General features: G+C 38.6%; 1 protein-coding gene across 1 annotated transcript; it reads left to right on the top strand.

The window, feature by feature from the left end:
* The first annotated feature begins 7,066 nt into the window (after nt 1-7,066).
* On the top strand, nt 7,067-23,865 carry MAP9 (microtubule associated protein 9). The gene is made up of 11 exons (XM_053941485.1): nt 7,067-7,145; nt 7,960-8,065; nt 9,305-9,703; nt 11,310-11,506; nt 12,347-12,405; nt 12,866-13,031; nt 14,125-14,214; nt 14,899-15,060; nt 15,499-15,644; nt 16,375-16,507; nt 22,232-23,865. Exons 1-11 carry the CDS (start codon nt 7,110-7,112, stop codon nt 22,352-22,354), a joined length of 1,617 nt encoding a protein of 538 aa, XP_053797460.1. The 5' UTR covers nt 7,067-7,109; the 3' UTR covers nt 22,355-23,865.
* The last annotated feature ends 41,031 nt before the right edge of the window (nt 23,866-64,896 follow it).

Here is a 64,896-nt window from a genome sequence, read left to right as displayed (position 1 = left end):
GAAACACCGCATAAAAAGATCAGCATGTGATCACTCTCTTATCTGGTTTCCATTATTCATCTACACATAAAAAAAATGTTTTGAAACAAGACAAAATGCAGTTCCCAGCTGTATTTTGTCATGAAATGGCTTTCATAGCTCACAGCTCTATTATCAGGAAAATATTCTCAGCAGCTGGGTAAATACATTTTGCTTTGTTGATGCTGACTGTTAATTTTGCATCTAAAGCTTGCCAATGTTATAGAACTATAAAGCTTCAGAAAATGCCATTGATGGGAAGTGCAGTTGCTGTGCTATGGATAATTCATAGGCAATAGATGAAAAGGATCGTGCTGGTTCCTCTCATAAAGCATTCCTGTTTTCAACATAGACAGTCAGTGACCAAGAAGACAGGTAGGCCCTCAGGTAGATTTTGTAGAATAAATATGTGTGCACATATGCATGGGCTGCTTGTGAGGCTGCAAGTAATTTTTAAACACCTTGATTTAAATAGTAAGTTTTAACTTCAGGAAAGGATTGCCTGGAGAAGTTGTGGATGCCCCATGCCCAGAAGTGTTCAAGGCTGGGTTGGATGGGGCTTTGAGTTGCCTGGTCTAGTGGAAGATGTCCTTGCCCACAGACAGGGTGTTGGAATGAGATGATCTTTCAGGTCCCTTCCAATCCAAACCATTCTGGGATTCTGTGATTCAGCATCAGCCACTGTCCCTTTAAATTTTCAAGCACTGGAACTAAGAAAGAAATTAAATAGGTGATGAAAGTTCATGTTACAAATGATCTCCCAGAATTGGTTTTAAAATAAAATTTTTGAGTATTAATCTTTTTCTGCAGTGCTTCAGTGGCTGGGTTTGTACCTAGACATTTAGAACGTATCTCAAGGGCACGAGGTATTGGTGGTAAGGGATACTAGCACTATGGCTGAGTTTAGTTCAGGAATGGAAACAGCACAGCTGTTAGTATGATCCTACAGTCCTGAAGCCAAGCAGCTCTCCTTCCCACTTCCCCAAACAGCCTGGGTGGACCTATGTAACTGAAAGCGCAATTTCACACTATGTGTGCACAAAATGTACTTAGAGGAAGCACCATTCCTGAAGAGTACACAGTCAAAAATACTCTGACACAAAAGCTCAGTTATCCCTTTTCACCCCTCTGCACTGTCTCCTCCTCACCATGTCCAGCCCAGCTGCTTTCTGCACTAGGATGATGCCTCTTTCTCTCTGACTCCCTCCTGCACTACACAAGAGTACTGCTTGAGAGAGTTGGACACTCAGACCCTCTCCCACCCTTCACATGTTTCTGGCATACCCATTAGCTTTTGTTTAGGATTTTCCTCTGACAAAACAGTCTGAAGAGCCCTGGCACAGAGAACCAGTCTTACGGTAGCTTTAGATAATCCCCTGAACTGGTGACTAATCAATTAGAAAAGAAATAGGAAATGGAAGAAAGATTGCACAAAGCCCAGATTTGGGTTGATGACATCTGCTGTTAAACTGAAGCCAAGTCATCTCAACAGCTGCAAAATTTCAAATTGGTTGCAGGGTCTATAAACTAAGTCACAAGACGGAAGGAAGGAAGGAAACATGGAGAACAAGAAAAGATGAACTGTTAAGCTTCCTTTGCAAATACAGAGTTTGCTTTAATGTTCCAGATTACTAACTTGGATTATTTGTTTCCAAGTGCTGGGATTAATCAATGCTTTCCATTTGCAAATCTGAATGAAATGTTCTTTCCATAGTCTTTGCAGAGATGACATAAGAGTACACATAAATATTAATAATGGGAAATTCAATATAATCTTTAATCCACAATAAAAATATCTTATGTATCATGGTCTCCATAGGAACTGCACAAAATCTGGAGCTTGTATGTTGCAGGTTTCTCTGGTGTTACCAGTGTGGAGCTCAATCTGCAGCTCTGGCCCTGAGCAGTGGACGTGTTGGATAGGGTAGAAAGGGGGAAAGGGTATGTAAGTGTGCTCCCTCACCACCACTCTCTTAGGAGCAGCTGAGTACAGTGAATCTGAAGAAAAGGAACCAGGGCTCCAATCTACGAGATAATAGTGATCTACCCACTTATGAGCTAAAGAAAAAAATAGAAAATGCCCAACTAGATACTACACTTTTCTATGTATTTGTGTGTGGGTCTGATGCTATAGCATTTTCTTCTATGTTATCTTAGAATCTTACCGTGTCTCTAGTGTAAGCTGAAAAGAAATTGCTCTCTTCTCAAAAGAGAACCACAAAGGGCAGCTGTTAGTAAATGCCTAAACCTTTTATCAAGCACTAAAATACCACTGAAGTTCTTGAGATTCTTCTGCATCTTCTGCATCACTGCATCTAATGGGTACCAGCCATCATGTGATGTCTGAATTTTCTTCACTGGTTAAGGGTATAAGTTAGTGCAAAACAGGCATGATAGAAATCCTCCACATTTACACCACCATAGAAATTTTGCATGCCTTTGTGTCACTAGCACAGCTTCTGAGTCTTCTCTCTACACATACAAAATAGGAATAATAATTCTGTCTCAGCAGTCTAGCAGGGAAAGCTGATAACTCCCTTCAAGACTAGGAAGTGCTCAGATATGGAAGGTTCTTACAGGTGTGCTGATAGACAAATCAATACTTTCAGAAGATATAAAAAGATAATATCTTATATGGTCAGTTATAAATCTAAAAAGATTAAGTGATACATTCAGTGTGTTTCCAATAGGCCTTTATTTTGCTACATTGGAGTAAGGTAATCATTCATCTTTACTTGCTAAAGCTACTTGCATGTAAAGGATAATGGTAGAAAAATCAGACCTGGCAGCTTTATTCTCCTTTAAATCTTCCTGCCATAGTGCAACTAGAATTGCACCAAAAATTAAAAGGAGACAAGGGAGGAATATAGATGTAAAGAGCAGAAGAAGCCATTTTTATTGTCAATGAGAATTAGCCAGCCAGTCTTTCTAACCACAAAGCAATTTAACTTGGCCTTTTACTGCATCCATTTTCTCTGATTAATTTTTATGATGTCAGACTTCTCATCCCTTGGGGCTGGAAGTTTGCAGGACATTATGCAAGTCTTTCACCCAAGGTCCTGTGTCTGGCTCTCTGGTGATCCTTCAGGTGCCAGCAGCTCTGAGCCCTAACACTTCTCAAATGCGCAGGTGATAATCTGACAAGCATGGTTCCTCTCTCTGTGAAATGTGCCACAGCATTAAAGTGAGTTACTGCTCAGCACTTAACAGCTGTTGGCTTCTCCTGACAGCATTAATACAACATTAGACATGGAGATATTTTGAGAGTGAGAGATGTTTTTAAGCAATTGCAGGTCTGCAAGGTTTCTCTCAAAGGTGTTTATTTAACCAGAGCTCACAGCTGCAAGGCTTAAAAAGAATGTATCTATATACAAGCAACAGCAGTAGCTTGAGTCATTTGCACACAAAATGACTCCACTTGATGTGAAAAGGTTTGCATTTTCTCACTACCCTTTACAGGAAGTCTAATCTGCTGCCACCAACACAAACAAGCTTTGTCTGTTTGAAAAGTTCATTGCCTTGTTACTATGACCAAGCACAACACAGAGACAGATGTTTCATTCCTCTGTGTTCCAATGCTTTTCCTTAAAATCACATTAAGTACTATTTACAAAAAAAAAGATTAAAAAAAAATAAAGCCTAAAATAAAAAGTCAAGGATATATATTTTTTTTTTTTTTTTGCCTTTTGGGATATCTACCTCCATCTGTTACTTCTAAGTCTAATGCTCAGGAATAAATTAAACAGTCCAGAAGACGTGTGTTCATAAACTGCCATGTAAGTGATGTAGATGTGAAATTATTCATTCTAGTTTATTCTTTCTTTTGCTCCATTTTTGCAGTCTGTTCCTTCAGTATCTATGTTTTTGTATGTATTAATTTTATCCAATTCAACTTTCCTGGCTGAATGCCTAAGAACAACAATCTACTAAGCCAAGGTTGCATACCTTCTTACCCTGACAGCATCTTCTCTATCTACTTACGAGTCAGGTCAAGATGTAAAAGTGAGAGGTTGAATTTGATGACAATGGGGATTTCCATCTGATGCTCAAAGTTGATTATATTTCTGGTTTTATTTCAAGACAAGCATAAGAAGAACAGTGTATTTTGGCAGGACAGGTATAGCCCTGCAAAACGTGGCACATTGTAATAGACTATTTCATATGAACTGGGAGGAAAATGTGAGAATAATAATTTGTAATGTTCGTACTTAAGAATGTCTATGATGGTGACCCCTAGATAGAAGAGCTCTTTGTTGTTTAGAATTGAAGCTACTTGTTACTCTGCTAAAAAAATACATGTGCAAGGGCCAAGAGCCAGATGCACTTGCAGATGACGTCTAATTCCCACTGATGTCAAGAACAAGAATAGTCACTTATGAGCCGAGACCCTGGCAACCAACACAAAAATCACTTTCTACAGGAATGTACACCAACTCAGAGATTTTGTCATGGCATTACGTTTCCTTTCAAGTGTAACTTTTGACTTTGGGAAGGAAAACCTAAGCAAGCAGAACTTTTCCCTCCAGTAAGAGGTTTTAAATAGTTTGACTTGATCTATGTGTCATGTGTTCAGAAGGAATCCCAAAACCTGTCTTACAAATTCTAGACATATTGATAAAATAAACCACTTAAGGAAGTTGTTTATATGCATATAAGCTAGCCATCCAAAAATCTCATCATACTTGACTGCTTTCTGAATATAACATCATTCCTGCAGATGGTAATCACACTGCATCGTGATGCTTGTTTTTAAAAGTGCTTTTTTTAAGGCTCTGGGGATGGCAGAGACTCACACACATTTGGTCAGCAGAATAAAATGTTGCCTCTAAGTTTATTTTATCCAAATTAATATAATTGCTGGGATAATTTAGAGCCTTATTCTCAATGCTCCTTCTCTACTCAAGAGAAAAAGCTATACAGTTTACATTTGTGATATATTAGTCAGGTACTAATTAAAAAACAGAGGTTAATGCTCATTTTCATACCATAAAATCTTCTGGTTTTTGTCCTCAGTAAGTGGTTTTTTTTTGGTTGGTCAGGGCTTGTGTTTTGTTTGTTTGTGGGTTTTTATTGTTTTTGTTGTTGTGCATGGGGTTTTTTTAAGTAAGTCTCTTATGCCCAGAGCACTAGATTCATATTTAGGATTAAGGCCCATCCACCTCAGTGAGTCTCTATGGAATTTTTGCCTCAGGTAAGACTAGAAGATGCAGACCTGATGTTCATGTGTTTTGACAAAAACATCTTCACACATTTTGAGTTCTTCAGTGCTGACAGAATTGATACCTTTTTTCCTGCATTCAACCAACTCAGTGCATTGAATATTTAATAATACAGGTGATATGAGGACTCATTGTCTGACTCATGTAAATAACACAATAATTTAAACTGAGCCTTCCTTCTCTACAGTGTATGCAATGCTAAATGAATATAGTGTCTCTCAAAAAAACCCATAAACATTGCTAGTAATATAAAAGATACTAGAATAAACTGGACATTTGGGAAAAAACAACCAATTGTTCAATTTTAGAATATTTTGCTGCCACCTTTTGGAATTTAATAAAATGTGCATCTCAGTGGTTTGTAACAGGGATATATAATTTAGCCCTCAACAGCAATCACTAACATTATTAGAGAAGGAATATATTCCCTTCTTTCTTCCTTTTTAAATTCTTAACAAGTATGTTGAGTTTCACCTTTAACTTTCACAGAGAGATGGAATAGCACCATATTAAAATTTAAGGTTTTCACATGTGAAGAAAATATAGTAAAAAAATTTGTGCATCAAGCGTAACTCTCAATAAATGCCACAATTAGTCAGCAGATCAAGCATTATTTGGCCGTAAATAAATGGCGGCAAACAAAGAAAGGCACTGCTAGCAGATGATACCTAAATATCAGTTAATCACTGGCAAATAATTGTTAGTTAAAATCCAAGGTTACTTGTTAGAACTCAGGGCCTCTTTCCCCCCCAGGTGCATTGTGGCCTTTGCATAACTACATTGCTTTTAAAATATAACTCTACATCAATAAACAAGAGGAAAACGAGCCCTAAAGCTCTGGGCTCTGTCCCACATCTTCTCTCCCTGTTTCTGTCAGAGAGATTTTCTTCTGCACAACTTACAAAAATGCAATGCATTTTGGGGAATGTTAATATAAATAAATATAACACCAGTATAGAGAACATGTCAGAAGTTCTTTGTTATCACTAAGACAACTGGAACACTAGTCTTATTTTAGAAAGGTGAGATCATAAGCATTTAAACTGGAGGAAGAACAGAAATGTCTGTACCTGTAAAGGTTCCTGAAGTGGACAGCTTTCCTTTGATGCACGAGATTGGTGCTCCCCGAGCACCCTGGGATTCGGGTGCCTTCGTCCTGGCCCACACAGGAGACAGATGTCCTCTAGGACACCAGCTCTGCAGGGATGTGTGCTGCCGGGCAAAGTGTCTGGTCACTGGGGGGCTGGAGCTCGCCAGGTGGATGCACAACCACTCTTTGGGGATATAAAAATTGGAGTATTACGAGGTGTAAGGACCAGGCTATGCCACTGTAATTTCTCCATGCCTAAAATCTGATTTAAACTAACACACAGGTGCTATCAGATCTGTATTCCAGAAAGCACTGAAGTGAGTATGTTTCTTTCGTAAAGCGCTCACATCCCAAGAAGGAAGGTTTTGGACAATTACCTGACTGCAAGAGTGGGGCTGACAACCGTGTGTCAGCCCAGGTACGAGTGTCATGGATGTATGGATGTGCTCCTTGTGGGAACGGGGTTATCTGCAGGATAGGGACATCGATAATAAATCCCGGCAGATAATACAGGATAATACATCCTGGCAGCGCGGCTTTGGCCCGGCTGAGGAAGTGGCGCTGCGGCGACGTGAGGCAATTCCCGACTAACGAAGGCGATCGCCGGCGCGGCCGTTGCCGGGCGACGGGGCGGGACCGGCAGGGCCCGGCCCGCGCCTCTTGCCCGGGGCTCCTTCCCGGGGCTCTCCGCCGGGGATTTTTCCCGAGGCCCTTTGCCAGGGCTCTCGGAGGGCTTGGCGGCGGCCGCGGGCGCTGCGAGGCGGCAGCGAGACACCTCCGGCATGGCGGGGGGAGGCACCGCCGGCTGCGGGCTGCAGGTGAGCGGCGGCGGCCGGGCCAGGGCACGGCAGGAGCAGGGCAGGGGAAAGCCGACGCTGGGGAGCGGGGCCTGCGGACAGGTTTCTGCCATTGGGAGTACGTTAACTCGCTGTTACAGGCAGCACACGCACAAAAATCCGCGTTGCTTTGGAAATGAAAGCCGGCAAGCAGGCTGCCCCGTCCCTGACAGCCGGCATGAAGGAGCAGCCCGGCCACCAGCAGGTGCTCGGGAGGCGCCCAAGGCCCGTGACGAACCACTGCTCCTCGTGGTTTGTGCGTCAGGGTCCGGAATCTGGAGATACTGCTTCATTTCTTTATGTGTTTACAATCTGTAATTAAGGCCCGTGCCCTTCAGAATCACGTAAATGTATTGGTGTCCGTGATGTCCTTCAGCAGAGAGTCCAAAATATGTGAACTTCTTCCATTGGTTTGGACCTGCCACCTGCTTCAGGCTCTTGTTGTGCGGCGCCTGTTCTCATAGACCCTCCTCTTGTGCTCTTGCCGATCAAAACATACAAAAGAGGAGAAGTGTCACATCATGATGCATCATAAGTGCCCAAAAATGAAAAAGGGACTTGCAAGATAGATTTCTTATGAAGAAGAAATATAAATAAATATATGGAGATTTGGGGACTTTTTTTTTTTTATGCAGATATGTTATGGGAGTGGAGATAGAATAGATGCACTATGCTTCAGTGTAATTGTCAATTAAACTCTGTTGCTCAGTTTCACTTACGTATGTGTGGGAGGGGAGAATTAGTGCTGAACTTGAACAAGTGAATCCTCCCTTTTTTGTAAAAATTTTTTGTGAAGCCATTTCAGGATGAGCTGCAGGAAGCAATTTCTGATTATGCAACAAGCAAGGAAAAAGATGAATATTCAGACGACTTTGAAAGTGATGAAGATGGCATGTTAAATGGTAAAACAAAATTAAATATTTTTCCTTCTCTTCTTCCTTTCTTAACTCATTACTAGGTCCTAGGCAGTCTTTATGTGTCGATATGATTTAGTGTTCCAAGATTTCATATTTTAACAACTTCTAAAGCACTGTCCTCCTCTGCCAAGTTAGCAGCAGAATTCCCAATGAAATCAACAGAGGTGCCAGCCTGCTAGACCATACACAGTCTGTACTGGTCCCTAGCGTTGTGGTCCCCAGTTCTCCTCCCTAGTCATCTTGTTTACTTGACACCTGGATCAGACAGTAGTGCACAGTACTGTAAATGAAAGTAGGCATGGGCAGAGAGAAAGGCAGTGTTTTTTTCTTACTGATTTCCCAGTCTGTACAATCAGTGAATAAGGGCTGCAGGACACACTTTACTGGCAGACTATGTAAACCAGAAATAAGTTTGATCTGGTAGGTTTTCTTGGAGCAGGATGCATTTGATGTTTGCTAATGTTTATGCTTAGTCTGACAAGATTGGCCAAATGACTCTTCTTCCTTCCTGGTATGGCACTAAATGTTAAGGAAAGTAGGAATGTTAAATATGATAATGTATTTTTAAAAGGATTTCCTTTGTGGCCTCTTTTTCATTGTCACCTGAAACATCTTTTAACAGTTTGTGGGATGCTTTGGTTTCCCTGTGCTGACAAGATTTAGGAAAAAAAGCTCTCTAGCAATAAATGCATTACTCTGCAATCATGACATTCTTTTGTCACCTTGCTCAAGCATTTGAGCTCCAAAATTAGGTCAATTAGCAATAACAGGCTAGAGGAAGATAAATATTTTTGTTAAACATGTGAACCTTGGCATTGTAGAAGATACTTTCTTTGAGTGTCTTCTAGTAGACTTTAAATGGGGCAGAAGTGAAGAGACGGAAAGGGAGGGTAGGTTCTAATACCAAAAGTGCCCAGCTTTGTTGTTGATGACTTGCTTGCACTTTTTTTTTCAGAAGGACTTTAAATTGCATGGCAGAAAATAATTAATGAGTGAATATTTTTCTTTGGATTGTGTCCAGGAAAAGAGATAACAGGAAAGGAAGTAGAATAAGTCTGTAGTTTGGTGGCTTTGCAGAGATCAGAGGCACAGAAAGAGAAATGCTCAGAAACAAATCAGGAGGGTGCTACATGAAAAATAGTGTTAAGTTATAGAAGATACAGATTCTGTGTTGCATTTTTTCCCACTTGTATCAAATACAACTTGGTAATGTGCTCTTTGCAGATATTGGGAAAGAACTCGCTGAAAGTAATTCAGGTTCTACAAGCACTGAGAGATCTGTTGCTGGGAGTCCTATCTTGAATTATGATGCTTTACAAAAAGCAGTAGATTTGGCAAATGAAGCTGTTGATGACTTGAATTTATCCTTTCATGAAAAGAAGCTTCAGCAAATAATGGTTTTAGAAGGTGAGCACATACAGAATGACAGAAAAGATGGTGAAGAAGGATGTTTGGAAGGTCAAAATGAGGATAATGACAGAAAAAATAATGAAGAAGTACTGCATGATAATAGTGAAAGTGATGACTTGCCTATTAATGAACTGCATGAAAAAAGAAATCAAGAGGAAAACCAACCAAAAGCAAAGCCTCAGATGCACAAAAAAGGAAATGCTTCATTATCAGGTGAAAAGAAAGTATTTTAATGTTGTTGCTGCCTAGCCATGTTACAGTATTTTAAAGTGTTTCAATCTGGGTTATTTTCTGTGTTAACGATAATCTGCTTTGGCTCACTGCCAAAGCTTCTAAAGATACACAAACTCTGTATGCTCAGGGGGTAAACTGAACCAGTGTGGGCCAAGAGCAGGAGGTTCCTGTTTGCCTTTTCCTTTTAGAAGATGAAAAACAGCTGTTTAGGACCCTAAAGTCCAGCTGTCCATCAGTGCATGTGCATGGAGGGCATGAGGGCTGCCAAGATGCCTCCTCTGTGCATGGCACAGAAAGCTGCATTCACATTGTGTCCGCTGACACAGTTTGGATGTATAGTCACACACATAAACGCCCCAAACTTCAGTATAAGAATAGCTAATTCATTTTTAATATGCAGTGCTGAATTTGGAATCAACTGTATGTGTCAAAAGACTTACTATTTTTATGGAATTCTTAATATGAGAGGAATTTGTCCTGTTTGATGTTGAGATAAGTTTATGGCTGGTCATTACCTGTGACGGAAGATTGCAACTTTGAAATTGATAGAGCATCATTAAAGGTATCAGCTTCATTTTTCCTTTCCACATGATGGCACCAAAGTGCCATCAAAGGTATGTGAATGTGCAAACACCTCTCTTCCTGGCTGGTGTGCCTGTGTAGTTTTAGACTAGCAGAAAAGAAGTTGAACTACTCCTGTTCTTCATGTGAATCAAAGTAGTGCAGTGACACACTGCATTATTGGTTAGAAGTCAGTAAATTAAGAATTCTTATTACCTTGAACTTACCTTCATCGTGGTAAATTTCTTTGATTATGGGCATTAATGTTCCTTTCTTCAGGTAATTTGGAGTTAATTTGTCATTCAAAAATTCTATTTTTCTAAAGAATTCCATCAGAAATTTGTGGAAGACTTCTAATTTGGTTTTATTTGGGCATTTTTTGGCTTCTGTCTGAATTGTTTTACAAATTAAGATCTCTGCATCACTGGCAGTTAAAATCTGATGAACATGTTTTTTAAGTCTTACTAATAATGTGTTTCATAAATAACAATTTCACCACTTAGGCAAACATTCAGATTGAGGTGAAGTTTTCTTTAAATCCTTACTGTGGAACTTTCCAGTTATTCCCTCACAGGCCCCACACCCCTGAAGAACAGTATACAATGAAAGCAGTATTTGTTACCCAGAGTGTTAACTGGCATGCTTCATTAGAAGTCTGCTAGATGTCAGAAGAGCTCTTGCTGTGACTGCAATGATTCTTGCTCTTGGTTTCTGCACTAGAGCCGATAAGGCAGATGGAAAATTTTGCCTTTGTCTTGCTCTCACATTTGCTAACATTAGTTCAAGCTTCAGTGGCTACTCCATTCTTACATGAAAGTACAAGTGAATACTGCTCTTATTCGTATATAGTTCTTAGAAGGAGGCATACAGAAAATACATTATACTATATAAAATTTAGTAAAAATTTAACAATTGTCATAGATGGATAGTTTTTCTAGAAATATATTTTGTACAGAAAAAAACAATACCCAAAAACAATGAAGTTCTTGTTAATGTGTTCTCTCAATCTTTTTTCTCCCTTTAGATCAAGATCAGAAGACTGTCAGCACCAGTGACTTGAGACTGGAGGACAGTGGTAGGAATTCCTCTTCTGTTGACAGTTCAGATGGAATGATGAGAATAACAGAAGAGCAAACAATAACTGATACAATGCAGGAGGTGTCAGTGAATGATCAATCTGAGCATGGGGAGGCAAAAAACACGTCCAAGAACTCTGTCAAGGTGTTGCTCATACACAGTTTACCCTTGTTTGGAACAATGTCCTAGAAGCTCAGTGGAGAGTTTTGTAAAGTTGCTGTTGGTATCTTAAGTGTGTAGAATACTGTGTGTAAAGCTGACAATTTATATCTGGTTTCTAAAGCCGAGGCTCTTACAAATTCTGTATAGCATTATGAAAGATGTAAGGAATACCTTTTCCACAAATTACTTAAGTCAGATAAAGGTATTGAAATGTGTTTTCCAGCCTTAAGAAAGTACCCTTCTCAAAGTGAAAATGTCAAATATCTGTTGTGAGGATAGCTGAATACCAGTGAGCTGTGTGTTGGCAGAGGATGGAATCTGTGTGTGACCTGAATAATGGATAGGATGCAAAGCACTCTACTCTTTATCCTAAAAAGAATGTAGCTACGTGTAATTATTAAAGCTAAGTATTCAAAAGACTTAAAAGAGTATTTATAGAATAAACCAGCTGTGCTCTTTTTACTTTCTATTATTTCTGAACTATTGACTGTATTTTTACATAATACAAATGAACATTCCTAGCTGCCATTCCAAAATGATACAGTCATTCTGTAAGTTTGGTTGGTTGGTTGGTTGGTTTGGAGGCTTTCTTTTTTTTGGTTTTTTTGGGGTTTTTTTCTCTCCTTACTTTCTTATCCTGTACTATGCCCTCTCTTTATTAGGCTGTCTTTCTTGCCTGTTTTTATAAAATCATGAGACCATGGAATATCTTGACTTGGAAGTCAAGATTCTCAGTGTCCTTGTTACCTTGTAAAAACCTGTTTCATCCTGATCTGTTGCTTAAGAGACTCTGTAGCTTTACTTTTCCTCTGTGTTTCTTAGAAACTAAGTGAAACAAAGGAGAGAGTTCTACAAAACCCAAAGGCTTCTTTATCTGACAGGTAAGAGAAGAATGCCAAGCATTGTTCTGAGCCATTTAAGATGCCTGTAAGCGCCCCGACAATGCTGCTCCTCTCTCATTTTCTGTCAGCATTGTCTTTGCTGCTGACAACCTCTGACCAGCTGTGGAAAAAAGTCTAGTGCATGTGGCATCTTGTTATGATCCTTGCTCAGGTTCATGTCAGATCAGACTCCCAGATCTTTTGCCAGTGTCTGTGATGAGTGTGTTACTGGAGTCTTTACAGGCTTTGAGCTGTTTTTTAGATGAAAGTGTAAGTAATTTGTAAACTTAGGAGAGGTAAGTTCTTTCTCCTTTTCTCTCCAGTCCCCAGTCAAGTGCATATTAAAAAGAAAAAAACACAGTAACTTTTGGTATGCACTGAAATAAGAGGAACACTGTTTGGTATGAGCTACAGTAAAAGGAAAGTTCATTAATGTGTTTGTGTCGTGGTATTTTCCTAGGTCTACAACTTCTGTGCATTTAAAGAGAAAGGGGAAAGCTGTTCCATCAACTTCACCTGTTTCATCTCAGTATCTGGGATCATTAAAGGTGTTGGAGGATAAATGCATGCAGAAGAAAAGTCCAGAATTCAACGAAGTAGATAATTTAAGGGCAGCTGTTTTTCAGGTAGATTTTAAAAATGAACAAACCAACAAACAAAATTGTGCATATAAGGGTCCTGATACAGGAGTCAAGAACTCATATTTTCTTGAAATCAATATTTTTTACTATATTCGTTTCATTGGCTTACAGGTATAGTAATCCTTTTATTCTGTTGGCTATGCCTTTTTCTCATATTATGAACAAAAAGCTCAGTGAAAGGGACATAATGTTTTTATGTGGTTTATAATTTATTGTTTCAGACTATTTTCAGGCACATATTTTCCATTATTTCTACTTCATTCTTAACATAAGTAAGTGTCTACTTACAGTTGTTTGGTTTTTTCCCTGAAATGTTCTATTCAAATGCCATTCAGGAAAAGTGATAACAAATCCTCTACTCTTTCCAGAAGAATAATATATGTAAATTCTTTGTAGAGTTTTGCAACAATTGTTTTCTGGGTTTCGACAAATTTTTGCTAATCTGTTTGAGAAAAACTCTCATTAACACATGTGCCATTCATATTGGTATGTGTTTTTAATATTTGTTATGGTCCTAAACCTAGTTTTAGACCCTGAAATACATATTTATATTGTCTTCACAGTTTTTGAAGGTAGAATAGTCTTCATTTAGGATGCTTTTATCTTTGAGCTGCATACCAAATATGCAGTAAATTCTTGAAAATTTAAGCCTAATTCTGCAGATGGCTCATAACCTTTTATGGCTGCCTGAAGTCTCACTTTTCCCAGTAGGATTTTAGTCTCTTTAATTATAGGTATTTTCAAGAGACAAACAAATGTAAATAATATTCCTATATACCAAGTGATAAGAACCTTTATTCCATTCTTCTGTTTAATTTTGATTAATGCTTACATTTTTGTTGGTGTTTCTAAGAAGATATTTTTTAAAATATCTTTAAACTTTTTTAGATTTTATAGCTGTGATTTTAGAACTTTAAATTTTTTGATGACAATGTTCATGTGGTGACATCTTAGTTTTCCACATGGGATGCTTATTTAACTAGCACATGGAAGAACTGAGAGTAATTTTGGTGGTCATTGCTGCTGCTCTTTACTTATACCTTAAAAGGACTTAAAAATATTTTAATGATTCTTACAGAACTGGTTGGAAAGGAAAAAGCTGCTTTTACTGGAATTAAAGAGAAGTGAAAGGGAAAAAGCCGAAATTCTAAGGAACAATACTGAAAAGGTTTGTTTACATTGTTGTTTAAAAAGAAATTGACAAACTCAAAGTTGACTCTTTGAAGTGTTTTTCCTGCCTAAGTGCATCCCTCTGCTGTTGTAAGGTATCTGGTTTTCTCCAAATAGCATGAGGTGATGTGAAACAACAAATGGCATGTCCTACATGTTATGGTTGTGGTAAGCAGTGTCTGTCCAATGCTTCCCTACACATTTATATAAGGTGTGTTAGAGATGTGCTTCCTAGATTAATTTTCAAGTTAGTTTACAGAGACCTTGGGATGCTCAACCCTAAGGTGCCAAGTTTTGTTTTGTGCATGAGAACATGAGGCGTTCACTCCCTGCCTCAAGAGATGCTTACCTAGAAAGGGCTCTGTCTTGAATAGTATCATGCACATTCTTTGATTTGGCTTTTAAGTACTTAATATGTTTCACTTCTAAGCACTTAACATGCATTTCATATCCTTCTACACATATTTTGCAGGAGCAGTTAGTCTCATTCAATTAAATTAAAAATGGGCATAGAAAATAACCCTGTATATGCTTAAAATTTAATTGTAATACTTGGAACATTGTCAGCAAATCAGTGTCTGTTTCTTTACTGCTCCATTTAGCAATAAGTTTAAAGCTTATTATTTCACTTAGAATTTTATGCTGAAATTGATTTAAATGTAGACTTTTATTTCCAATCTAGAAAGAAGCACTTAAAAGAGAAGAATCAATTGCATGTTATGAAGCCTGGAAAAAAAAGAAGGAGAAAGAAGCAAAAAAGTTAAGCGAAAAAAAAAAGCATGAGGAACTTGAGGAAAAGAAACCAGCAGAACAGAAGAAGGAAAAAACAGAAGCAGCACAAGCGGTGATGTGAAATATGTACCTAAGTGTGTATTTGAATGTGGCTCAGGAGATGGTAAAAATACTTTTGGTTAATCCAGAAAGAGATGGAAATGAATGAGAATCTTAAATCTAGAGATGCTTAGTTTTTGAAGGAGACATGTATTAGGTTTTGTTCTGTAAGAAATATGTAATGTTTACACCTCCAGACAAACAGGCTTCTATATTTGAAGTCTATTAACTGAGTGTAAAATAAACTTCATACATTAGCAATTAACTATTACCTACTGGAAAAATCAGATTCTTTTTAGGTATAGTGATACCCACTTCTGAGCAATTCTACAAGTGAATATTCTAAATTTAGAATGTGTAGAAATTACAAAAAATAATGCAGATTAGACTAATGGAGTATTAACAGAAAGGTGAGAGGTAAGATTTTTCATGGATCTGTGGTTGTCTTTAGGCATTCAAAAAATGGAAAGAAAGAAAAGTGCAATATTTAAGAGAGCAAAGCAGGAAGGAAAAACAGTGTGAAAGAATGAGGAAGAAGATAGAAGAGGACCTAGTTGCAGAGAAGAGGAGAGTCAGTGTATCAGCAGTTGAAAAATGGTACTTCTCCACTGTGTTTGCTATTTCATAGCTTCCAAAATCCTTGCTTATAAGTGTAATAGGTCTTCTGCAAATGCTTGATGTGCTTGTACTTGGAAGACAATGGAATGCTTGGGATCAGACTCTTCCTTCCCAATGGAGACAATGTCTAACAGTGAAAACCAGCTGTGCAGCTCCCTTCAGTTTATTAATTTAGTTGCTTTCCTCCCCAAGAGTATATTAACTTAGCCCAGGCAGAGTTCTGCAAATGAGAAAATTCATTGAGTAGTATTGTGCCTTACATGGTTATTTTCATGCTTCATTACTAAGCCATAGGAGGGAAGGTAAATCTTTAAAGTTTCATGGAATACAATGTAGGAATGCAGATGAAGTAAGAAGGAAATGAGATGTATCTGCTGGAGATATTCTATATTAGTTTTACAAGCCAAGAGTTCTCACATACAATGCACAACTTACAGTTACCTACAGAAATTCAGAATGCTTTTTTTTTTAATAGCACTAAATAAGGGAGAACAAAGTACAGAAAAGGTGATGTCATAATAGATAGAGTAGTAAATTCATTTATACCTTGGTGATGTATAAAAATGAACATGGAAGATTTTAAATACATATTCTCAATCTTCTATTAAAAGTGTAAAATATGTATTTTGACTCAATTTACTTAACTGGTCACAGATGCAGCTCTTAGTCTGTACATGATGACCTCTTGCTCTTGCCTCTCACTACGTAGGAATGAAAAGAAGGAAGAATATATAAAAAAGAAGAAAGTAGAAAAATTCCTAGAGAAAAGAAAGCGAGAAATACAACAGGCAAAAAAAGAAGAAAAAAGTTTAAAGGCTATGGAGGAATATGAAAGATGGCTGGTATGTTTGGTTGGGTTGGGTTTTTTTTGGGTTTTTTTTTTTTTTTGGCCTTTTGTCAAAGTCAAAACGTTTGATGTACTGTGAGCACTTGAGTATTGTAATACTCATGGGGTGTTGTGCTGTTATGAGAGGCCAGACGGTGGCAACATTGCATCGCTTGTTCCCCTTGAACTTGTGAGCAAAATGTTGCTTAAGTACAGTGCAGTTAATATCTGGCATACATGGAAAATATATTCTCTCTACCTACACAGAGTTTCCTATTTCCATTAGGCTTCATTTTTTTGCCATTCCATATCAGGAGTAACCATCTCTGAAGGGCCAATTAGCCAGAGCACAAAACCTGCAAAGTCAAACAGCATTGCCAGCTGCAACAATCAATGCATTTACATTCAAGGAAGTGTTGAAAATGGAGACTTGGAGACCACACAATTGATAAAAGCACTTGTAATGAGGTTCAAGATGATTTCCATTTGCAAGAAAGGGTGGAATTCTGATGCTCCCAATTATATTTTTCTCACAGCAGTGTCCCTGTTGTAAAGAAGTAAATTAATCCAGTGCTCTAGTCCCAAAAATACGCTGGGTTATTTTTCCTTGCTTCAGAAAGACAAACTGGTAGAGAGATCACTAATATTCTTAGCATGTTGTTTTCTTAAAGGTATGTGACTTGCCAGTTAAAGAAGAACCTGTTTTAATTTTAAGAACGGGATCTTGCAACCCAGCTGGATTATGGTCCTTACAGGAATTCTTCTTTAGTGTCAATAGCTTGATTTTTTTTGGTTTTTTTTTTTTTTGTTTTTTGTTTTTTGGTTTTTTTTTAGGAGGGGGAGGCAGATAGATGAGAGCTGAATCAGGCAGCTGTGGGACAGGTTTAGAGAGGATTTAGAGAGGACAATCATCCTTTACTTGGCAAACGCAGAAATATGCAGTTGCACAAAACAGCAAGAGTCTGCATGTTTTCCCTTCTCTCTGTTTCCAAACTTTTTTAGTCTTAGGTTTATATCTTTTAAGATGTTTGACCTGGTCCCCTGTTAAAATACCTCTCATTTCTGTAATCACTGATAAGAAGGGTTTTTTCTGGTTTCCATTGTCAAGAGATTTTCAGCTCGGTTTAGCAAATGATTAATGTCTGATCTTAGGTTATTTCTTGCTTGGTCAATATTCCTGATTGCCAAGGTAGGGAGTACTATGCTTTGAGCAGTAACTAATGCCCTGGTATGCTCTGCTGAGACTATCCTAATCAGCTTAGTTGTACCAAAGCAAGAATGTTACTTCTCATTGTACATTTGACTTCCTTGCTGTCCTGGACTCTGTACGAAGGTAAAAAAATTATCCCTTTATTTGGGAGTGAAAGATGCTGCCTAACACAGGCTCTCCCATTCAAATTGTGTGTGAATTCCTGAGGTGATCACTTAAGTGGGATTATTAATAAAAATTTTAGTAGTTGGGGGAAAGACCAGATCTAACTAGATATACATGTGCCTACATGAGAAATAAGCAAGTGTAGGATGGGATAAGTACTGAACTGGTTGGCAGAGGTACCTCTAAAATGATCCCATTTTCAGTGTCTGTGTGCAAGTGTTGACTGATGTGTCTCGTGCCCAGTCTTTACATTTTTTACTTTCAGAATTTGTGCTTTTTGAACTTACACACCTTTATTTGAGAAAGCATATTGGGAAATGGCTCTGTCATCATTTTAGGACAGAATATTGCCTCACTTTGTACAGTTACAGAAAAAATACAGACCATTAGTGAACCGCAGGAAAGAAACACTGTAAAGTTGACATTGCATTACCAAGGGAACTCATGTGACATCAGCCTGCAGATAGATAGGCATTTGATCTGAGGGCAGAATCTGGAAGCCTTTTAAAAGTATTCTTTCAATTAAAAGGATTTTTTAAAGGGAAATAAAATAGGAGTGATATAGTAGGAAGTATTGTAATATGTTTTCATTAACATTCAGCAGAAAGAAATGTGTACATTCATCCTCAGCTTTCCTGAAGCAGGTGTTGACCATAATGCATGGGTAAAACAGACATAAAAATCTCATTGTAGTTCTTCTAAAATAGAAGAAACATTCTGCTTTTATGTTAATGGAAGTTCTGTTACTTCTGCTTTTAGAGGTCATTGTGTGAATGTTTGGTAGCATAAGTGGATAGAGAAGATTACTTTTTAAGCCTGAAATAAATGCCCTGGAAAAGGCTATTAGCACTTGTAAAATACTGACATAAAAAGGATAATCTTGAGGTGAGATGCTTTAGTATTGCCTGGAAATTCAAGCTTCTGATTATTTTGTTTCTTTCCTATCATTTGCTTTCCTATTATTCTTGCTACTCACCAAGAAATCTTCAAGCCAATCTATCTTGATAAATGATGATTTTTTACTTATTGCATAATACCGGTGTCTGACACTTGCCATTGACACGCACTTGTTCTGAGGAGTGGAATGTGGACAAGAATCACATGGAAAGTTGATAATGACAGATCAGTTTAGTTTCCATTATTTCTGAGATATTAATCTTGATACCTGTTTACTGTGGATAGAAGTGAGTATCATCTCTAGATAAGTTAATGTTGTCCATTTTCTGTGATCAGAATCAATCTACCATGAGCTTCTGAAAAGTAAGGCTGCTCTCAAATAGTTCTTGAAGACCAGCATAGTAATGTTAAAAGCCTTAGAAGAAGTTTGACATTTTACCTTGAATTTGAATATGTGCAATATCTATTTTAGGCTGTTTAAAAACATCAAGAAAGGATGTACTGGAAAAGTCCCATGGATTTTTTGCTTTTCTGGGTTAGAAATAGCTGAAGTGGGTTATTAATTTCATGTAGTCATCAATTTCATAAGATCTCTCTGAAAATACTTTCTAAATTGCAATTTTCATGGCCTGTCATTGCAATAGGTTAGAAATGAGGCTGCTATTGTTACTCCTCTTAAATGTTGTCAGTCTTCTGTAATATCTAAAATTCAGTTTCTGTGTGGCAGTCATACTGCTAAAGAATGTATTCTTCCCAGAATTTGATAAGTGAAAAATATATTCATCTTCCTAGGCTATTGAGTAGGAAACGTCCATAGAAATCAAGTCATACAGTTGAGTTGATCTAGTGTAAGACAAGCTACAGTTATTGATTTAACCTTTCACTGTTTCTGTTACTCTTCTTCAATTAGTGCAAATAACATCTTGTTTATTATTCCATGGAATATTTTTATCAATTTTGTCTTGTGAGAATTTGCACTGTAACTACGACAAGAACATAAAACTTTGTGTGTGTTGAAGACCGGGAGGAGGCCAGTAGATCTTTACTTTGAATTTAATCTTTTAAAAACAGGTAAAGTAACTTAAGACTCCTTGTCACTGGGATTTATTAATGAAAATTGGATCTTCAAACCCAAACATTCAAAACTGAAGCACAGTTAAAAAATCCAAAGCAACTTTTGTTCCTTTCCTGGGTGGTTGTATGCTTTATTTTTGGTTGTGGTTTTTCATACTTGAGTCTGTTTTGTGTAACATGTATTCAGTAGAGAGTGCTTGATAAACATAAAATAGGCACATTTCTTTGTAACATGCAATTTCTCTAATGCTTGCAATACTGCTGCAAAAAGTCTTACTTTTAATGAGTTTTCACTTACCTGTCCTGATGGTATACATATCTTTGTACAATATAATTCTGTGATTATAGATACAGGAGCATGTATCATGTATGTATTCCATTAGAGCATGTTCTTCCCAGGCTCATTGTGTACTGCTTCACATATCCTGATGTCTTTTTTGAAAAATATTACTGATAATGCAGACTACTTTTCTCTTAGGGTACTAAACAGTTCCCTTGAAGAATTTTAGAATATCTTGGATTTGTTCTAAAGACCCAAAGCCACTAGTTATGTTCATCTGACAAAATCTCTATGGAAGGAGAAAGAAAGCAAAAGTGAAGGATGAGAAGAGTCAGGATGTCACAGTACTGCAAGCCTAGTTTGTCTCAATTACTCCATGTGATCAGAAAGATACAGTTTTTACAGAGAGATACTATTTTTTATTAGACTGTGATGAACTTTTATATTGCTTATTTGAGGAAGGGGCATTCCTTTTCCATGCAAACCTTGCTGCTTTTAATCAACCTTATTAGTAATGACATTAAATTATTGTGTGTTTGTTTAGCTAGACCAGATGTTCCTAACTGAATTGGTTCTTCAGGTTTATATTGACAAAGAGCTGAAGGGCACAGATTAAAATCGTATTGATAGGGTTGATATTTCAGTGTGTTGCTTTGCTTTGTACAATTTTTGGACACATATATGTGTAAAACAGGAGAAAACTTCACTCAAGCTCTCTTTCTTACAGTAATGCTTCCACACCCCTTTTTCAGTCTACTCCCTCAGCCACAGTTACCTCACTGTTTCCCTGCTCACATATGAGTAAGAAGGAAACACTGCCTGCATCTTGGGAATTTGTGGATATACAGTGTCCATCAGAGGAATAGGATCATGGGTTATATGAGAGTATCAGCTATGTTACAGCTGTCCTCAAGCACCAGTACTTTCACTGCAATGCAGATCATACATGTGAAAATACAAAACTTCTATGGATGCTTCAAAATGCTGGCTGATGGGCTGCAAACAATGAATGAACCAAGGCTGAATGTGGCATAGCTGATGATGGTTTTAAGTGGGCATACCCACACTGGATCTTTACTACCAGGGATGTGTTTGTTAGTTGTTGGTCTTGGGAATGAACGTACTGTTCATGTGTGAGAAAGGCTCAAGGACCTCTTATCCACGCATCACAGGAGGCATTGTAAATTGTGCTGTGGTCTATATGGCCAACCTTGCTTCCACCAATAAAAAAACTACTTTTAAGTCAGTAAGAAATGTGCATCCGTATGCACCACAAACCTGCAAGGAAAACTTGCACTCATAGAGAGCTCACCAGTGTACTGCTAATGCAGATGCACTTTAGATGCTGGTCCTCTTGAGGGTGAAATGGCAGTCATCCTTGCAAAGAAGAATGCTTATTTTATGTAGAATAGAACTTATTAGAAATTCAAAAATAATTATGATTAATTGCAACATAATTTTTGAATGACAGGTCTCTTGAAAATCATTCATTAATGAGACACAAAAAGAGTGTTGCAAGTATCTTGCTCATCCCTCATCATCCTAATTGCCCCATTGCTGTTTGAAACAATAGAAAATAGAATTAGAACTTTGCAGTGCTTATAACATAAATTATATAGATCTTTGTTTAAAATTAAATTGCTTAATTCCCAGTTTGTTCTAATACATGGCAAGTGTGATTTAATAAGTACAGAAAGTTACAATGATGCATCATTATATGAGAACAACATATTTTGCATTGTGATTTAGGTATCCTCCTAAAGACAAGAAGTAATTAATATGAGACCAATTACCTACAAGACCAATACCTAATCCAGTAGGCCTGCTGTTGGGCTTTTGTTTAGACAGTGCACAAACCCAGCCCATCCTTGAGACAGTCACCCTAATTGTAAGTGACACCCAATGTGCAGCCTCTTGTGTTGCGTTGTGCAATGTCTGACTGAGCCTCTAAAAGGGATGTGCCGAGCTGCAAAAGGCAAATTTCCATTGCACATTTTCTTTTCAAGAAAGGCATAACAGTAATGTAACTTTTCTGTTAGTAGAATTGTTGTTGAGGGGTGGGAGAGGGGGTTGTTTTGGTTAGGGCTTTTTTTCACACATCTTTTTATTCTCAGGAAAACAAAATGAGGAGAGAACAGCTTGAGAAGAGCCAAAAGAAGTTGCAGGCTGTCCATGGGAATGAAATGAGTCCTCCCTGGAGACCACCTGGCAAAGTCACATATTTTAGTAATTACTAAGCAGTTTATTGCCTTCCCAAAGAACAGATCGTTTACAAAGTTCTGTCAATAGCCAGTAGCTCTTTTGTTATCAGCTGATTTTCACTGAATCCATTATAGGTGTTAAATCATTTCTTTTTAATTTATTTGATCTACAGTTTAAATAAACCTTTCACTCATTTGCATTGCTTTAGAAAATGTAATATTTTTTCTAATTCCACATTTAAATTACTTTTGCTAAATTCCATGTTATGTCATATGTTTTTGGTGAAAATTTATATCCAGGATACATAAAGCTGGACTCTGGCATTTTTTTTTCATCCAATAAGTAGCAGAATGGTTATTTTTAAGTTATTAGACAACACTCTTAAGGAGTTAATTCTTGAAGAAATTATATGGGGAGGCTGTGGGGTAAGGATGATGGTAAGGAGATGTTGTCTGTCTTGTGGTGGTAGATGACAAAACACTAGGAGTATGGAAGCAGAATGTTATTTTCATACATTAATATACAAGATACAGAGAAAATTCATATTGCAGATAGGTGAATACAGGGCTTTCACAAGCTCCAGGTCTGGCTCTGGCTGTTCCCTCATGGCAGGCCAGGCATTTTTTTCCAGCAGTAGTGGAGAAAAGAATAAAAATCTACTGCCAGCAGAATCCTTCAAGAAGCTGAAAAGATGCCCAGCCGGAGCAGCTTCAGTGGCCCACATAAGAGCCACAGTAAAATTACAGACAGCAGCAGGAGAGATGATGAACTGCAGCCCTGGCAGAATGCAAAAGAATTGCCAATTCAAAAGTGGCACACCTGGATTTTATGAGAAAATACTAAATTACTTCAGGCCTTCATATTGGGGTGGTGGTGTGCATCATTAGTGCTCTGGGCTTTTAGCACTTGGAGCCTTGAATTTGAGTTTAGTCTGTTAAGAAACTCCAACTATAGTATCATGGGAGGATAAAATTTGTAGCAGGCACCAGAGTTTATTGTACAACAGACCTGAAGAGAATGAGACAGGGCAGCCTGTGAGAAAGGGATCATCTGGATCTTTATTTTTGCAGTGTCCAGCTAGAGGAAGCAAGGAAGGTCCCTATGCTGACTTGAGGGATGGAAATGAAAAGTGTGGTAGAATTAGTGGCAGAGATTGAAGAGTTTGTCAGGTGCCTGTTCCTGAACTGAATGCTGCATCCTCATTGACTTTAAGCCTTTCTATAACTGGATAGAAGGTTTTGACAGAAGACAGAAGTGAGAAGATGTGGGTGACATTTTTCAGAGGAATGAGGAGAAGCTCACAAATTTACAACTTCTCAATTAGGAAAAGATGCTGAAGTCTGTAGACAAGGGAAAACAGTTGATATGTTTAACTTTTGTAATAAAATTTGGGGGGCTTCATTTAATGTTATATTGTAAAAATTTGCATATGTTACAGCATAACACAAATTTCATAGAAGAATTAGAGCTGAGAAATAAAAATATGTACATTAATGTATAAGAATATACATATATCTGTATAGATCCTATCTATATGTTTATTGATGACAGAAAATATTTTGTATTAATAAAGTATATTTTAGTACAATAGCCTCAATGTTTTCATTGGATTTTAGAATACAAATCTTTATTTAAAGCTTTAATATATGGAAATTAACTAGGCAGTGTCTCTAAGCACAAGATATCATGGTTAACATGGCAAGTAGATAGGGAACTGTATCCCACAGAAGGCAAGCTTCTACAGCATTCCAGCTGTCTCCTCCAGCTTCCTGACACTTGCTGACATGCCAATGCAAGCATTCATTTAAGGAACATAGTTTCTAAACAGTGACTTAGAAGATGGTTACTATCTCTAATTTTTTCCAAAGTATTTGATTTAGGCATTAAGTTGCTCCATTGGTGCACTAAAGGCACAGGCTGATGATAAATGATTTTCTGTTTCAAGTCTCTCATTCTGGGTAAGAAAAATTGTATGCTGTTTTCCATTTTACCTTTGTTTCTTTTATATTCATGAAATATGAGATCATCTTACCTGGTCTGTATATCATAGACTGCTGTGTTTTACTTGGTTAATTATGTGTTTAACTGAGTTACTTGACTCAAACTAACAGGGATAAACTTTTCTAGTGTAAACACCGATGGCATCCTTGGCTGCACATCAAATCCTGGACTTGCTCCAGTTTGTCCACATCTTTCTTGCACTGGGGAGCCCAAAACTGAACATGATGCTCCAGATGCTGTCTCACTCCCAGCTGCAGTGTCACACATGCCAAACAGAGGGGAACAATCCCTTCCATCAACCTGCTGAGCACACTCTTATCTACTACAGCCCACAATGTCATTGGCATTCCCTGCTATGAGAGCCCATGGCTGGCTTATGCTCTGCTGCTTCTCCTCTGGCACCACTGGGTGCTTTCCTGCAAAGCTGCTTTCTGACCACTGGGGCTCAGGCTGTACTCTTGGCATAAGGTAATTTGGCCCCAGATGCAAGGCTTAGTTTGTCTTTTTTGACCTTAAAGGTTCCCATCACCCCCTTCTCCCACTTCCTGGGAAACACCCTGCTTGGCTCTGTGGATTTAGTTGTGTCCAAGTAACTGAAATGCTCCTCGTTCTGTCTTTCTCCTCAGTGCTTCAGTGTCTGAGGCTAGACCTCATCCATTAAAAACCAAAAAAAAAAAAAAGGCAAAAAAGGACATTAAGCACCTCAGCTTTTTCCATGTCCTGTGTCACTAAGTCACCTGGCCCCTGAGGAGCAGGATCCCATTTTTCTTTCTGCCTGTGTACTTCCATTTGAGTCCCATATGAGCTTTAAGTCTTGCTGAGCTTTGGCTTTAGTAAATGCTTCCATGTTTTAGTCAACGTAGAGTAATGTCTCTGTTTTTGCTCCATGGTGCAAGTACTCTCCACCATCTCTGTGCTTGCCTACTCTCTGAACTCCAGCAGGAGAGCCTGTTCCTGCACACTGGCTGCCTGCCCCACTTGCTTGACTACACACGTGTCAGAATGGACTTTTCTTGTTCTTTGATGGGGATGTCAGTGAAGGTCATCTAGCATTCCTAGGTCCCTTTGCTTCCCAGGGCAGCCTCCTGTGAGATCCTGCCAAACAGATCCCTAAATAAGCCATCATCATCCCTCCTCAAGCCAAGGCTGTGGTTCTAGTTCCTTTACTGCTTCTTACATGACTAAAAGTTTTACATTCTCAGACTTAGAGCAGTCAGGAGGTCATCAGCTTTCACAACCCAGACTAGTTCATCCCTGTAACCATCCATTAGCTAAGGTCAAGTCCCAAGCACCTCTTAGAGCATCAGCACTTCCACCTTCAAATTTCTACTGACCTGTTGGCTTTTAAAGAAAAATTTCTGAGATTTTAATAACATTTATTAGTTAGATTTTCCCCTAATGGGTAATAAAGTAATTGCAAATTTCTTACCTGATTATTTCAACCGGGAGCATGGGGTAGTCTGCTCTTATTAGCAGATCGCATTCAAGCAGTTGAGCTGATTTCAACAGAGCGCATAATTTTAGCACCTACACTCAGAGGAAAAGTTCTACTAAAAGTCTTTAGTACTGCAAGGTATGTTTCTCTTCTACTAATATTTCATAAATTTATGAATTCTCTTTCTCTGTGATGCTTTTATTTCTGGATAGCTTCAGACTAGAACAATTAAAAAGTTTTTTCATATAATTTTTCATTTAAGGGAGCAGCAAGAACTCCCATTATATGTTAATAATTTTTTATGAATAGGAATACAAAATTAATATCTATTCATGTTCATTAATTATAAACTGGCTTGGCTGGTCCTTGATGACAGCAAGTGATAGAAGAATAACATCAGTAACTTTCAGCATTTAACTGTTGTAATGCCCAGGTAGAGCATTGTATTAACAATACCCTGGTTAACTTTTATTTTCCTTTGCACCTTCTAACATGCTGTAATACATTGAGCACCCATTCCCATATGCTGATTTCTAACCAAACCATGAAGGAAAAACAACAGGAAAATAAATTTAGAGAAAGGGGAAATATTTTAGCTGCCCTCTATCTATTTCACTTTCTTGAAGAAGCATCTAGAGAATCATTGCAAATAAATGATGTTTTGGTAAAAAACTTTCTTCGCTACCCTGAATTCCTCTATGCTTCTTAGCACTTCTAATACTGAAGTACGAGGATATGCAGAGGTGATTTAGCACTGAGCCTAACTGCTGGACTATGTTCTTTGTTGAAATGGGAGCCAGAAAGATTTTTTGCAAGAGATCAGCAAGCAAAATGAATAGCAGTGAGAAAATAAAAGCAAATAGTACTGTCATTATTCAATTTATCATTTGTAGAAGCATTAATGATTATGAACATGATGCTGGATACTGCACAAGCAAAATGTAAAGACGACTTGCCACAGAAGGCTCCCAGAAAACATGCAAAGAGACTTAGTCAAAAGCATAAGGAGAATGAGGAAGACAGCATCACTTGCTGAACAGCAGCTGTTGTACAATTGTAACAGCTCCTGGCAGTTTGATTTCACAGTCCACCAATACTGTCCTTGCTTGCTATCTTGCCTTCAGCAGGAAAGCCAATGTGCTGATTTTCCCCTCGACTCTTCTGCTGACTATATGGTTAAGCACCCTCTCTCTGGCTTCCTTTCTTCTCATGTACCAAATTTCCTGTCTTTCCTGCTTAAGAGACCAAATAATTATTGCTGTTATGCAGCATCTCCAAAAGAGATCAATCTGCTCAAAGGGTGAATCTGCCATCAATTTAAAGAATTATTATGGCATTAAACCCTAACATCAGCTTGATTCTTATTTTCCCTTAAACAGATGGTAGTGCATCAAGCTGTTAAATTTCACTGCAACAAAATTGACATTCTGTTTAAAGTTTCTATTCCTCATGTGAATCAATAAAATGTTGGAATGCTGCATTGGAGGAAAATTCTTTGCAAATGGCTATACATTTGTAACCTATCCAGAGCAAGGGCTCTTGATTGTGACCCCCAATTTTAAAGGGTTTGGATCATGAAGTATCACTAGAAAGGGAGGTTATGTGCAAATAAATCAGGACAATTACAGGAGGAAACAAACTGGATTAATTGAGAGCAAGTGCACATTTAGTGGTTCACAAAGACTTTCTACTGATTTGCAACTTAAATATCCTTTACACTTTCCTTTTTGTGATTCACTTTCACTTTCTCACACAGATATTTTTTAAATAATCCTGTGCATCATTTAGAGCACTCATAAGAGAAAGAGTGGGAAGAGTTTTCGTCCACATAAAATTCTTGCTCATGGTCAGAGGTTCATCTAGAAGTACAATTATGAAATGAGAATGGATGCAAAACATAAGTTGCTTAATGAAATTGAACTAGCAAGATTGTACCATTCAAAAGCACTGCCACAAGGGAAGAAAGTGAAGTCTGCTAGTCTGCAGTGCAGTCTCAGAGCCCCTGCACTGGATGCCACTGGGCCTGCTTCCCAGCTGCCATTTTCCCGAATCTTTGCCATCAGGTTTGTGCCAAAAACCAGCAGGTTTGTGGGGCCATGCCACAGGGCTGCAATGACATCCCAAGCTGTTGCACTGTCTCGCCACTGATGGGTAAAACAGAGCAAAGACAAAACTGGCCAGTGGGGTTTTGTACAGATTTCAGTCTTTCACAGAGGCTGAATGTCCCTGTTCTGACCTGACAGTGTTTGGGAAGATGCCCTGAACAAGCTTCTGCCCACACATGCCAGAGGAGGATTTACTATGAGTAGAATGTATTATAGTCCTAGCTGGCAAGGCTCTGTTTTCATCAGTTTAAATATATAATTCCTTTAAAAAATGAATAAGCTGTTGCCACAATAGAATACTCAATGGGCAATAAGTGAGTCTTACTCATCTTTAGCAAAATTGGCAGCTAAGAATAAGCACATACATATTTGTGGCTTTTGTGTGAGGCATAGATTGCACTGAAATACAGAGAAGAATATTTAAGGGGAAAAGCAAGGGTTGATGTTTTGGCCTCACTTAAAATCTTAGTAGCTGAAGGACAGATCTATTTTGCCACATGAATACTGAACTCTAGCTCTGTACAACAAAGTAAGATTTTCAGGTGCTAAGCATCTGAACTTCCCAGAGATTTTACTTGTGTTCAGGTCCAGCCATACCTGGAATAAATTAGAGCACGCGGCTAGCGTGGCAGGGTAATCATTAAAGAGATGCTCCCAATGGCCTGTGGGAAGAGGTAAGACTTGATCTCCTGTGTCAGACAAATGTGGCTTCTCAACCTCAAGTCATGACCAAATCAGGGGTCAGAACACACACTTCCTTAACTCCCAGATCTGTATTGTTCCCTGAAGATGTTGCTGCTTTTCCTACAGAGTTTTAGCTGTGCAAAGGTCCTCGTAAAGGCTTCAGCTTCTGCCACATTAGACTGTGTCCCCCCCCACTCCATCCATCACACATACTCTTTGGTTCTTGAGGAGAATGGGAACTAATATTTTAGATAATTATAGTGCAATACATTGAAGAGCTACATATAGGCATTGAACAAAGCTCAGCAACCGACCCAGTGTGCCTTGAAAGATGCTCTAAGCTCCAAATTCTTTTAGTGTTGCCATGTTTAGGAGAAAATTCAGTGCCTGAACATTAGCACTCAGTGTGTTGCAGATCCACCAGGCTAGTTGAAGGTGACACAGTCATGCTCTACTACAGCTCACTGCACCAGCTCATGGGAGTTTTCATGGGAAAGAAGTGTGGAGACAAACCTCAAACAAGGCAAGTACAGAAACCCCAAATCTGTTCATTCCAATGGACTGTTGCCAGTGTGACTGGCTAGACAGACCCACACTGAGACTTGACGGAAAAGTTGAGAAATAGAAAGTACCTAGACATGAGTAGAGGAGACTATTGAATCACCATGAATACATTCTGTGTTGGAGTAAAGTATGTATTAAAGTGTTTGAGGGGAAGAGGCAACAAGCCATAGCCACGAAGTCATACCCTGAAGTTCCCCTCCACCTAATCACATGAGAACACACAGCCTTTTACAGACAGTGATTCATGAAGCCAAAAAGGACAATCCCTTACCACAATTGTAGGATGGACATCAGGGTGCCTCCTGTCATCAGCACCTGACCTACCCTACTATTTGCAAAAGCTTAAGCAAAAAACATTACCTTTTCACCTTTTCTATAGCCTTTAAGCTCCAGGTGGAGTAGGAACTTTCATCTGCCTGCTTTTGGAGTTCAGGCAGCTGGATGCCCTGCCACCAGCTGTGTTCCTGCCTGGCCGTGCTCCCTGCATCTCCCCACTGCCACTCTCCATAGCCCTTTTGTCTCTCCCACAGCCTACCAGCCACATAAGATCACAGCATAGACTCACAAGCTGCACACCTGCTGGAGAACCTTAAAAGCATTCATTACACATTTATAACTCTGCCCTGCTGCAGCTGCTCGTGTGGCTGTACGTCTGGGATGGATGGGGATAGAGCAAACTATATTGTAGCAGGGAGAGGTGGCACAGGGCTTCATGGAGCCTGCTGCCAACAAGAGAGGCTTTCTGCTGATAAGCATTACTTCTGCTCAGTTACTTTGTTTTATGACTCCCATCAGACATGTTCAAGTATCTCTTGTGGCCACTGACCCCAGCAAACCAGGTTTATTGTCTGGCTCCAAACATTTTGAATGCAGTTGAAAAACAGAAGCCCCAACAAACTACACTACGTGTTATTTTACTTCTGCTATGGTATTCAGGCCTTCAGTCCCTTCTGGGAGCAAAACCTCTTGTAAATATGATTATGATAAATATTTCAGTTGTATGCATGCGGTCCAATACACAAAACCTTGTGTGACCAGGGACCAGGGCTGACAGGGCAGATAGGGCCAGCAGCTCTCCCAGGTGACTGCTCAAACAGGGCTAAGTGCTGCTGCTGGCTGGTGCTCAGACAGGGAGGAACAAAGCACTTTGGGCAGCTCAGTAAACCCAAATCTTCAATTATGGGTAGAGAATGTCTGTTTTGACCGAAACTCTCAAAATAGCTTAGTTTACTTTTCTAAGTGAGAAAGCTTTGGAAATGTGTTATTTTTGTTGCCTTGCAGCCTGGAATAAATGCTGCTCTCCTCCCTTCACTGCTCTTGGGAAGCTGATTTTCAGCTGAGATTCACTTTGCCAGCTAATGAAGGAGGCTGCATTAAATGGCAGTAGCAACAACAGGATACAGATACAGATGGTGCATTACCACACCCCTGGAGAGCAGCCAGGAGGAATCCCACTCAGCCTCATCTGCACCTGGCCAGCAGAGAATCACTCTTTGCCCTGAGGGTCTCCTTTACCAGCCTGATCCTGCAGGGACACCCTGCTCACTTATATTCACCTCTCGTTCTTGACAACAGTAACACACAGAGATGTTGGCATGAATGTTCTACCAAAGGAGTTTTGGCATGGGTAGACGTTGGAAACTTTATCTCCATTGAACACAAGTGCACACGTACATTTGTCACTGAGTTTGTGAAGGGCATCAGGAACTGCTTATTTTTCTTCATTCATGCTTTATATTGATTTGTTGAAAAAAATAGGTGTTGCTGTAGTCTTACAGCAAAGAATCTTGCTGAAAACAGTAGGGAAACTAGAGACAGATCTTTTATTACTGCACTGAAAATATTCTAGGTGTGTGTCCAAAACACTGACTCCTGCACCTACCAGGCTTGTGGCGTAGTATAACTCATCTCTTGTATTCATGTGCCCCGTATCCTTGCTAAAATGCTAGCAAGCACCAAGCTGGTTGAAAGTGCTTCTCTAAGAGGGAGGGAGGGGCTGTCAGTCAGGCCCAGGTGTCATTTACAGAACAGCACTTGGGAGGTCTGGAGCTGCCTTCAGTGTGCTGCTGAGAAGGCGTGGTGAAGCAGCTGGCACGCTGATGCTCAGCATCACCCCGGTGAATCCCTGGCACCAAGCCCACACGTGCTCTGCCAGCGGCCTCTCCCCTGGGACCCTCACAGCCTGGCAGCAGCACAGGTAGGGGAGGTCAGCCAGATGTGCTTTATGGGGCCATGTGCACTCAAATGTGGCTGGAGGATTCACATATGTAAAGGAGGAGCAGGAACTGGGAAGGAGGGTGTCGCTAGAAAGGAAATTCAGAAGATAGGGAATCTGTGGCAGCTTCCTGACCAGTATCCCAGCTGTGGGAACTGTGGAATAACAGGAGCTTTTCAACTGTATTTTCAGGTGCACTCTAACCCTGAGTTCCACTCCTCATGCTTGGGGTTTTGTGGTACAGATCCTGATCACTCCTGACTTGCCTCTGAGATGTTGCCTGATGTGGGAGGCACTGGGAGAGGAGGAAATTTGAATGGACAATGCCCAGGGAAGCGTGGGTGTTGCCAGCGCTGCACACAGGGAATGAGAAATGGAGGCCAACAGGAGAGGCTGCTGAGGAGTGGGATAGGCAGCATCAGTGGAAAGAGTGGAGTGGCAGTCACACTGCCATCTATCCACTCCCATCTGTATTCTTTTCTCCTGGACATTTTTGCTAGCATTAGGGCTGTATATTTGGCCATTGTAATTAGCAACAGCCTTGTATTTCTACATAGGTTTCCCTGTTGGGGAGCGATTGTTTATGTGTTATTGCAGAAAGACAATGAGACTCAGATTCCCCCTGGTTAAATATAATCATTATTATTGTTGTTGTTGTTGCTATTATTTATTATCTATTCAGTGCACTTTCAGTGTAATTCCTGTATTTCAAAAAAGGAAGCACACAGATGGGAAAGGGACAGACAATCCATGGTAAATACCTAGCAAGTGCTAGGAAAGAAATATGGTGCAGTAATTCTTGCAGTAAGCCTTGCCAGAGGGAGTACTTGCCATGAAAATACAAAAGTTAAAAACAAATATGTAGCAACAAAGGAAGACTTCATTAAATGAAAATACAGAGCAAGTAAGAGAAAAGCTGAATTCTGGCACCTAGATAAAAGCACGAAGAAAAATTTAGAATAAAACATTACTGTAATTACATGGTGACAGAAAAGGGACTAAACACAGCTAAGATAAGGTTGATTGGAATTATCCACTCAAGAACAAAAAGTCTTGGGGAAAATTTGGCTTGCTTATGCTTGCTGGAGGAGCTGTAGATAGTGGCTCTGAATGTTTATGTCTGTTCTCCAGAAATAGTATTATTGTAAGATTATTTTGCTAATTATATGACATTCCATAATCTGTTTTTGCTAGACATGGTACAGCAACTGTGATGATATCAGGCAGTCATGATTTGATTGTGATGCTTAAATGTTCTCAAAAGCATGGCTCTTCAACTGTGTAACAGCAAACTCAGAGCATCTGTGGTGAAAGAGTCTTGTGGAAAATGCAGTTCAAACTGCTAAAAGCATGCTTTAAAATTCAAGCTAGTACTTGGCACTGTTAAATTACAACACGGCACCCTAGAAACTGGCACTGCCACTTGAAAATAGATTCTCACTCACTGAAGTGTTCTTCAATAGGAATCTTTAATATCAGAAAGGTTAAAGAATTTTCACAGTCAGCGGAAGTTATGTGCATCTGTGTAAAGTATTTTGTAAAACATGGCCCAAGAGACAGTGTCCTTTTTTGAAGTGATTTTTTTTTTTTACTCCAGTGGGTACCTTACAAAACAGGGATACCCTGCGAGGAAATGGTAAGCCTCAAGATCTTCGCTGGAGATATGCCCTGGACCTCAGTTCTAAAATGGACCTTCATACTGAGGGCTAAGTTCTGGCTACATCAGTGAAGAGGCCTGAGCAGAGCCCAGTGGAAACAAGCATCTCTGTTCTCCTTTTTCCTTCAGCTCTTCAAAGCAACTTGGGAGCTGCACACTGATCTTTAAATTGTAATCCCATCAGTCATAATTGTATGGGCATCTCCCGCTGTGTGGCTCCTGCATGCAAGCACACTTTGGTATGGGAGCAAGATTAGAAATGATGCTGTGTGGGGATGCAAACTGAGAATCTGCACTTTTCGAGGTGCTCCTCTCCCTTCTGCTCTATATATTTTTGGAGTTATTCAGTGGCAAAAAAATGAGCAGGATGGTTTTCAGGTGGAAATTCCTAAGGTTCAGTGCACCTAAGCACATTCCTTTCTGATATTAAAGGTGTCGATTTAAGTCATGCTTTTCAGTTAGAGCAGTTAAAGTAAATTTTCTGCCAGCATCTTCAGTCAGCTATATTCGTGTTGTTCTTGACTTTTTTACTATCTTCCCCGCCCATCACCCTCCTGCTGAGCACAGTTACAGGCTGGTAAGGCCACTGGTGCTGATGCTTAGCATGAAATAGCATGTACCTCTTTGAATATCGCTGCACAACCACTTCTGGGTGCTTGCATTTTCTATGTTAAAGCAGCAGGAAGCCAAATTAATGCAAGTCTCAGTTCTCAGTGCAGCACAGGTGGGTATGTGATGTCACCCTCCAAGGGCACCAAGGTATGTTCCTCACACCTTCCTGCCTGTTATGCTGCTTGTTTGATATTAAAGGCACCAGGAGTGTGCAAGTAAAATACTAAAAGTATTTTCAATCTAGGTGAACTGGAGGCAATGCCAAGGGATGCCCCATCCCTGGAAATGTTCAAGCTTGGATGGGACCCTGGTAAGGGTGTGGGGGGTGGAACTAGATGATCTTCTTTCAAGTCCCTTCCAATGCAAGCAATTCTGTGATTCTGTGATTTAAAAAATGCAAGAGGGGTAATTGTGTCCAGTTTCCTGATAGAAAAGACGTTGCCCAAGTATTTCTATACAGTGTAGCCAAATAATTGTATTCCTGGCTCAATTTAATGATTAAATGGTCCAGAACAGGGATTTTGTCCAAACATGTCTCTTCCCCTCAGTTCTCTTTTAGGGAGGCTTAGATGTAGCTGATTGACTGTCTGGAAGTTATTTATAAACCAGCAGGTTCATATTTGGGAGTTTGAGAGTAACTTGCCTTCTGTCAGCTGAAGAAGAAAAGTACTTCATTTGTAGCTCATGCTCTATTTGTTTCTTATCAGTCAAAAAAAAAAAAAAAGACAAGATTAAAGGCTTGGAGTACAGTCATTAATTGTATGGAAAGCTGCTCAAACTGCTGTAGTAGAAATTATAAAGAGTGTGAGTCTAGAAGAACTTCATGAAAAATATGAAAAAATGGGGAAGCTCTTTCTACGGGGCAACTTTATATTTCTTTACCCTTGAAAAAACAATCTATATTATTAGGGTGATTTGAAGAGAAGAAGAATAAATCAGAAACTAAGATGCTGGGGTCTAGCTGCTTAAGTATGTTTTGTTCAAATGCAAATGCCATTGTACCACAAAGCTGTCTATTTCTGCAGGGTGTTTAAGGCTACCTAGGATCTTCTGACTGATAGAAGGTTACAGTGAGCTTGTGCTTACTGCAAGGAATATTCCCTAATTCCTCTGCCTTTATGTTTCTTACGAGTGAATGTCTGAAGCTGGAGAGATTCTTGAATCCCCTTTTAAGTCAGCAGGGAATTGGGGTCTTTAAATTTATCTGCAGATTAGAGCCCACTGCTCTTAGGTTCAGGTCATTTGATATCCCTGGCACCTGCAGATAAGCACTCAGCAGTAGTGATCAGCACTGACAAGCAATCCATAGAGCAGGCAGCTTCTCAGAGCTTTCACAGGCTTTTCACATGGCACAGAATTATGGAGCTATGCAGATATTCAGGCTGCCCTCACAGTTGTTAGTGCTGTGGTTAGGAAGAGTTACAATGGCTTCTGTCCTGGTTTTGGTGCTCCCATTTCAATTTTTATTCATCTTCATTGTCTCTTTTCCAAATACTTTTTTATTGTCAGGAGTTTATATTTCACTTTTTTTTTTTTTTTTTTTCAGTTATCAGCTACTGAAATTCCAGGAATCTGAATAGTTAAAGCTCACATTCATGTCTATCTTTGGCTTCAGAATATTTTTTTTTTTAACTAAGCAAGGAAAATTTTAACCACAGTAATTTTTCAACCTATTTGTAGGAAAGTAGAGATCTATATCTATAATTCTGAATTTAGAAAGACTTGCATTTGCACTAGTGTGTGTTAAGCAGGTCATAAATATTTCCTGGGAGATGGGAAGATTTAAAACATGTTCCAAGCCAAAGAATCTTTGTCTGTAACAGTGTTTTAGAACACCACAGCTCTGAATTTGGCTGCTGAATGGACTGCAATCATTATTATTGCATCTTTTAGTGATAGAGAGAGACACAATAAGTGAGTCATGACATTAAAATCAATGCCTACCAGTTATATGAAGGAAGCCTTTGGGCAGACCTTGCCCTCTGTAAGGTGCAAGCTGTAGCAGAGTCTAATTTTCTCCTGCAGACCATGCTACCTCTCCCCTTCTTCCTTTCTGTCTGGCAGGGAGATTCATGTGTTCCCTGGGGCTTTGCAGAGCTGTAGCAGGGAAGTGAGAGGAGAAGGAGGAGGTGGTAGAGGAGCAGGATCTCAAGGGTTTCCCTGTGGCTGTGGTGCTGCTCCTCATCTACCCTTACTGGAGTGATTGGATGCCCTGTGTTGATGGGCTCCACGTCGTGGGGCTGCTCCCCAGCACAGTGTGAGAACACAGCTTTCCTTCCTGCGTGGCACACCTCAATGGAGAGGCAAGGCAAAGAGCTCTACCTCACTTTTCTCATTCATATGGAAACACCTCTATCCTTGTAAATAGAACCATTCTAAATTTTCTGTAGTAAAATGCTGAAATTTAGATTCTCTTTATATTCAGGGTAATCGTGTGAATCTTCATGAATGTCCAAAATTTAATGTGGCTTGTTTTCCTTTCTCATGTTTAGGGGGAGGCACATTATGTACATTGCAATAAAACGTAGCCATACAAAAGTAATCAAATTCTGAGTGTCAGAATAGGTAAAAAATATGCTTATTCACAGTCCTACGATGATTGCATAAAATGATGTTTAGTACTAGATTAAATATGAAAGAAAATACTAGATCACAAACCCTTTTATTGAGAATTTATTTTTTCTGTGGAAAAAAAACCAGCCCATTATCAGAAAAATAATAAAACCTGATGCAAGTCTGAAAATTACTATGTATTGCTTTACTGTATGTAGAACTGACAGAGGAGCAATTTCTCAGCCTCTGATGAATAATCCTTTCTGACCTTCTGAAATGTTTCTCTTCTGAATAAACATTAGAAACTGTAGATAATTTATGAGAATTAGGATATATTGCCCAAGGTGCACTCATGAGTGATTAAATGATCTCTGTAAACTGATTTGCCATGCATCTGACTTGTGTGTGGGAGTAAGTAAATGGTTCAGTGCACTGATAATGGGACTACATTTTTATTACAAATTCTGTTGAAACTGAAACAGGCTGCATTCAGCCAGATACCAAAGGACTTTAAGCAAATTCCAGACAGAAGACAGGTCTTACCCTAGTACGTGTCTCAACTACTAAGCATCAACATTTTTCTGTTACGCTGCCTAAAACTTTCTTTCTACTTAATGAGTGTTTTGGCTTCTTTGGGTAGTTAAATTCTGCACTAAAGGCAGGCAGCTCCAGAAGGACCTCACAGGTCTAAGTGAGGGAATAAAAAAAAAGGCACGCAGTCATCAATATAGATCACTCTGTTAAAGTGAAGTGCCTCCAGAGAAAAATATCTGTGCAGTTGGGATGCTGAGCTCAAAACTGGCAGTTGCAACTCCAGGAGGTGATGCTGAAGTCGCTGGTTCTGTGGAACCATGGGCAGCGAGTGCCCTCATTCTGCTGGGTGTTGGGAGTATGGTGGGAGTAGGCTGAGTACTGGCCAGGATTTTCCTGTCAGCATCCAGTCATACTTCAGCTGTGTTTACTTACTGTTAAACAAGCAGACACAACCTTCCAGTGCTGTTGTTGTACATTAAGATACTCTAGAGTGGTTGCAAGATCTGTATTTCCTATTACCTGTAGATTTCCTTGTATCCAGATGACAATTTTCTCAGCATGATGTCTGTATAAAATCCCTGGGTGAGATACCAGCTTGCCATCATGTGTTGACCTAGGCTTCCAGTACGGCTTGCAAACCCCACTGTATTAATTGTGAGCCTGAACATTAGCTGTTATAGTGACTAACTCCTAGCTGCCTGTATTCTTTCTGGCTATATTTCTTCATATTGGCAACATTCAGTGGTGTATATATATATATATGCATGGTCAGTTTTGTTTTCCTCAGTCTTGTGTCTTGCAGAGAGGTTTCCAGATGCTTATTGGGGTGTTTATTGTGATGGCTGGACGGTTTTACTGAGTTTTTGGTAAAGGGCTGAAACCCTGACTGTGCATGGAGACTGCACATCCAGACAAATTCTCTTCTGTATTACCATAGTTAGACATGAGTTACTAAAATTCTGTGTTCACATAAAACGTAATGCTTTTGGGGTATAGATTGGAGTGAACAGGAGAAGTGGTTTTAAATATATATTCCTGTGGCAATGTGAACAGTTAGTTTGTCATATGCCATGTTTGGCAAATTTCACAGTCACAAAAATAAAAAGATTGAACTATCCATTAACAAAAAATGAAATTCTTTGACGTTTTTAAATAGAAATCTGGAAAGATTTCTATTATTTATTCCCAAGAAATTAGAATTGAAAATATATGCATCATTTAAAGCTATTGTCAAGTGATTTCTTGCTTAATTGGCTGTAAACATTAACTGAGTGTTCTACATTCAGCCTTCGGTAACAAAGCAGAACATGCATACTCTATATTTTGCATAATATGTAATAAATAGTTATGTATGATCTATATTATGCATAATTAATTATGCATAACATGCATAATCTATATTAAGATAATCCACTATAACTGCATATCCAGATTATTGATACATCTTCTTTCATTCAGTAGAAAACAGTTTTGTATACATAACCAAATCTTCTTATTTCAGCAGCAGATCAACACATTCTCTAGGTTTACAGGAGGATAGAAAAATATCATCATGTCTAAATCTGTGCATATTTCATATCAGTCCCAAGAAATGTCTATCCTCATTTATCCAGAGATATACAGAGATCTGCAGAACATTAGGCACTTAGGCAACACTCCCATTCTGGTTAGAGCTTTATCTGACGAATCATGAAATTATGGAATATCCTGAGTGAGAAGTGACCCACAAGGATCATCAGGTCCACCTTTTGGCCTTGCACAGGATGGCCTCAAAAATCACACTGTGTGTCATTGACCAATGGCTGTGTTGTCTTCCAGGTGTTTTTCAATACCTCCCAGAATAATCTTCTCCATGATTTTACAAGACACTGAAGTGAGACTGACAGGCTGCAGGTACCAGGCTCAACTTTCTTGCCCTTCTTGAAAATTGTGACAATGTTTGCCAGCTTCCAGTCAACAGGGACCTTTCTAGATTCTCAAAACTGTTCAAAAACCATTAAGAGAGGTCTTGCAATGACCAGACAAGTTTTTGGGTACCATGGGATGAATCCAATCAGACCCCCATAAACTCACAGAGATCCAGCTGGAACAGCAAATCCCACAAGTTCAGGGTTTACTGTGTGTTTATCATTCTCACAGTCATGGTTCTGCTGCTTGAGGACCCCCTGAGCCTGTCATCTGTGTTGATGACTGAGGCAGACAAAGAATTTGATATCTCGGCTCTGTGTCCCTGTTTGTGAGATGACCATCCTCATCAAGTAAAGGCCAATGTTTTTTCTGGTCTGCCCTTTGCCATTAATATGTTTTAAAAATGCTAAGCTAGATATCCAACCTTTTAAACTCTTCTTTTTCCTTGCCTTCATTTTGTTCACCAGCTGGCCTGAATTCTCATAATTTAACCGCCTGTGATTTTAACTCCCAACTCCAGAAACCATGATTAAAAAAGGCTTTGGGAAATATGTTATTTGACATAAGTAGACATAACCACGTTCTTTCAAGACAGAAAACAGAACTTTCTTATGCCATGATACCTAATAGCATAATAAGCACATAATTACCTTAATGTAAGGAAAAATCTCCTTCAGATGATTCAGCTGGCACTCAACCATCAATCCATTTTTTGTTTACACTAATTCTTTATACTTGCCTGACACCTTTGTTTCATTCACAGACAAATCTAGCACCACACTTCCTAAATGCAAAAAGGATGATGCAGGGGAGGCATCACTAGCTGTTGGTAAGCATATGTTCTGTGACAAGAATGCAGTTGTATTATGTGGTTGCTCAGATCTGTTTTGAGGGATCCTAAACAAAGGATCTTTCATGGTACATTGAGTCTAAGAACCTGTATTCCACTTGCCCCAGTGGTGTGACAGAGGAAGATGAAAGGGGACAGATTATGGCAGCTAAATGAAGTGTACCCTCCAAATTATTTACTTGATTTGTAATAGCAATCAGGTTTATTGCAGCCTGAAGCATGATCTGAAAAAAGTTCTAGAGGGGTCTTACTAGAGAGGAATTCTAGGATTAAATAGAACACAAGTCTACTATCAGATGTAGCTTTTCCACCTTTTAAAAAAAGTTAAATTAGAACTGTTTAGAAAACTACAAATTGCATTTTTGTCACATGTCCTCTTTTTTCTGACACTATGCGCACTGTGTTGCTGTAATATCCAACATATGTAGCAAGTTGAATCATTAACATTTATTACTGTTGAGCTCTAACATGGTGTAGTGTTTTCATTGCTTGAGAAGTTATTTTGGTGGTATCATATCACACAGCTGTGTGATCATAGGAGGTATTAAATTAAATAGGATGTATTCTTTAATTTATCCAGCAGGGCTTTTAAAGCTTTGATGGAGCAGCTGACATAATGTTATCTTTTGATGTCTGGAATAACATTTAAATTTCCAATTTTACATTCATTTCTAGAGACATACGGTGACTGTTGCTCCATCAAATGGAGATTCAACAGAACTGTCAGATGTTTGGAACAGTCCAGATTTGTTGTTTGACACTCAACTGCAGTTAGGAAAGTAAGTCAGAGATGATAAAGATTTCTGCCTCGTTTCCATATTACACAACACACTAATAAAAATGCAAATAGCATGACAAGATCTCTGCAGCCTATAAGTAAGATTGAACTTTGTGTGAAGTGAGGTATTTTGTTGGCTTTGAGACCAGTTCCTTCAAGCAGGAGGGTAACAACAAGATTTTTTTAGTAAATAATAAAGTGAAGTTGATTCCATCTTTGCAGACTTGGAAAGACTGCAGGGTGTTATGTAATTTGGATTTGGAGTTTCAAAAGACTTGCTAAAGAAATAACAAAGTTGGAAGAGTCAGTGAAAGATGAGGTTTGTTATCTGTAAAGTTTGTCTGTGCATATGTGATAGAATCTTTTACTGCAGCATCTTTCTAAGCTAAATTCTTACGTTTTTCTTTTGCAGGCAAATTGTAGGTAAATCAATTGTTGACAACATTAATAAATATGAATAGGGTAAATGTGGCTTCTAGGAAAGCAATAGTATAATCTGTCTAAGAGGATATTTGTGATTACCTGCATACCAAATACTTTCTTACCACAGAAGTTTATCTGCCTCAGAGAAAGGTGAAATAGAGAATTGATTATTTTCTTCAGATCTACTCCTTAATCACACCTTAATTGTTGCAATGCTGCATTCTATAAATCTGAGAATCTTTCTGCTGGCTTTCATGAAGGGGGATGAAATGTGAAAAGTTCTGTCCTCAAGACCAGGACTAACATCCATCAGGATCACCTGTTCTGTAGGTGAGCTTTGCCAGAGCTGGGCTGTGCCTCACCGTGTCCAGTCCCTAGTTCATTTCCCTCACCTCTCCCAGGAGCCTCTCCCCTCAGCCCTGGTTTGGAGACACCATTCCCTCACACACCAACCTGCCCTGTGACCATGATCACTTCCAGCATGGGTCTGTGGTGACCCAGGGAGTCCAGAGCAGTTGTGGCCAGCACTGCTGTGGTGGAGCTTGTGCTGAGACAGCAAAAAATAACAGCCAAAGAGTTACACAGATGTCATCGCAACTTAGAGCTTGGAAATAAAGACCAGAATATACTCAAAAAAAGCAATTTGTAGGCGCCTGGAAAATTATAAAGAGATGAGTAAGAGCCAGCATGGATGTACCAGGAACAAGTCATGTCAAACTGATTTAATTTTTATTTGACAAAGTGAATAAGGGAGACGCAATAGAAGTCAAATAATTTAACTTTTACAGATTTTTATGCTCCTTCACTGTATCTAAGAACTAGGAAAATATGTAGTAAATGAGACTATCAGGAAATGCAAAAGTGGTAAGAAAAATCTACTCTAGAATAGAAAATTAATGCTTTAATATCAAACCAAAAGGCAAAATAAAAAAAAAAATCAAACATGATTCAAGGACCTTTCTTGAGTCTAGCACTATTCATTACTTTCGTCAGTGATTTCAATGAAGGAATAATTTTTTACCTATGCAGAAGATGTTTATTCAAAAAGGCTGTAAACACATTGGAAGACATGATCAGGTTATCAGACTCTTGAGGAATTATCTAACAGTTCATTTGGAATGAATGCCAAGTTTAAAGGGACAAGATTGCTTGAACAGCAGAATTGCAGGAAAGGATTTAAGCATTATAGAGGATTGCAAACTAAATATGGCTCAATATGTCATGCTGCTGGAGTGACACACACCAGAGTGGATGCATCATCAAAAACAGAGTCTTGAAATAGGAGTATCCAAACCTATTTAGCACAGAATTCTGCAGATCAGGAGGGATGTACATCAAATGTCAGGATCCAGAGTGGTGAGGGAACAGTAACTTCAAATTTAGTGATGAGAATACTTAGGAGATCAAAGTCTTTAGTTACATCAGACAGTGTAATGAACAGAATTAAATTCCCTGCCACGTGCTGCAGTTAGGGCAAATAGTAATGGACTTAAATGATAGCAAGCAGACTTAAGCAAGTCACTAGAAAAAGTAAGAAAAGTGCTCTAACACTGATATGGGGTGGGCAATGGTGAGATTAGGGCATTTCAGTCTGGGAAGTCTGTTTAAAAAACAGACTCAAGGAATAGGCACATAGTGTGATTCTTGGGGCTCCCCTGTGCAGGGCCAGGAGTTGGGCTTTGGTGATACTAATGGGTCCCTTCCAACTCAGACATTTTGTGATTCTACGACTAATATTAGGGATGACAGTTCTCCCTCTGGGCCAGAAGATAAGTTAACTAATATTGTGGTGTCCATTTCTGCCATTAAAATTTCTGTGAGGCTTTTTCCATAGTAAAATGTGTAAAAATGTTATCTAATTATGTGGACAAGTTATGTGCTAGGTCCACTAATTTGTTCCCTAGGAAAATGGAAACAAACCTGAAGCAAATGGAAAACAATGGACCTAAATATAGCTGAAACACTTTAAGAACTAAGTACAAAAGTGGAGTTAGTGCTGGAAAGGGATATAATTGTGACACCATATTTCTGAGAATACCTGCTTGAAAGCTTAAATTCCAACAGTTATATATTAATCACTTCGAATTTTTAAGCAAACTTCTCCTTTCAGAATATACACATCTTGTATCAAGATCAAACACTTTTCTTAAGGTGATTGTGTTGCTCAATCCTCACTAATACTAAATCTGTATGCTCTACTTTTGTAGAAAAACTGGGTCATTATGAAAAACTGAAGAAATCTCTGTAGGTTTCTAAATACCTTCTCATCCAGAGGTGCCACATTCCTGCATCCTTCCCTGTGTCCAATGACTAATGCAGTGAAGTAATAGCTCACTCTTTAAGTAATAAATAGTTTTTCAAAACATAGAACTTGCTATTTTGGAAAGAGAGGGTCAGGGAGTTTGTGACTTACTAACATTTTCTCTGCAGTTATCATTGTCTGTATCTGATACTAAGCCTTTCATTTTGGGGAAACTGAAAAAAATTTCTAAGGCCTGAATCAGACAGCGCAAAATGGATGGAAGATTTCTACTGAGTGAGGAGTAGCACCAGTCATACATTCAAGTGTTATAGCATATATTCACTCAATAACTGACTTATGCCGAAGAATGATAATAAAGTAACTTATTCAGTAGAATATTAGGAATATTATCTCTAATTCTAAATTATATCAATATCAAAAGCTGCTTAAATTGCTCTTTCCCTTAACATAATGTGAGGAATAGAAAGAAACATATTGCTGCTCATATTTATCTGATTAAGTATTTTGGATGTATATATTTATTAAGTATACTATTTTTTACCTATGAGAACAGGCAAGCAGTAGCCATAAAGGCCAAGGCAAAGTGCTAAGTAAGGAAACAAAGCAATCATCCTAACCTGAGATTTCCACTGGAGAGTGAGTAGAACAAAATTGTGAGGAACGTCTTTTCCAGCAATCTACAGTGTACTTCTTCTTGGGTAGTCTAAGAGTAACCACCAGTTTAAGGGGCATAAACAGAAAGGTATGTGTAGCTATTTGAGCCTTTGATTTGTTGGTCATCCTCTTTGTATTCTTACTGTGTTTATGTGGGCTCTAAGACCCAGTGGTCTGTCTGATCCTGCTCTTCGAATGCTGGATTTTGGCTACCCAGTGTCATTTATCATCCTTTGTCATGTATTTGTACTGAATTCCTCCTGTAAAAGAGCAGAAAGCAAACCTTGGTTTTGTCATGAGCAAGTTTAGATAGAAATGAGACTTCCATAGAGAATGCTGATGAAAATATTTTCAGCAATGTGCCAAAATGGTAGACAGAATGGGAAAACTATTTCTGAGGAATTTGCTTTCTTGATGAAATCATCAGCAGTGAGTGATAGCAGAACTTTTATTGCAAAGCCAGCACTGGCTCATCAGATTCCTTTCCTTTTTAAGACTAGCAAACACCAAATCTTGACCTTTAATGGAGGCCCAATCACTCTGGCATAACAATTCTAACTAGAAGTTTAGGTATTGACTAAAGCTGGTTAGATTCCCAGCTGAGGTAGCCAAACGCAACACTGTGCTGGACTTCATCTGAACAGGTGATTCAAACATTTTTAATGGTACCAAAGCTGGAAAATTTGGCCACAGACTGCTTTTAGGAAACATTATAGAATTACAGAATCAAAACGCACAGGCAGTTGAGCTATTGGCAATGTGGCAGGTGCGCCATTGTTTAAATAACTGTGGGATCACCGTGCTGTCTTCCAGAGCCACTAAGAGTGTGTAAGTAGCTGCTCTGAATTTAAATATCTTCATGGATTTCACTAGAGTTGACAGGCGTATTGATTGTGCTTTGAAAATTAACAGAAGAATATTTTTGCTTCCCAGTAGAGGTGCATCTATAAAAACACCTAGATATCTGGTCGTACTAATGAGTTACCCTAGGCCTCCTCTCAGTATTTCTAATGTTAGTAAAATACATAATCACAAATACTATTGTAATCTCTGAAGCTTTCGAAGGGGAAAGTTACACAGCTTTCTCCTGTGCTCTTCTACAATGTTTAACAAGAGCAATTAGAAGTTCCAAAAGTGAAACTTTTTTTTTTTCTAGCGAGGTAACGAATATCTCTAGTTGTTTTTTGGGGGCCTTATTAACAATGGTTTTCTTAAATGTTCTCTGGGAAATGTCTAAGTGATTATGAAGCAACTGAGTCAGTGTTCTATCACAATCACATGATTTCTCCATGCTTTATTTCTAAGTTCACGTGGGGTAAAGTATTTTACTGAGAGAAGTTTCTTGCTTGCAAGTAGTGACTTCTGTGATTTTCATTATTCCTTCTACAGTCAGGATTTATATTTGAGAAGAGAAACCAGCATCACTTGCTATTAGGTATTGCAGTAATTAATTACTTGAAATTAATATAAATCTTGTCTTCTTGAAGAGGGTAACTGGTCAAAACCTGGGATTAATGACTCAAGAAAGTGAATTGTGCTTTTTCTCTCTTGAGAGAATATAATGTTTAATGTTGCAAATAGGGATATAAATAGGTGGAAAAGGTGCATGAATACAACAGTAACAGAGTAGTAAAATATGTTTCTTAAAATGGATGTAACACAGCCCTTTTTACTATTGGAACACATTTTCATAAAAGAATAGTTACATATAATTGCATATAATAATTTAATTTTAATTTTATTAAAAAACAGGCTGAAGGCTGGGAGATTCAAATTTGGCAAATTCTCGTGTGTCTTATCCTCCATGATGTCATGCTATAGAAATACCTCTAGTGTTTTTTAGGTTTCAGTTAAAAACTCAAGAAATTATTCTCCTTGCCCCTTCATTTTAAAGGTAATTATTTGAATTCTGTATTTTTTCCTTTCTATGGTTCTAAGTCTTAATATTTTGATTTAAATGGAAAATATTTAAACCCTTTATTGCAGATAAATCTGCTCAGACCTATTGATAATTTAACTGTCAGAACTGACAGTTAATGAGATTTTTATTAGATGAGTAAGTGTGGGTTGCTGTGTTACTGAGAAAAAGCTTGTGGTTTCAAACAACAGCTACTTGGCTGCCTTTACTCCCACAGGTACTGGGCATCTTTCCTGGTATATTGCCAAGGAACAAAGTGGCATAATGCAGATTTCAAGGGAAATTAATATGAAATGGGAACAAGTTTTCACCTAAATTATTTGTGAGCTGAATTTAGGCTGGATAGGTGCACCAACAGTTCCTTGTTACCAGAAAGCTACTTTTTAAACCCATGAGCTAAGTATAGCAAGTCAAAGTGGGCTAGCAAGGTGTGAGTGGAGCAAGAGAACTCTGGGTCTGAAGTCAGAGCAAGTTGCTTTGTGGCATCTGCATGCAGGGAGTGGAGCTAGAAATGTAGGCTGTGTCAGAGCACACAGGGGTTTCTGGCCACCCAGGGCAGCCTGTGAAAAGCCATTGTTCTAACTGGTCACATCAGGAGAACCCCCAAAATCTCACATCAGGAGAACTCCCAATATGAGGGCAATGTGTTCTGTCCGGAGACACGTGGTTTCTGTGGTAAGTGTTTCTGGAGTAATTCGTGTGACAAGGTGAAGTTGGGCTTTTTTCTTGAGGGTTTTCTGGTTGTCCAAAGGCTCTCACAGGCAAGCTTTTGGCTTGAGGAGCCCTATTCAGCCATGACTTTAAAGTGGAGTGAAATTGCTTAAAGGACATCTAGCGCGTAACAGCTGTCATTTTTAACCTCACCCCTGTAGCAAATTTGCATGAATTCCACTATTCCACGTTCAGGACTAGAGCATGACCAAGTTAATGTGACTGCAGGGCTACTTGGTATCATGTCCTTAAATGGGGTTGGAGGCAAATAAAAAGAGAGCAGGAGTTATACACAGAGCCTAAGCTGTGTTGGCTGAAACTTTATCATAATGATTGTGCATCTGTACAAGCTTATCTTTTCCAGCATGAAGAATCTGACTGTATACAAAGTATCGTCAAGCGTACTGAGTAAATAAGCTGAAAAAAGAGACACACTCTCTCTGATCACTTTCTCTCTCAGTCATCTTGGATTTAATTTGTAACAACAGCAGATAAAGCTCTTACACTTTTATATCTTACGGTCTTATATCATGCTTTAAATAATACAAAACTTGCGTCAACTCTATTAACATCACAGGCTGGGTCAAACATGTTTGGCACCCTGTTTATAATACTTGAACTGGTATGTATTTATTTCTGTCATCAGGTCAAATGTTTAGCAGTGGTAATATTTCAGAAGCATGTAATCTTTACTTAGCTTTTATATTTTTTGTTCTAACAGGCAAGAGAGCAGGAAACTATTTCTGTAGGAATGGCAGAGGATAACAGAGGGTGGTTCTTGATCTTCAGTGAGCTGCTTTTAATCTTTCCAAAGAATGTCATGTATTGAGACTAAAATCAGACACTGTAGCAATGCTGAGGCAGTGTTTTCTGCTCAGTACATGTGCATAGCTGAACTGCTGTGTGCTCTACTTCTGTCTAGATAGACACACACCTTGCACAAAAGTAGCTCCAATGCTGCTGCTAGAGCTCTGTCAGTACAGTCTGCTTTGTACTTCCAGGTAAAGTCAGTGGCACAATGGTCTCAGGCACAAATTTGTAACTAGAATGACAAGGTACTTATTGTGAGCTAATCCATCTGGGGCTGATTGAGAATAAGTTCACTAACTTTTAGTAGCTTGTGTACACCCAAGCACATCTTTTGAGGAATGTGAACTTCTACTTAATGTTAACAGCTGTCTCTGATATTTGTTCTGCCCAAGACTACTGATGGGCTGTAGGTTGCAATGAATTTTACTTTGGCCTTTATCAAGGCAAGTCAAAGAAATAATCCCAAAAATGTTAAAGTCAAGGAAGGTGAGATCAACCAGATTCTAGAAAGTAAAAATTAAATGCATGGTTTCAGTTACTCAGATACTCAATAGTACCAACAGATTCATTGGAGTGCTTACAGATCACATGTGTTCTGTGGAAGAAATGTGCTACAAATGATTGTCAAGAAAACATGAAGATAAAGGTCTTGCTACATAGCAAGACACCTACAATCTAAATCATTGCAGCCAACTTTCAGTCAGAGCTACAGTTTTCATGCTGCTTCCTCTCACATAGGTTTCCATTCTTAAAATATAAAGGAAACCAACATTTCAAGGTCTTGACAATAAATTGCAGTGAAAAAAAAGCCATAATCCTCCATTTCAGTAATTTAAAATACAGATGTGGTATGTGATGGTTCATTTGTGCCTAAGGATTTGAAAGGGACACAGGAAGAAATCTGAAATGATCTGTGGTCCTGTGGATATAAAGTAATTCCTCCAGCACACAGTGGTGTGGAATTGGTGAGGCTGTTGGCACCTTCAGGGATGCATCCTGTGCATCATGGTGGAATGTGGAATGGTCAGTGCAAGGCTCTAGGGACAATAGGGAACAGGGAATGTGCCAATGTGTGCATTTATTCCCTAAGCACATAGGCACTCTGTACATCAGCGATCTGTTTTTCACATCTGAAGATACATTCTTTTGTAACTGAAAAATAAATGTTTTATTCTGCCCAATAAGTACTGAAGATATAGTCAGCTCAGTGCTTAGAGTCAGCCAGACTGCAGGTATCTTTAAATGGGATTTATCTGGAGCTGCATATTTACACAAGAACACCTTTTTTTTGTTGTTGTTATACAGACATTCTGGTCTCTTCTATGGCTTGATATTTTATCTAGTGAGAAGAAGTTTTTCCAGCTTGTGACCTCCAGCTACTTTTTGGTTTTATGAAATACTTATTGTCTGGAAGAATTTCCCTGCATATGTCAACATGGCTTATAAAATCAGGCTCATTCTATTCTTTATTTTTCCAGGAGAAATGTAGCTAAGAAATTTGCAGAGTTTTGAGTGATGAGAAGATATGTAGGTCACTGAAGGTGAAATGAAAATGAAATGGTTCTGATTTTTAATATAGTAATCCATTTTTCTCAACTGTAAGTTCAATTCAGCTCCAGGTTCACCAGATTACTTTTCTTTCAAAGCGCTCTTACAACTGTTCAAGAGCAAAAAGGGAACACAAGAACAATGAACAAAATACAAGAACAATAAATAATTGTAAGTATTTATATTACATTAATATCTCCCAAAATATACTACAGGTAAATTGCACATTCTTTGTGCAATTTCTTCACATGAGAGTGTTCTTGAAAATTCCTGATCCAGTCTCAGCCACAAGCTCAGAGCATGAGCTCTGGACTTTTTTGAACAAAATTCTATACTTAGAAAAGTAACTATTTCCTTATTGAAAGCAGCTGGTATGAAAGATACTGGTTATGAATAGGAACCAAACAAAAAAAAAAAAAAAGTAGCTATGGACACCAATGTAGAATGGAAAATTCAGTAGGGCTGAGAGGTGGTTTAGATGAAGTTATGCAGCCTAAATATCTGACCAGAACTGTGTGTGTAGAAATGGAATTGTTGGAGCAGCAGGGAAGGGCAGAAATGGAAACACACAGGTCACCCACCTCAGCTGTGACATAGTTGCACAGACCAACTGAAGTGGAGAGCAACTTTGAGGGACTGTTCAAGCAAGTGAGCAATTAGTGACCCACTAATTGTCTATAAAAGCTCTCAACATACCATCTGAAATGATATTAATGATAAAAAAATACTCTGCGCTAGCCATTAATTCAGAGTAAGTACCCAGTGTTGCTCATTCCTGCTAAAAAACAATGTCTTTTTCATCTAGAATAAATGTCAGTCTACTCTTAGACCCCAGATATTCCGCTAAGGTGTTTTCTTGCTCTGCTGTGTGCTGTTGCCCATCTTCTCTTTATCTACCCTGGACTGGTATAAGTAAACATTCTTACAGTAATGAGTGGATATTGAATCTTCTCTCATGGAGATCTTATGGAGAGAGACAACATTTCTCTGGGTATAGTACAACAAAGATGCTTCTTTCCCCTGGCAGATCTTAACAAAAAGTATTTGTTGATTTGAGATTCACTAAAGGGTTTTGTTCTTAATCAAAAAAGCTGTAGTGGTATCTTCACTTAATGCTTCACCACATTCACAGGCAGCTTCACAATCTGGCAAGGTTTTGGACATTTTTATGTCATTATCACTAGAAAATGTTGATAAAACTTAGTCTGTGCTTATGTACCACAGTTATCCTCATTCAAAAGGAAAAAGAAATTAAAAGAATAAAATAATTGCAACTACCTGATACTGGAAGTCAGGATTAATAAGTTTTCTACACTTCACTAAGGAGTTGGCTTTTGCAGGCATAAAAGGAATTGCTATTCCTGCAGTTGTTCTAATTTGTTTACAGATAAAAACCACAAATGTTGTCACATGGGAAGACATAACCTACATTATTAGAAAAGCTGCTGTTTAGAGCCTAGACACTGAAGAAAATCCTTGTAAAAATGAGATGGTCCTAATTTGTGCTCCTCTTGATGCCTCAAGCAATCTTTGTCATTGGCAGCTAAACCACGTGGACTGCCTGTATAAGCATATAACAAATCAGGGGAAGGAAGGGAAGAAGCAGCCCATAAAGCTTTTTTCTCACTCCCTAAGGTCTGCCATGCAGTCCTCTTGACAGAACCTATGATTAAACCAGTCACCCAGTCTGGCATCTGGTGATAAGAGGAGAGAGTTTCATTTTGTATACTGTAGTAATAATTACAGTTAATATAACTTTCCCAAAGGTCCTCAGCTGGTGTCAGTTCTTCCCACACTGCTGCAAGTGACTAGAAGCTGATATATGATCAAGATAACCAAGACAGCTGAAAGGTCATAGCAGCATTGCAAATATGCTCCTTTTCATGCTGCTGCTGTCAAATGTGGCCAAGCTTAAAGATTCAAGGGTGTGATTTGCATTTTTAGTACATGTGCAGTACTTGTTCTTAATGCCCCACTACACATAAATAACTTTTTTCCTCAAAGATTCAGGGGCTCACCTACAGATTTTTTATCTGGTTTTGTGGTGTTTTTTTTTGTTTTGGTTTGGTTTGGTTTGGTTTTTTTGGTTTTTTTTTTTTGGTTTTTTTTTTTTGGTTTTTTTTTTTTGTTCTTGTTGTTGTTGTTTTTTTTTCTTATTCTGGAAATATCTACAACATCAAGCTGTGTCTTTAAGGAAGAGCTATCTCAAAGCTGTAGTTCATGCTGATGCTCAAATGCTTTTCTTTTGTAAGCAATGTCTTACTCCTTGGACACACATCAGCCTCAGCTGCAATGCTGAATTGGTTCTAACTGCTGTATCTAAAGACAGGACATCTATTGACTAAATTGAGCCCATTTTTACCATATTAAACTGAATCCTAGCTCTGACTGAGAAATCACTGAATTATGTTGATGACATCCTCAATCTTCTTTACCACCTCATTTCTGCAAGTTCTTTTCCCATCAAATACATTTATTCTATTGTTAGTGTTTTAAGACACATGTGATTTTTTTTTTAATAATTACATTATTTTAAGGTAATATCAGAAGTGTTACAGACACTTGTTTGCAAGGTAGAGTACACCTTGCACTGGTGACATAAATTTAACTGCCTTGGGTCCCAGGATCTCACAATACTGCAATGTTCCAACCCTCAGTATAATTTCCAGGAAGATTTACATTTAAAATAATATGCAAATTATGTTTTTAAAAGATAAAAAGACCAGTAGAATCTGGTAGTCTTTAGTGGCCTTTTATGAAAAAAAAATTAAAATGCACTGGATAGTTGGTAAAACTGCTGAAGTTTTGAATTAATGGCTAAGATCATTGATGGGCTCTTAATGGAAACCAATGTGATTCACCCTTAAGTTGGATGTCAGGACTTAGGTCTGAAATCCTGGAGAATTAATGAACTGTTTTCAGGAGGATCCATGAATGAATGGGACTTGCCAGTAGCAACCTTCAGGAAACTATTTTACACCTGATGCTAATCATTCATAGGTGCAGAACAGACTGCAGAACAAGCGGGTGGATAAAAGACAAGATTTATTGATCTGTTTTTCCTGTCTTATTGAAGTGAATTATAAAGTCACCCAGTTATTAATCCCTCTAAGTTAACTAGTAGGGAACCTGTTTATAGTTGTACTTTGAGATAGAGGTGAAAGCATAAGAGCAGGTCTTTAGTCTTTGAGCAGACACTTGTATTTGGTTGCCTGGATTAATTTATGGATTAATCTCTTGTTCAGCTTTGTGTTTCAGTGGTGTCTAGGAAGGCAACTCACAGTTCAGCAATACTCACAAGTGTTAGTGATGTAGAGCATTGGACTGCAATGCTATGAATTGTTTGGAGTTCTGTGGAATGAATACAATAAATATATCCATATGAAACAAATCTAGTCTTAGATTCTTCAGGAATTGTCAGATGTATGTTATAGGTCCCATAATTCAAGCACAGTTGGGTTTTCAGTTTGAAGAGTTCTTCGGTGTGAAGTGTGAATTGTCCCTTCAGCAAGAGACAAAAAACCTTGAGAGAATAATTTCAGAAGGCATTAAAACCACATATGAATTACAATGCCAGCAGACTTCAGAGTTATTTCTGTTCATCAAAGGAAAATTTATTTAACTGCAGTATAAAGGCAGAGTTCAAGCAATGTATTTCCCTTAAGGGTTAGAGACCTGCTAATTTAAGATAAGACTTTAATGGTATGTGTATAATGCAAAACAGTTATAAGGTAAAGTTGCATATCTATAATTTTCAGTCCATGAAAATTATACAGTTTGAGCAGACACAAAACATATATGGACAAGCTAAGTCTGTTTTGATCAGTAACTGGTTGACATTGATTGACACTGATCCATAATGTCATGAACTCTCCTGAGCTTATGCTTTCTAATGCATGAATCAAACACAACAACCCCAGAATATTCCCTTTTTCTGCTCCAGTCACCTTAATGGTGTCTTTTACAGGCACATTTTGATGAAGTCCCTATAAACTATTGTAAAGAGTGTGCAGTGGGTGCACTTGCACTCTACTTGTCCTTTCTGTTTGTGCTGTCAGAAATCTGAGAAAAGAAGGAAAGCAGATGAGCATACGACCTAACACTTTGATCTTGTTCTAATCATCACTGGTGGGGTTATCGAGGTCATCTGTTCCCATACTGTTTGTTGCAAACAGCTGGCTGAACAGCACTGTCACTTGGGCCATCAGTGATGCCACCTCGTACCTACAGTGGACCAGGAGTTCCCCAGAAAAATGGCTTATACCTTGGGGAACAGATGGAGAGGAAACAGTCATGGCCCAAATGAAAGAAATCAGGATTGATCACTACAGCTTCTGTAATGCAGACACTGTCTCTTTATGCAATGGGCACTAATGCCAAGCATTCATTTTTCTGGTGGCTGTGGCATCCAGCAAGGTGAGCTTGAGCGGACATGCCATTTAGTGCTGCCTCCCACACACCCCAAGGGCCAGATCTGTTTTCCTGCAGGCAGTTCTGGTCTGCGGCCCTTGGCTGGCTGTGTCCCACACAGAGCTGTTGCTGCTGACAGACCCAAGGAAGCTGCTGCCATGATAGCCTATTTTGGGATGAAATTTCTTCTTCATCTGGAGCCTGCACATTGATGAGTTTGCTGCTGATGTTTGTTACTGCTTATCACAGCCCCAACATTTCCAGTGGGATTCTCCTCTTTCAGTGACACTTGAGCTTCCTTCTGAAGTGGTTTTGTAGTGTAGAGATACCCAGCTGGGTTGCAGTGGTCCCTCAACTAACCTCTGCCAAAACAAGGCAAATGCATGAGGAATGTAATTAGTTTTCTGCACAGAAAGTGAGTCTCAAAGCCGGAATCACGTCTGCAGGTTCACAAGAAAAGGCTGCCTTGTAAGCAGTCTTCCACCTTCCCCATGCACACATTTGCCACCTTGCTTTGCTCACATGCTTCACTTTGTCCTCTCAAAAATTTTCTCTGTTTTCAGGAATTGTAACTAGTGTTGTCTTCCTTCACTCACCTTCTTTTTTCCTCATGGACTCATGGTTTTTTTCCTCATGGACTAAAGGGTTTTTTTCCTATGCTCTGCAGTCTCCTCTAACATCATTCCCTGAGCAGTGCTGTGTATAAATATAAGGGCAATCTCAATATCTGTTTGTCATGAAAACACTAAATACCAATCTCTCCTGGTGGTAGCATTGTGTGTTGAGAGTGTAAATTTGTGAACCTTATTTTTTCATCATAGACAGTATGTTATTTTTACCTTGCACTCTATTTGCTGCATACTTCACTGCACTGAATTTTTCCAAAGCTAATTAAATGTTGGAATGCAAAAGCCTTCATAACTTTTCTGAGAAAATAATTTAGTGGCTCCCTCCTGTTTCTGGCCAGAAAGACACTGAAGGAAGTTTTGCAAGGAGAAAATGTAGTAGACCTTCCGTACATCACAGCATCTTTTACTAAAAGACATAGGATTTAAGATACACTGTAGCATTGTTTTGGGTTAGACTATATTTGTTTTTCTGAGGGAAAGAAAATAAATACATTTCTACAGCCTAATTCTAGACATGGGTTTTCCAGAGCTGTGTAGAAGTGCTGAGTGCTCTGAGTGCTCTCTCCCATCAGACACTGAGTTCCTGTCAAAGCTGCCTTGAAAATGCTGCATGTTCAGACTGTCTGCACTGAACAAGTTAGCCCAAAGTGCCTCCTTTTGCCCTGGAGGTCAGAATAGACCAAAAAGAGTTTCTAAACAAGTTGATTTCACTAATTACTACAATAGTACTCTGGAGCAGATGACAACAAGGTGCTTCTGAGAGAGTTGCTTTTTATTTTGGAAAAACTTTGAGGCAGATAAATTTATCCCAGCTTAGAATGCTTTTTTATATGTTTGACTTGAGGCATGTGATTTATTTACAAGTGAAATATGTTGTGGAGCCGTGTTATTCAGAAGAATTCCTTTCCTGAGGAGCAGTGCCTTCTTTATTTGTTTTGTAGCAAAATGAAATGTGCCCTGACTTGTGGGAGATCATTGATTTTTCAGTGAGGAAACTCAAAGTCACTGTAGTTCATCTAAGGCCACTTTGTGAAAAATACTGATAATGACCGAGAAGAAAAATCTTTGAACAAGGATTGTTGGCTAATGGTTTCACAGTGTGCTTACATGAAGTCTTGCTTCTGCACCTGCTGACATGAAGCTTCCCACTCTCAAGTGTGAGACACAACTATTCTGTATGGCAGTCACCCAGCAGCTACTTAAGACCCTGCTTTTTCTTTCACTTGTAACCTCCCTGTTATTAAAATAGGCATTGAAAAAGGAGGAGGCATGCATAAATCAGTAAATAGCATGCCAAAGCTAAGCTTTGAGCACATTTGCTGAGAGTTAATGTAGCTAGGACCACCACAAATGTCCTGCAAGTACATTATTTCTTTGCATTTGAGTTTGCACACTGGCTTTCTTGCCTCCCAGAATCTGCAGGCTAGTTTGACAAGTGTGCAGAGCGGTGAACGGACCTGGTTGAAATCCCATTTTTCTTGCACTTCTTATTTAAGTAAGGAAATAACATGATATTTTGTTTTGCCCAGAAATGGAGGAATCTCCCTGCCTTGAAGGAGGTTTGTTAGGCTGTTACTTGCATGGAGTGGTTATGTAAATGACTGTATCATCCTGCTTTGATACTTGATTGGTTCCAAAATAAACCTACGCTCTCTTCGGGCAGAACCTACCAGCAAAGTTGTGGTAGGGGCTGAGCCCCATTTTTCTCTTCATTGAAGTAGGCAGTTACCCATGCATATCCAAGCATGCCCAAGAGTCTACAGTGGTAGGAATCAGGGACCAGTTGTTGGCTTGTAGGATATCCTATTTCTGCAGGATCAAGCAGTATGAAGGTAGGGCAAGGTAATTTAAGGGTGCCTTTTGTAAGTAGCAAGGAGAATAATGCGATGTGCTTACTTTAGTGACACTAATTTTACAAAGCTTTTGAGAAACAGTATAAAATGTAATTGTTTTAAAACACAGCTTTGATCAGAGCATGGAAGCAGAACGATGGCTGGGCATCCAGCACATTATCTGAGAATAAACAAATTCATCAGGATAAGATTTTATTACTGTTCAAAGATACTTTCCATTCAGAAGAAACCAAACCAATGCAACCAAAATTGTGTCTTTGTTGAATCAAGGTTGAACTTGATATTGTTCTTGTCTCCCCCTGGAAAGGAAAAATCTGTGAAATTATTTTCACCAATTTGCTGAAGAGACTAGAGGTACTCTTTAGAGTAATCTGATACTATTGAGATAATCTTCATTACAATAGCTGATGTGGGAAGTCATTGTCCTGGATGTTATGGTCACATCTGTCAACGATTCATAGATTTCTTCTGTTCAGGAAACTTCAATGATAGCTAAACACAGCTTCTCACCTTCTGTCTCTGACCTCTGCCACACAACAATCAAACTCTAGTGAGAAGGCCCAGTGGAAATTAAGTTGTTTGACTGAATCTTTTGAGCTACTTTAATTCAACTGTGGAGTTTGTGTTTGTTGTAAAATGAATAGCTTTTTCTTTTGAAAAGAAATTTTCACTTGCAACTGTTTCTTTCAAGTATAAAAAGTTGACTCTAGATGTGATCTTCTGAGTAATAGTACTTGAAAAGCTACTGAGGCCTTATTTTCCCCCATTTTTCTTCTCTGTGCTTAGAGACCAAAGTAAATTGACATAAATTTATTTACTGATTTTTTTGTTCAGAGACCATTTGCAACTGAATATTATTCTTTCATTTTTGTACAATTATAGATGTTTTCAAGCACTAGAAAAGTCTGTAAAACTTTCTTCTTACCAATTTTTTTTTCCAAGACCTTGGCATATGCACACACATATTATGGTCCAAATTCTGAAGTACTTCAAACTAAATTGTGCTTTCAGATCGTTTTAGTGAACATTTTCATAAACACACTTTGGCATTGACATGGCTCCAATCCAGATGCTAACACACTGTTAACATTAACAAGCCATAAGAAAAATGGTCCTTTCAGAATATTTATGCATTAATGCCATAAAATATATTAATAGGCTTGGAGGCATTTTTATGTTCTGTACAGAAAAAGTCAATCCTTCACTATGTTCTTAGACCACTGAATTTTAAGTTTTATATTTAAGAGTAATCAATCTCAGCAAATTATGTTAACCACTTGGGAGTTTAGAATGATTCAACATTTTTCCCCCTTTTCAAGAATAGCATCTTTCAGTAACTACCGAGGCACAGCTTAAGGAGTGAAGGAAACATAGTAATTTCCTTAGATATATCACACAATTTGTGATGAATTTTATTTATTCTTCAAATTTGCTTTAAATTAGTAAGCGATGTTCTTAATATATGGTATGGGGCATGTAAGAAAAATTGATTTGTTTCTTCAGTGGGTGGCCCATACACAGAAGAAGTCTGCTTCTAGTACCTTTTTTTTTTTTTTACTTACTATGTCAGTTTAAGGGTCCTGTGGGGATAGTTCCTCTTGCATTAGCACCTGACTTACAAATAATCTGGCTGCCCATTTCCACAGGGAGCCAGAGCTGTGAGCTCCAAGAGTAGGAGACCATTTCCTTCTCAGCCATTTGACTCAGAGAAGATGCGTTTTTCAGCAGACTTAGAGTTCACAGTTCTACCTGATAAAACATAGCTCTCAAGCCCAGCATTTCTCAACCTTTCAAAATTCAAAAGATGCCTTAGCATTGTTGAAATAATCAACAGACTGTATATCAAACACTGCTGCAGCAGCTTCCTTTAGTCAACTTCTGCAATCTTTGGCTCCATTCAGGTGCTCTTCTGAATCACAGAATGTGGCAAAACCCCCCATTTTGAAGCCATCAGGAACACAGAACCTGTTCTTTTTGTCATTCCTTCATACATTAGTAGATCTCTACTAATATTTTTGGAAAATCACATTGTTTCGACACCTCAGGATCCAGCTGTTCCTGGACTTTTTATTAAAGTCTCTAAATAAGAATTTACTATTAGTATTGCTAGAAGCACTGCAAAAATGGTCTGTTTTGCTCCTTCAGCACCACTGTGAACTTTTAATGTGTACTAATCTATTTATCTAGACCATGTTGCTTTCAGTGAGGAAAATTAATGGTGAGGTTTTAATTTGGCTGCATTTTCATATTATGAAGTTGAAATGGGAATTGAAGGATATTACAGGAGGCTACAGAAGAAAAGCACTGCTGGAATAAATAGCCCCCATTATAAGCCCACCAAAGTCTACATTAATTTGAACCCTTACTTAGAGCTTCCCTAACATGAGGATACCCACCACCTGGTTGTCTTGCAACCCTTCTGAAGAACAGAGGACATGCATTAGGAGCAGCATTGCCAGCAGATCAAGGGAGGTGATCCTGCCCCTCTTCTCAGCCCTACAACTCTTACTTTAAGACATGCTACTGTAGTAAGCATAAAGCTAGTTATGCTTTGTCTTTTGCAGATAAAATAACTCAAGAAGGACAGGTCAAGTAAGGTTTCTATATTATTTCTAATTTCATGGGACAGCTTCTGGCAAGACTCAAAAAGAATCACTTCAGATGAGCATATTTTTCATGATAAAAACAAGGCAATAAAGTGACTGGGCTAAATACATGATTGTCTCTCATCAATAAATAAAATTAAAGTGGAGAGAACATCTGTGACCACAGAAGAATTCAGATAATAGAAAATTCAACACATTTTACTTTTGAAGTCTCGTACTGCATCCAAAGAGATGAATCTTATTCTTCCAGTTGTCCTTTCTGTACTCATTTTACTATGAAAAATACATTGGATATTGCTTTTCTGTAGATAAAATGGTTATTATTCTGCTGAATGTTAGAATCATTCAGACTCTAAACCAGCTAGATTATGCATCTTGCCACAAAGATTTTATTTGAAAACAGGCAGTAGAAAAGCATCAGTTATGAAATATTTCACAACTGCTTTAGATCAAAAGAAAAGCTTACTTAGCAAAACAAGACATAAGTAGACTCTACTATAAAAATCTAGTTTAGCACAGCTTTGTCATCTCTGCTTTGAGAATAACATTTTCATGGTAACCTAATCGCTGGAAAGAAAAGGTGAGGGTATGTGTTTAAGTATATTTTGGTCATCGTAAATATCATGAGGGGATTTTGATAATCTGCTTTAGATATGAGGGTACAGTGTTGTGCTTATCCAATAATAATTTTTCTTAGGAATATTCCTATTACTAGCATTTTGAGTCATAGATCTAATAGCAGATTCCAAACCACCAGATGAAAATATGAAGTGAAAGACTGGATTTTATAGCTTTACACATCCCACTATGTTCTGTGTTCCTTTATTCTTAGAGTAATGCTATGAGCATTCTGTTGGGAACCTTCACCAGATAATTCTAGAATTTATTTTAGCTGCCTAACTGCTTGCTTAGACAGTGTTTGTCCCATTGAAACTGTAGCTAGAGTGGAGAATTTTTGCTTCATTTTAAGACAGATTGTTTCACTGTTCCATTCTCTATTACGATAAACCAAGCCAAAGTGAATGTAAAACAGTATCATAACTTTAGAACAGACTTCACAATGACAGAAAATTAGCTAAAACCATAAAATTCTATCTATTTAAGTGTATTAATTGAAGTGATGATGAATTGTATTAGATAGAGTTAACTGGTAAACAGCTGAAGCTAACTTGGTTTATCTTTGCACTGCATTAGTAGCATACAATAACTATTGTCTAAATCTGAAGGTAAATTGTGATCCACCTAATGATTTTAAAATGTAATGTACTTTTAAAAAAAATCCCAGTCTGTTTCTCACAGGGAGCTTCTGAGTTTGTGCAGGATCAACAAACGAGATAATCTTTAGGGGAGAGGATATTTGAGTTATGTGTAGCAGGTTTAATTTTGTTACGGAGATAGAGATATTTTTAATATATGTATATACTCTGCAAGGATGATGGTGTACAGTGTGCCATCTGCTCATTTCTACTCTTTCCATATTTATCACCAGGAGACACTGAAGTTTTCATTTTCCTCAGTGCTCTGAGTTTCTTATATGTTTAAATTTTTTCCCCTAAGACTCAGGAAAAAAAAAAACCACAGACAGAATGGAGTGGTCAGCAAATCCACATACTCAAAGGAACAAAATAGACCAAGTATAACATTGGTTACTGCTTCCACACACCTGAAAAATCTGTCCAGAGGCAATGGATGAGGACCCATATACACTTATGTAAATGAAAGTGCTTCTTTGAATTAAGATAAGCCTTGTAAACCTATTTCCTGAGAGTATTTGTAGCACAATTGCATCCTTAACTTCTACAACTCAATACCATTTTTGATTAATTGTTTTTTCCAACTAAGAAATTTTCTTATGAACAGTGTTTGCGGTTTTAAGCATAAAATAAATTTTAAAACAACAGTGTTATTTTATTCACCTGCCTTTATTTTTGCTGAATGTCCCAGAGATCTCTGATACAATTTTTCGATGTGTTTCCCTGGAGTGCTCCTGCTCAAGCAGCACAAAGCATTTGTCACTAGTTACACTTTTTTCAACAATGTCCTCATTTTACTGTGCTCCTGTGTCAATACCCAAACCAGTCCCCTAAGTGTGTTCAGGCATGGGTTTCTTATGCTGTTTTTATGGCATTTCTTGGTCAAATTCTACATGTCTTATTCCAGAGGTCTGCTACTGGGCTAACCTGATCCAAAGAAGTAAAGCAGGTTTGGAGATTTTGGGGGGGGGGGGGGGGTGAGGGGAGGGGGTATGAGTTTGGTTGGTGAGAATTTTTGGGTTTGTTTGCTTGTTTTTTCAAATTTGTGGACTGATTCATATTCTCCTGAGCACCACTGCTTCTGAGGAATTCAGTAATTAAGGATGGGCCATTTCTTCACTTTTCTGTAATCTATGAAAAGCCTTTCCTTAGGTCTGTGGCCATTCTCAGGCTGCATGAATACATTAACTTTCTCAACAGTCAGGTTCTTAGTTCCCATTCAACTTACAGTGAATCATCTCTGGGAATGAGCTGTTGCCTGCATTTCAAGTCTGTCCTTCACAAATTCTTCACCTTGAATTTATTACTTCTTTTTATAGAAAAATAACAATTGGCATGATCAAGAAAAATAAAAAAAAAATCACTAGAGTTAAATAAAAAATTACATTGTTTTCTCATTTGCAATCAGAGATAAAATCCTAGTAACTCTGAGTGATTGTATGACCAAGGGATTGAACTAGAAGAGATTCTTCTAGAAATATCAATAGCTGAGAAAGGCAGAGAGTAGCAAGCTGTGAGCGAATAATGTGCTGATAATTTGTATTAGCATTAAATGTGCCTCTAAATCTCACACGGTTATATACAGCTGTGAATCTTTCACAGCTTATGTATCATGATTGGCATAAATTATTAATCATCTTTGGAGAGAAAACAAATACCCAGAGGTGACAAAATCAATGTGTTAAAGCACAATAATAAAGGGAATTGAAACACGTAAGTTAACAAACAAAGAGAGCTAAAGTATTATCAATTTGAATGTTTATGGCTAACAAACCACCCTCTCAACTAATGTACTTCTAATTTGTATAATTTTCTTGTGATTTAGTATGTGATATTTGAGATAATTGTACTAATTTTGCTAATTTTAAAAAGTAGCAATTGGAGACCATGGCATGGGAAGCAGTAGTATCTGAATTAACCATAAAATGCATTGTTAACCAGGCTGAGATTTTTTTCACTGTCAAAAAGTAATGTCGCATCAGAACTAGCAATTAGAATGTCTCTGCACAAAGCTATTTGGGCCTGTGGCACCACAGTATTCTGACCACAGCTGACTGCAGTGCAGGCAGAAAATACCACAGCTGAAGAAATAATCTATAATGAAGGACTTGTTCCACAAACGAGTCATTTTCTCATTAGGGAACATGACAATCAAGATTCTTACTAGCTTAATCATCCAGGTTCACTGATGACAAATTCTTCCCTGTAATTTCTCATCCTTTAAAGTACTTGGATTGGTTATCACTGTAGATCTGTTCTGTAAATTTGAACTCTTCATCTACAAATATTCACTTCTGGAGAAAGTCAAAATTAACTTTGAAAGTACTGGTAGATAAACTATGCACTTTCATTTTTCATGAACAGGGCACAATTAAAATTTAATTATTTTTATGTTACTTGAAAGTTAGAAGAAATTAAAAAAAAGCTGCTAGTTTGGATTTTAATGTAAACTGAAAAATAAATCTAGTCAACATTGCATCTTTATATTGCTATAACTCAGGCTGGTCCCATGATAATACTTGAATATTTTACAAGATTTCCTGCTTCTAGAAGTTGCTGGTAAAGATCCAAGGTATATGCTGAACACAGCGTGATCTTCCTGGACAGCAAAAATATTATATGCCATACTGCCAGGAACAAGACTGGGGAAATGCCCAATGTTGAAGAAAGACACCAGCTCTGCTGTGGGGGATACCTGACCCTAGGTGGGTTCCTCTTGTCTGTCATCCCCAGAGCATGGAACTGGGGACAAGCACCCAGGCATGGGGTCACGGCTGGAGTCACAATGAGCATGGGCTGCTCATTGTGTTGAATCGTGGCTGGAGGCACCAGGGAAAGAGGAAGGAGGAAAGAGGAATTCATTGTGTTGAATCTGGAGGCTGGAGGCACCAGGGAAAGAGGAAGGAGGCTAAATGATGAGCATCCTGTCATTGGCTATGGAAGAGAAGGGAAAACACAGTCAACTAATAAGGTCTCTGGTAAATTACCTTTGTCCTTCCAGAAACTGGTACTTTGGCATAATACTGCACAAGGTTTTATGTGTGTGCCAGCTCACATCAGCCCCTGCTGGAGCCTAAATACACTATAGAGCTGCTGACCTTTCTTTTCTCTTCTTGGTGTATAAGCCTGATGTAGAGATGTCCTTTTGCTTTGCTTTGTCCTATACACATCTCATTCTTCTCTCCCTGAATACCATGGATAATGTAGAATAACTCCATGCCACAAGATGCAAAACAGTGATAATGCAACACAGTGGCTAAAAATCACTTGAAGACAGACAATCAGCTGCCATCACCAAATTGTCCTGAATTGCAGTTTAAATTTAGTCTGAATGTCAGAAAAGATGGATTCTTTAAAGACTGAGGGGAAGCTACAGCTTTGCCATTTGTTTCAGTCTGAGTATTACCCTGGAGCAAGTGGGGAAACTGGCTGTAATTGGAGCTACTGTTCTTTCATTGATTTCTTTCTGTAAGTGCATGCTGCAGAGGGGAAGGCAAGAAGAATAAATTGAACATATTGTTTTTTTACAAAAACTAGGGCTTGATTGGTCTATCCTGGTTGCACACCTCACATGTTGGATAGACCCACTCTTCTCAGTCTGACATCTCTGGTCAGAGGCACCTCAGCAATAGTGGCTTCTTCCCTTTGCTTCTTGAAGAACAGTGAGTGGGGTGTTAAAAACTAGCTCATGAGGGAAGAGGACTGCTGCTACTCCAAGGCTGGTATATAGATAATTTAGATTGGAAAAGACCTTTAAGGTCATGAAGTCCAATAATCTGTAATGTGCCTGAGGTTAGACCTCTGTACCATTTCACATGGACTTGGCATAAGTTTACTCCCTACCAGCGTCACTCTCTGTACCCTGGCCAAAAAACCCAAGGGGATCCAGGCCAGCAGACACTTTTGTTTCCTCCTCATCTGCTTAGACACTACAGGCTATGTCTGATCTACTTGTGATGAAAGGGAAAGAGCCTTGCATACCTTTTGTCCACAGAGCAATTAAGAGCTGAGCAGCAAGTTAGCTTCAGACAAATAAAGGAAATAAATAATCTCTTGCTTGTGTCCTGACTGACCATCTGGCTGACCGACTGCTGGCAGCGTGTCACTCCCCAGGCAGCCTGCTGACAGCCCAGCACACAACAGCCTCATTTTCTGAGTGATTCTTTTTTGTTAGAAAAAGAAAAACGGCTTTTGAAGGCTCCTTTTTGGGCTCACAGCTGGATTTGGGAACCAGACAAGAAGTTACCTGGGGCTGACAAGGAAGTCTTTGACACGGCCTCACTTAATAGGACAGTTCACATCCCAGACAGCAACATAAGGAAGGAACAGCAGTATTCCCATGGTGCCATACTTCTGGCCACTCTTGAGATGTGTGCCCTCAGTCTGACACAGGGTAGGAATAAACCACGAGCCCTGTGGCCCACACTGGAGCTGGGCACCATGGGCTCTCCTTACCCTGGCCCACACCTTCTCTGGGAAATGTTCTTGAGGAAAATAAAGATTGGGACGAAAATAAAGAAGCATGAATGTAGCAATGACTATATGGAGTAATAATGAGTAATTTCATGTTTGTATTCACAAGGACGAGTTAAAGAATGTAATTATTTGATGTAAATGATGACTATTCTTATTAATAATGTTTATATTATCTCTCCCTAACAATAATATATGCTATTTGAGTTCCCTTTCTTATCATTATGGAAGAGGAGTTCCCTTTTTTAAAGTTAATTTCCTTTTTTACCCCTAATTTTCCTTCATAAGAGAAGTGAAAGCCTTCCTGAAATCTGATAGCTCTGCTGTTCTAGACTAGAGCAGACAGCCAGTTCTGTTTCCTTGCCAGTTAGTGATTTTCTCATGCTGACAGATGTGCAAGACAGTGATAGATCAGATTAATTCTAATTTCTGAAGTGAGCCGACATTTGAACCCAGCTAATTTAAAATGTTCTTTCTGTGTTTAGTCTGCTCAGGCAATTTAACTGCAAATCTTTCTCTCAGTGCTGTCCTTTCAGCTCCTACGGTTGGGTACACGCAGCCAGCGCTAACCGCTCGCTGATTACGGCAAACAGATGCAAGCGAATCGGAAGCTCACATGCATGCAATCCCCTGCATTAATTGCCTGTTCTGCTTTAGCACAGCTTTGTAGGACAACTCAGCTTGGCCCTCACTAGGGGATGGTTCCTCCTCACCTGGTCACCCAGGAGCTTGAGGGACATCACTTTGGGAAGGGTGGTGGAGGGTGTGAGCTTTAGCCATCTCACAAGGCAGTTCTCTGTTTAATCCTATTATTTTCTTGCTTCCCATGACTCACCAGCCTCACAATGTGATTTGAATCAGCCTAGCATAAATATTTTTTTAAAACACTCATTTGTCTTTGTTTCCACAGATGTCCTTTCCAAAGCTGCTTTCATTTCTCTCAATTCCTGTATTTGCTATGTCATCATGAATACACTTGCAGGCCTCTTTCTAGGATAACCAAAGGTATCTGCATCAGAATATGTCTCTTTTTCTGAAGAGGCTCTATAATTTTCATTGTAAATAATGAAAGCCCAAGATTGTTTTCAGTGAAAATTTAATTTTTTTCTTTTAATAGAAAACAACCTCAG

Source organism: Vidua chalybeata, chromosome 4 (genome assembly GCF_026979565.1).
Source record: "Vidua chalybeata isolate OUT-0048 chromosome 4, bVidCha1 merged haplotype, whole genome shotgun sequence".
Lineage (NCBI taxonomy): Eukaryota > Metazoa > Chordata > Aves > Passeriformes > Viduidae > Vidua > Vidua chalybeata.
This window is presented reverse-complemented; position numbering and strand designations above follow the sequence as displayed.

Coding starts and splice junctions, on each gene's coding strand:
- MAP9 (XM_053941485.1), top strand. CDS start 7,110: ATGGCGGGGGGAGGCACCGCCGGCTGCGGGCTGCAG. Junction 7,146..7,959: donor CCGCCGGCTGCGGGCTGCAG/GTGAGCGGCGGC, acceptor TTTTTTGTGAAG/CCATTTCAGGATGAGCTGCA. Junction 13,032..14,124: donor TAAGGGCAGCTGTTTTTCAG/GTAGATTTTAAA, acceptor TGATTCTTACAG/AACTGGTTGGAAAGGAAAAA.